This window comes from Xiphias gladius, unplaced genomic scaffold (assembly GCF_016859285.1).
Source record: "Xiphias gladius isolate SHS-SW01 ecotype Sanya breed wild unplaced genomic scaffold, ASM1685928v1 HiC_scaffold_1361, whole genome shotgun sequence".
NCBI classification, from domain to species: Eukaryota; Metazoa; Chordata; class Actinopteri; order Istiophoriformes; family Xiphiidae; genus Xiphias; species Xiphias gladius.
The window spans coordinates 1714-73346 of NW_024401680.1; the positions used below are offsets into that span (position 1 = coordinate 1714).

The 71633-nt window shown below is 40.1% G+C and overlaps 1 pseudogene and 15 gene segments (V, D, J or C); 4 read left to right on the plus strand and 12 right to left on the minus strand.

The window, feature by feature from the left end:
• Positions 1-852: 852 nt before the first annotated feature.
• LOC120787308 lies at positions 853-1343 on the minus strand. The segment is given in 2 exon segments: positions 853-1184; positions 1292-1343. Coding segments are annotated over 2 exon segments (384 nt in total).
• A 3586-nt stretch (positions 1344-4929) lies between these two features.
• On the minus strand, positions 4930-5420 carry LOC120787304. The segment is given in 2 exon segments: positions 4930-5261; positions 5369-5420. Coding segments are annotated over 2 exon segments (384 nt in total).
• Positions 5421-7763: 2343 nt separating this feature from the next.
• Positions 7764-8254, minus strand: LOC120787282. The segment is given in 2 exon segments: positions 7764-8095; positions 8203-8254. Coding segments are annotated over 2 exon segments (384 nt in total).
• Positions 8255-10344: 2090 nt separating this feature from the next.
• Positions 10345-10834, minus strand: LOC120787284. The segment is given in 2 exon segments: positions 10345-10676; positions 10783-10834. Coding segments are annotated over 2 exon segments (384 nt in total).
• Positions 10835-13401: 2567 nt separating this feature from the next.
• Positions 13402-13883, minus strand: LOC120787285. The segment is given in 2 exon segments: positions 13402-13724; positions 13832-13883. Coding segments are annotated over 2 exon segments (375 nt in total).
• Positions 13884-17466: 3583 nt separating this feature from the next.
• LOC120787286 lies at positions 17467-17948 on the minus strand. The segment is given in 2 exon segments: positions 17467-17789; positions 17897-17948. Coding segments are annotated over 2 exon segments (375 nt in total).
• A 2813-nt stretch (positions 17949-20761) lies between these two features.
• Positions 20762-21252, minus strand: LOC120787287. The segment is given in 2 exon segments: positions 20762-21093; positions 21201-21252. Coding segments are annotated over 2 exon segments (384 nt in total).
• A 7581-nt stretch (positions 21253-28833) lies between these two features.
• On the minus strand, positions 28834-29324 carry LOC120787288. The segment is given in 2 exon segments: positions 28834-29165; positions 29273-29324. Coding segments are annotated over 2 exon segments (384 nt in total).
• Positions 29325-32589: 3265 nt separating this feature from the next.
• LOC120787289 lies at positions 32590-33073 on the minus strand (annotated as a pseudogene).
• A 916-nt stretch (positions 33074-33989) lies between these two features.
• On the plus strand, positions 33990-35241 carry LOC120787306 (the record flags this gene model as incomplete). The annotated part of the segment is given in 2 exon segments: positions 33990-34020; positions 34854-35241. Coding segments are annotated over 2 exon segments (360 nt in total), but the record flags the coding sequence as incomplete, so codon positions are not given.
• Positions 35242-36929: 1688 nt separating this feature from the next.
• LOC120787290 lies at positions 36930-37420 on the minus strand. The segment is given in 2 exon segments: positions 36930-37261; positions 37369-37420. Coding segments are annotated over 2 exon segments (384 nt in total).
• Positions 37421-56421: 19001 nt separating this feature from the next.
• On the plus strand, positions 56422-56903 carry LOC120787291. The segment is given in 2 exon segments: positions 56422-56473; positions 56581-56903. Coding segments are annotated over 2 exon segments (375 nt in total).
• A 2767-nt stretch (positions 56904-59670) lies between these two features.
• Positions 59671-60161, plus strand: LOC120787292. The segment is given in 2 exon segments: positions 59671-59722; positions 59830-60161. Coding segments are annotated over 2 exon segments (384 nt in total).
• A 3328-nt stretch (positions 60162-63489) lies between these two features.
• On the minus strand, positions 63490-65496 carry LOC120787303. The segment is given in 2 exon segments: positions 63490-63943; positions 65463-65496. A coding segment is annotated over 1 exon segment (264 nt).
• Positions 65497-66022: 526 nt separating this feature from the next.
• Positions 66023-66512, plus strand: LOC120787293. The segment is given in 2 exon segments: positions 66023-66074; positions 66181-66512. Coding segments are annotated over 2 exon segments (384 nt in total).
• Positions 66513-69860: 3348 nt separating this feature from the next.
• LOC120787302 lies at positions 69861-71576 on the minus strand (the record flags this gene model as incomplete). The annotated part of the segment is given in 2 exon segments: positions 69861-70302; positions 71525-71576. Coding segments are annotated over 2 exon segments (384 nt in total), but the record flags the coding sequence as incomplete, so codon positions are not given.
• Between the last annotated feature and the right edge of the window lie 57 nt (positions 71577-71633).

The window sequence follows — 71633 nt, forward strand, 5'->3', positions numbered from 1 at the left end:
TGTGTTTTTATTTTTACTTCTGTGTTTGTTGGTGAATGGTTGAGGTATGAACTTTGCTTTTCTTTAAGTCACGTCATGTATTCAAAAATTTTCAAAGTGATTAATTGCAGCTTTCATTCTCTGATCAGAAAATGTTAAATTCAACCTGAGAAGAGTTTACAAGTTTGAGCAGTTTTTTCCTCAGTTGTTGTTTGTGGGGTTTTCTGTGTTGTTATGGTTGTTGTTGTTTATTTTGTTCTCTGTTTGTTTGTCATCATTAACCTGATGAAGACAGCAAGGTCTGACATAAAGATGTTCTTATGTTACCAGTGTTGCTGGAGCTGCGTCATCACACTTTTTCACTTCTCCATGCACCTTGGAAATAGGTGAAGTTGTAGCAGAAATCCCTACTTTGCTTCATATTCTCTTTTAACAGTGGAAAAACCTGTGATCCAGTATGAGGTCAAAGGTCATGAACAAGCCATTTATCTTTAACAGGTTGGCTCCTCATGATTAATTTGGAAAATCTGATAAGAACATGTGACTATAACTGAATGTGAATAGATGGAGAGAACATGTGATGAAGAAAGTTATTTGATTTCCACAAAAATGAATTTTTGTTGTTAAATTTGTTCTGATAAATGTTTGTTGGTCTTCAGAGAAACAATGGGGAAATGTTTAATCCACTTCATGTCACTGTATTTGTAGTGTGTGTGTGTGTGTGTGTGTGTGTGTGTGTGTGTGTGTGTGTGTGTGTGTGTGTGTGTGTGTGTCCTCAGTCAACTGTATCAGTCTCTGCAGTAGCTTCCAGCTGCAGCAGCCAGTTCAGTTTCTTGTCAGTCTGACTGAGGGAGGTTTTTGTACGACGCTTTTTCACTGTGTGAACAGATTCTTACTGTTGAGATAGTGAAAACTCTGACAATAGTAAACTGCTGCATCTTCAGCCTGGACTCCACTGATGGACAGAGTGAAGTCAGAGTTTGATCCACTGCCTGTAAAACGACCTGGAATCCCTGATGCTCGAGTGGCAGCAGCGTAAATAAGTAGTTTAGGAGTTTCTCCGTCTCTCTGTTGGTACCAGGCTAAATAGTGGTTGTTGTTATAGACATAAACATCCTGACTGGTCCTACATCTGATGGCGACGGAACCTCCCAGAGCAGAGCTCACTGCTCCAGGCTGAGTCACTGTGACCTGGCCTCTGGACTCTGAGGACACAGAGACAGAAACATGAAGCAGCGTCACGGTTTTGTCGGCTTGATTTCAGAGGGACGGACGTTGATAGAGGAGAGGAGTTGGATTCTCTGGACTTTACCTGTGAAGCAGCAGCAGAGGAGAGTCCAGATGAGGACGGAGGTCAGCGTCATCTTCTTGATGAGGAGGATTTCCGTGGCTTCTGTTGTCATGAAGGACAGCTGTCAGTCATCCAGTCTTCAACTCTCAGGACTATAAACTCTCCCAGAGCACTGGAGCATGGTGCTGCTGATGCAAAGTGGCTCTCTATGGAAATGCTCTGACTGACTCCAGCAGGGACTTTTTATTTGTTACTGGCACTGTATTGCTTGTTCATTGATTGATGTGAAGGGGAAAAAAGGGTTCAGATTTAAAATGCACTTTTCCTTTCTCATGAAAATGTAATCAGTAAATCGTGAGGAGAGTAGAACCGGTACTTGGCTGAGATTACAGGTGTGTGCAGTGCACTTTACATTCTGTGCATTTTAAAATTAAGTGGAGAAGCCAGAAACCCGCTCTAGTTCCTGATCAGATTATGGGCTAAAGAAGCCAAAATAATGGTATTTCTCTATTTCACTGATTCTTATTTACATATAAATACAGTTTATGGTGATGTGCAGAGGTGGGTGCTAACGACTTACACTTCCATGTACCTGCAGCTACAATGTGCAAGTTCTGTAAATCAAACCAGTGGTAGCATGAGACTCGAAAGCAAACCCCACTTCACCTCCCAACCGTCCCTCTCCCTGCTGTGTTACGCTCCGCTCAGCCCCTCACCTGCGTCCTCGTCATGTGTGCCGTCTCAGCTGATGCAGCCCTGACTTTGGCCTTCTCTGATTGGTTGGAAGGGCGAGGCTCGTTCAAAGACTTTAGAAGGGAAGGTGTCTGCTCTGCTGCCAGGCTGTTCAACGAGTCTGGGGCACAGGAGCCTTTGACAGCACCTCTCCACATTAAGATCTGTTTTGCAGCATATTTCAACCGAAAAATGTTGGGAAACGGTTTGAGACTGTAGCTTTAAATAAGTTTGTTTTAGATGTGCTTGTTTCGATCATTTCGTTATAAATAAATTACTTTGTCATTGAATATACCCATGTGTCTCCCGTTTTGGTTGCAGTCTTAGAGCCGGGCTGTAACAACACTAATAAATGTAATACTCTATTCAAACACTACCGTATATCAGGCTTCAAATCTACTAGTCTTCCTGCTTCCTGTTCTCGTGTCAATATTTGAGCTACAGTTTTGCATCTTTGCCACTGTATCAACCGTTTAACTGGTCTTGGTCATTGATGTATCCTGATGAAGAGAGACAGGAAAAAAAAGGAAGAAGACTTTTATTTTATGTGGACATGACATAACATTTCAACAACTGTCTCAAATGAGTCATCTGATCTTAGACATTTCCAGTGAGATTAGAGACGGATTTGGCCACATTTTATTGTCTTCAAGTGACTGGAGAGGACTGGATGTGGGGGGCTCACACCTGGTCTGGGGGGGGGGGGTCTGTGATGGAACCTGGAACCTGGGACATGTTTACTGGAATTAACAAAGTTTAAAGACACTGTAACATGTTGACACTCTTGGTCATGGTCCATGCATTTCTGACTTTCTGATTTATTTACCAAATCATAATATAATATAGAAGAAAACAAGCACAGACAGTGATTTAAAACATGTCTTTACTTATTGGTGTAAGTAGTAGAGTATAATATTAATGTAATATTCACATGTGATCACAGGTGAGAGATGCAGACTGGGAATATTGTCCTGGTGTATATGTCGCAGGGGATCTAGACAGGAGATGACGAGGTGACATTTCATCACAAGCCGAGCATACACACAGGTGTGTGTTCACTTCTTTACCTGAGGAAGACCATGTGTGGTTGAAATGATGTCAGTCATATCCACACCAAGTAAAAGACGAGGGAAAAGACAGTGGTGTGCTGGTATTTTTTCTCTTTTGTTTAATTAAATTACTCGATACTCAAGTCGTTTTTTTCAGTCCATACTGTCGTACTTTACCTCAAGAAGATACTTTGATGAATACTTTTACCTGAATGCTTGTTTTGACAAAGTGACAGGACTTGTACTTGAGCACAGCCTTTGAGTAACACTCGGTCCAACTCTGGGACAGAGTAGAGATGATGGAAGTCATCATCAGTCGCAGTTGGACAGATTTCTTTGTCTCAAGTCCGTGTAGTAACAGCTGTGAGCAGTAATGTGAGTTTCCTGAAGGTTTTCATGCTGAACTTCAAGAGCGTCTCGTCCATGTTGACTTAAAAGTTGAGACTGAAAGTTCAAGCTTGACCATCAAAACCATTTCAACACAAGCTCCACTTACTAGCAGTTCTGGAGCTTTGGACCAAATTACATGATCTTCCTCAGCAGATGGAGTTTGCCCTGTTGATTTTTTTAACTTCCAGGTCAACGTGGACAAGAAGTCCCAGAAACACTCGGAGGAATGGGAATTTGAACATGTGCATTTCACTGACAACCGGACAACTCCGTCTGCTGAGGAAGATCATGTGAAATGAACTGAAAGTTCCACAACGGATACTGAACGGAGAGAGACTGGAGAGATTTTGTCAACAGCTGTTTCCAAGGTCAAGACTTAACTTTCAGTCTAAATGTATTTGTTGAGTTTTTGAGTTGCATGTCAGGGGGAATGTGTTGCTGCATATGCTTTGGCCGTTTATACACTTATAGTTATATATACATGTAGACATAGTTATATCCAGTCAGTCGCTTATGTCTTTTGCGTTTTTCTGATTTCAGTTGATGCTGAGCTTTTCCTCAGATACTATTAGTTCACATATTTAAGACAAAGTTTTGTGAGATCTGACAGACGTTTGGGTTTTGTTTGTGTCGTCTTTGATCATGAAGGTTTCTGATGCTGATCTGTGTCGTCATATTTTCTTCTCACAGCCTATAGTTGAGATAGCTGTGATCCAGTGTGCAGCTGAGGTCAAAGGTCATCACAAGGCCTTTTGTCATTCACTGTCTCAGGTTGGCTCCTCTTGATTTATTTACAAGTCAGAGAAGAACATGTGACTATAACTGGATGTGAATGGATGGAGAGAAGCTGTGATGAAGAAAGTTATTTGATTTCCACCAAAATCAGTGTTTTGATATTAAACTTGTTTTGATACAGGTTGAAACCACTTCATGAAATTTTCTGTGTACGGTGTGTGTGTGTGTTTGTGTGTGATTGTGTGTGCGTATGGTGTGTGTATGTGTGTGTGTGTGTGATTGTGTGTAGTTGATATAAGTGTGATTCAGTGTGAGACCTAGGTCAAAGGTCATGAACAAGCCTCTTGTCATTAACTGTACCAAGTTGGCTCCTCTTGATTTATTTACTGACCCAAAGAAAATGTGATTATAACTGGATATGAATGGATGGTGAGAAGAGGTGATGGATAAAGTAATTTGATTTCAAACAAGATCATATTTTTTCTTTTAACTTGTTTTATACATTTTCATTGGACATAAAAGCAACAGTGGTGTTCAATCCACCTGATTAAACTCTCTGTGTGTGTGTGTGTGTGTGTGTGTGTGTGTGTGTGTGTGTGTGTGTGTGTGCGTATGGTGTGTGTGTATGTGTGTGTGTGTGTGTGTGTGTGTTTGTCCAGTGAACTGTATCAGTCTCTGCAGTAGCTTCCAGCTGCAGCAGCCAGTTCAGTTTCTCTTCAGTCTGACTGAGGGAGGTTTATGTACGACGCTTTTTCACTGTGTCAACAGATTCTTACTGTTGAGATAGTGAAAACTCTGACAGTAGTAAACTGCTGCATCTTCAGCCTGGACTCCACTGATGGTCAGAGTGAAGTCAGAGTTTGATCCACTGCCTGTAAAACGACCTGGAATCCCTGATGCTCGAGTGGCAGCATAGTAAATAAGTAGTTTAATAGTTTCTCCGTCTCTCTGTTGGTACCAGGCTAAAAAGTGTTTGTTGCTAGCCACATAAACATCCTGACTGGTCCTACATCTGATGGCGACGGAGCCTCCCAAAGCAGAGCTCACTGCTCCAGGCTGAGTCAGTGTGACCTGGCCTCTGGACTCTGAGGACACAGAGACAGAAACATGAAGCAGCGTCACGGTTTTGTCGGCTTGATTTCAGAGGGACGGACGTTGATAGAGGAGACGAGTTTGATTCTCTGGACTTTACCTGTGAAACAGCAGCAGAGGAGAGTCCAGATGAGGACGGAGGTCAGCGTCATCTTCTTGATGAGGAGGATTTCTGTGGCTTCTGTTGTCATGAAGGACAGCTGTCAGTCATCCAGTCTTCAACTCTCAGGACTATAAACTCTCCCAGAGCACTGGAGCATGGTGCTGCTGATGCAAAGTGGCTCTCTATGGAAATGCTCTGACTGACTCCAGCAGGGACTTGGATCACTCTGATCATGCTCTTTATCAATGGATCAGTCACAATTTCAGCACATTAATTAGAAATGTGTTAATGCTCACTTCTTTGTGAACTTGCTCAAATTAAAGTGGAGAAATGTTCTTTCAAAATGCCGTTTGTCACAAAACTCCCACTAACTTCACTATCAAATAAATCAATGTCCCCCTCAGACTGAAATTTCAACAAAGTCATTTGTCACTGAAGAAATCAATTTTATGTCTTTATTTTATTTTGACAGAAATTATTAATGCTGAGATATTTAAAAATTAAAAGTTAATACTTTTCTGTGTATTTATGAAGAATTCTGACAGTTTGATCTTTTACCTCACAAAGACGATAAATTTACATATTTTTTTTGGTGAATCTGTTTGTTTCAGAGCCAGAGAGCCGTGTCTCTCTACAGTGTGAGGTTTTTGTACGACGGTTCAATGAGTTTGTATCACTGTTTTGCAAGTTTGGTGGAGGAACCAGACTGGATGAAAACTTGAAAAGCGTCTTTTCAGGATGAGAAATGTAAAGCAGGATATCATCAGCATCAAGTGATATACGATGTCTTCCATCTGAGATCATTCTGCAGGTATATTCGATTTTCAGAAGATGGATTCAACAAAGATCTAAATGAAAGAGTTTATAATGTTTAAAATCAGTAAACACCATTTTATCAAATAAGTAATGTCCATGTAAATTATTAAATAGAATAACTCTTGTCATATGTTTTTCTCTGGAATGATGACAGGAGATCTACTTCAACTACAGAGACAGAGTCTGTCTCAGTGAGAGACACCAAGAATGTGGTCATTTTAGCTCATGACTTTATTAATTAATGATGGTAACAATGTGTAATCAGGGTCACATCTGAAAACTGTGTCAGTAAAGCTCAACAGTGCCTCTGTTTTCCTGTGGTATCCTAAACCAGGTGCTGGTCTCACACTGGTCTCACAGACTATGTGTACACTGTTATTGGTGTTTTCTCCTAACTGTCACTAACAGGCACATTTTAGATTAACTCCATCTAACAAATCCACAACTCTTGACGCTGAAAATTTTCTCTATACCAATATTGTCAGTGCTCTGTACAACAAAGTGACGGTGAAAGATTGTGAGCTGCTTTGGGTTTTTCTAAAGGATCGGGACACGTAGAGCAAACGCATTAACGTGTCAATCACCTGCTGTGCTGTGGAGACACCTTGAAACAGACGTGTAATTGGAGCTTTGAGGAATCTGATCAGTTTAGTGCATGACCTAAGAAATATTTCATACTACATTATATGAGAAATCTATTTTTATTTTTACCTCTGTGTTTGTGGGGGAATGGTTCAGGAATGAACTTTGCTTTTCTTTAAGTCAAGGCATGTATTCAAAAATTTTCAAAGTGATTATTTGCAGCTTTAATTCTCTGATCAGAAAATATTAAATTCAACCTGAGAAGAGTTTACAAGTTTGACCACAGTTTTTTCCTCAGTTGTTGTTTGTGGGGTTTTTTGTGTTGTTGTGTTTGTTGTTGTTTAGTTTGTTCTCTGTTTGTTCGTCATCATCAACCTGATGAAAACAGCAAGGTCTGACATAAAGATGTTCTTATGTTACCAGTGTTGCTGGAGCTGCCTCATCACACTTTTTCACTTTTCCATGCAGCTTGGAAGTAGGTGAAGTTGTAGCAGAAATCCCTACTTTGCTTCATATTCTCTTTTAACAGTGGAAAAACCTGTGATTCAGTATGAGGTCAAAGGTCATGAACAAGCCATTTATCTTTAACAGGTTGGCTCCTCATGATTAATTTGGAAATCTAATGAGAACATGTGATTATAACTGGATGTGATAAGATGGTGAGAACATGTGATGAAGAAAGTTATTTGATTTCCACAAAAATGAGTTTTTGTTGTTAAATTTGTTTTGATAAATGTTTGTTGATCTTCAAAGAAAAAAATGGAGAAATGTTTAATCCACTTCATGTCACTGATTTTATGTTGTGTGTGTGTGTGTGTGTGTGTGTGTGTGTGTGTGTGTGTGTGTGTGTGTGTGTGTGTGTGTGTGATTGTGTGTTTGTGTGTGTATATGTGTCCTCAGTCAACTGTATCAGTCTCTGCAGTAGCTTCCAGCTGCAGCAGCCAGTTCAGTTTCTCTTCAGTCTGACTGAGGGAGGTTTTTGTATGACACTTCTTCACTGTGTGAACAGATTCTTACTGTTGAGATAGTGATAACTCAGACAGTAGTAAACTGCTGCGTCTTCAGCCTGGACTCCACTGATGGTCAGAGTGAAGTCAGAGTTTGATCCACTGCCTGTAAAACGACCTGGAATCCCTGATGCTCGAGTGGTAGCAGCGTAAATAAGTAGTTTAATAGTTTCTCCATATCTCTGTTGGTACCAGGCTAAAAGGTGGTTGTTGCTATAGACATAAACATCCTGACTGGTTCTACATTTGATGGCGACGGAGCCTCCCAGAGCAGAGCTCACTGCTCCAGGCTGAGTCACTGTGACCTGGCCTCTGGACTCTGAGGACACAGAGACAGAAACATGAAGCAGCGTCACGGTTTTGTCGGCTTGATTTCAGAGGGACGGACGTTGATAGAGGAGAGGAGTTGGATTCTCTGGACTTTACCTGTGAAGCAGCAGCAGAGGAGAGTCCAGATGAGGACAGAGGTCAGCGTCATCTTCTTGATGAGGAGGATTTCCGTGGCTTCTGTTGTCATGAAGGACAGCTGTCAGTCATCCAGTCTTCAACTCTCAGGACTATAAACTCTCCCAGAGCACTGGAGCATGGTGCTGCTGATGCAAAGTGGCTCTCTATGGAAATGCTCTGACTGACTCCAGCAGGGACTTGGATCACTCTGATCATGCTGTTTATCAATGGATCAAAGAGTTGATCAGGACGTGTCAGTGTTTATTTTATGTAGTTTTTCTTTTACGTGTCTCAAAAACTTTCATTAAGAATTTGTTTTCACATATTTTGATGTGTTGTTAAAAAAAATGTCTTTAATCTTTAAAAATAATATTCGTGAAAATAAGATGAATTTCATAACTTTAGTAGTTAGTTATCAGTTTTGACTTGAGTTTGATTGAAAAGCTTTCTTGGAGGATACTTCTGTAAATTCCCACTAATTCACTAAGAGACATCATCATTATTATATGTGACATAATCTATAATAATAATAATAATTTGTCACAATCTGTCAACTAATTTTAAAAACTTAAACCAGTTATTACATAAACTGGGAAACTGAGAATGCGTTTGGTGAGGTAGTTTGTGTCAAAGTCAGAGAGGTGAGAGGTTTTTGTACGACGGACAGCCACTGATCAACACTGGCCTCTTGACGTCTGGGAGCAGAGAGGCAGGACACATATGCAAACACACAAAGTCAGTGAACTGTAGCTGTCCTCAACATATCATGAGGTGTTTCCCTCTCAGTACTGAGAAAGTTGACTGTTCAAATTATCGAAGATATAAAGGGGCATAAACGGTAAAAATTTAGAATAGAAAACTTCATTTGATTTCCACCAAACAGCTTCAAAGGCTGGTGTGAATTCTGTAATGGGAGAATTTCAACAATTTTCATTGTCTTACCAAGTCTAGGTTTATGTTTTTACAGACAGTACAGAATGTGCAGTGAGTAATGCAAAAGTCCCCAAATCCACGTGTAGAAAGAAATACAGATGTTCTCCCATTGACATATAATTTATACACTGTGAAATAGCTACTCTGATTATGAAATGACAGATGTAATAACAAATAACCAATTAATTCTGCTAAAGATAGAAAGAGCTTTGTTTATCAACTCAGACATCTGGAAAAATGATTCCAACTTTACAACTTGTCTTTCCTTTACTTTACAAAGGCGAAAATCTTGAGTTTCAACTATATTACCTGAGTATGGTAAAATGTGGATCCAAACAATGTAAAAGATTTGTTGCACATTTAAAATGGATGAGAGAAGCCAGCAAACCTACTTTAATGTTTGATCAGTTTAATAAGTGAAAGAAGGGAAGATGAGGGTTTTTGTGATGTACAATAGGAAGTCATCGGTATAGAGGCTGATTTGTTGAAGGTGTGAATGAAATTATCCCTGAGATGCAAACATGTCTAATGGACATTTGTAATTAAATTTAGATAAATGTATATTAACTTCTATAAAGTCACATACACTGACTGATCTATTTAAACTTTAACAAAAATCTTGGGTGTGTGTGTCCTCAGTGAACTGTATCAGTCTCTGCAGTAGCTTCTACCTACTTTGGGTTTTTCTACAGGATCGTGAAACGTAGAACTTGTAGAAGAAATCCCTACTTTGCTTCATATTCTCTTTTAACAGTGGAAAAACCTGTGATTCAGTATGAGGTCAAAGGTCATGAACAAGCCATTTATCTTTAACAGGTTGGCTCCTCTTGATTAATTTGGAAAATCTGATAAGAACATGTGATTATAACTGATGAAGAAAGTTATTTGATTTCCACAAAAATGAATTTTTGTTGTTAAATTTGTTCTGATAAATGTTTGTTGGTCTTCAAAGAAAAAATGGGGAAATGTTTAATCCACTTCATGTCACTGTATTTGTAGTGTGTGCGTGTGTGTGTGTGTGTGTGTGTGTGTGTGTGTGTGTGTGTGTGTGTGTGTGTGTGTGTCTGTGTGTGTGTCTGTTTGTGTGTCCTCAGTGAACTGTATCAGTCTCTGCAGTAGCTTCCAGCTGCAGCAGCCAGTTCAGTTTCTCTTCAGTCTGACTGAGGGAGGTTTTTGTACGACGCTTTTTCACTGTGTCAACACATATTGACTGTTGATAACGTGAAAACTCTGACAGTAGTAAACTGCTGCATCTTCAGCCTGGACTCCACTGATGGTCAGAGTGAAGTCAGACTTTGATCCACTTCCAGTAAAACGATCTGGAATCCCTGATGCTCGAGTGGTAGCATAGTAAATAAGTAGTTTAGGAGTTTCTCCATCTCTCTGTTGGTACCAGGCTAAATAGTGGTAGTTGCTATAGACATAAACATCCTGACTGGTCCTACATCTGATGGCGACGGAGCCTCCCAGAGCAGAGCTCACTGCTCCAGGCTGAGTCACTGTGACCTGGCCTCTGGACTCTGAGGACACAGAGACAGAAACATGAAGCAGCGTCACGGTTTTGTCGGCTTGATTTCAGAGGGACAGTGTTGATAGGGTAGAGGAGTTGGATTCTCTGGACTTTACCTGTGAAGCAGCAGCAGAGGAGAGTCCAGATGAGGACGGAGGTCAGAGTCATCTTCTTGATGAGGAGGATTTCTGTGGCTTCTGTTGTCATGAAGGACAGCTGTCAGTCATCCAGTCTTCAACTCTCAGGACTATAAACTCTCCCAGAGCACTGGAGCATGGTGCTGCTGATGCAAAGTGGCTCTCTATGGAAATGCTCTGACTGACTCCAGCAGGGACTTGGATCACTCTGATCATGCTGTTTATCAATGGATCAATCAGTTGATCAGGACGTGTCAGTGTTTATTTTATGTAGTTTTCCTTTTACGTGTCTCGAAAACTTTTTTTAAGAATTTGTTTTCACATATTTTGATGTTGTTAAAAAAAAAAGTCTTTAATCTTTAAAAATAATATTCCTGAAAATAAGATGAATTTCATAACTTTAGTAGTTAGTTATCAGTTTTGACTTGAGTTTGATTGAAAAGTTTTCTTGGAGGATACTTTTGTAAATTCCCACCAATTCACTAACAGACATCATCATTATTATATGGGAAATAATCTATAATAATAATACTAATTTGTCACAATCTGTCAACCAATTTTAAAAACGTAAACCAGTTATTACGTAAACTGGGAAACTGAGAATGCGTTTTTTTGAGGTAGTTTGTGTCAAAGTCAGAGAGGTGAGAGGTTTTTGTACGACGGACAGCCACTGATCAACACTGGCCTCTTGACGTCTGGGAGCAGAGAGGCAGGACACATATGCAAACACACAGAGTCAGTGAACTGTAGCTGTCTCAACATATCATGAGGTGTTTCCCTCTCAGTACTGAGAAAGTTGACTGTTCAAATTATCGAAGATATAAAGGGGCATAAACGGTAAAAATTTAGAATAGAAAACTTCATTTGATTTCCACCAAACAGCTTCAAAGGCTGGTGTGAATTCTGTAATGGGAGAATTTCAACAATTTTCATTGTCTTACCAAGTCTAGGTTTATGTTTTTACAGACAGTACAGAATGTGCAGTGAGTAATGCAAAAGTCCCCAAATCCACGTTTAGAAAGAAATACAGATGTTTTCCCATTAACATATAATTTATACACTGTGAAATAGCTACTCTGATTGTGAAATGAAAGATGTAATAACAAATAACAAATTCATTCTGCTAAAGATAGAAAGAGCTTTGTTTATCAACTCAGACATCTGGAAAAATGATTCCAACTTTACAACTTGTCTTTCCTTTCCTTTCCTTTACAAAGGCGAAAATCTTGAGTTTCAACTATATTACCTGAGTATGGTAAAATGTGGATCCAAACAATGTAAAAGATTTGTTGCACATTTAAAATGGATGGGAGAGGCCAGCAAACCTGCTTTAATGTCTGATCAGTTTAATAAGTGAAAGAAGGGAAGATGAGGGTTTTTGTGATGTACAATAGGAAGTCATCGGTATAGAGGCTGATTTGTTGAAGGTGTGAATGAAATTATCCCTGAGATGCAAACATGTCTAATGGACATTTGTAATTAAATTTAGATAAATGTATATTAACTTCTATAAAGTCAGATACACTGACTGATCTATGTAAACTTTAACAAAAATCTTGGGTGTGTGTGTCCTCAGTGAACTGTATCAGTCTCTGCAGCAGCTTCTACCTACTTTGGGTTTTTCTAAAGGATCGGGACACGTAGAGCAAACGCATTAACGTGTCAATCACCTGCTGTGCTGTGGAGACACCTTGAAACAGACGTGTAATTGGAGGTTTGAGGAATCTGATCAGTTTAGTGCATGACCTAAGAAATATTTCATACTACATTATATGAGAAATCTATTTTTATTTTTACCTCTGTGTTTGTGGGGGAATGGTTCAGGAATGAACTTTGCTTTTCTTTAAGTCACGTCATGTATTCAAAAATTTTCAAAGTGATTATTTGCAGCTTTCATTCTCTGATCAGGAAATATTAAATTCAACCTGAGAAGAGTTTACAAGTTTGAGCAGTTTTTTCCTCGGTTGTTGTTTGTGGGGTTTTTGGTGTTGTTGTGGTTGTTGTTGTTTAGTTTGTTCTCTGTTTGTTTGTCATCATCAACCTGATGAAGACAGCAAGGTCGGACATAAAGATATTCTTATGTTACCAAAGTTGTTGGAGCTGCCTCATCACACTTTTACACTTTTCCATGCACCTTGGAAGTAGGTGAAGTTGTAGCAGAAATCCCTACTTTGCTTCATATTCTCTTTTAACAGTGGAAAAACCTGTGATTCAGTATGAGGTCAAAGGTCATGAACAAGCCATTTATCTTTAACAGGTAAGCTCCTCATGATTAATTTGGAAAATCTGATAAGAACATGTGATTATAACTGATGAAGAAAGTTATTTGATTTCCACAAAAATGAGTTTTTGTTGTTAAATTTGTTTTGATAAATGTTTGTTGATCTTCAAAGAAAAAAATGGAGAAATGTTTAATCCACTTCATGTCACTGATTTTGTGTTGTGTGTGTGTGTGTGTGTGTGTGTGTGATTGTGTGTTTGTGTGTGTGTATATGTGTCCTCAGTCAACTGTATCAGTCTCTGCAGTAGCTTCCAGCTGCAGCAGCCAGTTCAGTTTCTCTTCAGTCTGACTGAGGGAGGTTTTTGTACGACACTTTTTCACTGTGTCAACAACCACAGACTGTTGAGATAGTGTTCACTCTGACAGTAGTAAACTACTGCATCTTCAGCCTGGACTCCACTGATGGTCAGAGTGAAGTCAGACTTTGATCCACTGCCTGTAAAACGATCTGGAATCCCTGATGCTCGAGTGGTAGCAGTGTAAATAAGTAGTTTAGGAGTTTCTCCGTCTCTCTGTTGGTACCAGGCTAAACGGTTAGAACTATAAACATCCTGACTGGTCCTACATTTGATGGCGACGGAGCCTCCCAGAGCAGAGCTCACTGCTCCAGGCTGAGTCACTGTGACCTGGCCTCTGGACTCTGAGGACACAGAGACAGAAACATGAAGCAGCGTCACGGTTTTGTCGGCTAGATTTCAGAGGGACGGACGTTGATAGAGGAGAGGAGTTGGATTCTCTGGACTTTACCTGTGAAGCAGCAGCAGAGGAGAGTCCAGATGAGGACGGAGGTCAGCGTCATCTTCTTGATGAGGAGGATTTCTGTGGCTTCTGTTGTCATGAAGGACAGCTGTCAGTCATCCAGTCTTCAACTCTCAGGACTATAAACTCTCCCAGAGCACTGGAGCATGGTGCTGCTGATGCAAAGTGGCTCTCTATGGAAATGCTCTGACTGACTCCAGCAGGGACTTTTTATTTGTTACTGGCACCGTATTGCTTGTTCATTGATTGATGTGAAGGGAAAAAGGGTTCAGATTTAAAATGCACTTTTCCTTTGTCATGAAAAAGTAATCAGTGAATCGTGACGAGAGTAGAACCGGTACTTGGCTGAGATTACAGGTGTGTGCAGTGCACTTTTACATTCTGTGCATTTTAAAATTAAGTGGGAGAAGCCAGAAAACCCGCTCTAGTTCCTGATCAGATTATGGGCTAAAGAAGCCAAAATAATGGTATTTCTCTATTTCACTGATTCTTATTTACATATAAATACAGTTTATGGTGATGTGCAGAGGTGGGTGCTAACGACTTTCACTTCCATGTACCTGCAGCTACAATGTGCAAGTTCTGTAAATCAAACCAGTGGTAGCATGAGACTCGAAAGCAAACCCCACTTCACCTCCCAACCCTCCCTCTCCCTGCTGTGTTACGCTCCGCTCAGCCCCTCACCTGCGTCCTCGTCATGTTTGCCGTCTCAGCTGATGCAGCCCTGACTTTGGCCTTCTCTGATTGGTTGGAAGGGCGAGGCTCGTTCAAAGACTTTAGAAGGGAAGGTCTCTGCTCTGCTGCCAGGCTGTTCAACGAGTCTGGGGCACAGGAGCCTTTGACAGCACCTCTCCACATTAAGATCTGTTTTGCAGCATATTTCAACCGAAAAATGTTGGGAAACGGTTTGAGACTGTAGCTTTAAATAAGTTTGTTTTAGTTGTGCTTGTTTCGATCAGTTCGTTATGAATAAATTACTTTGTCATTGAATATACCCATGTGTCTCCCGTTTTGGTTGCAGTCTTAGAGCCGGGCTGTAACAACACTAATAAATGTAATACTCTATTCAAACACTACCGTATATCAGGCTTCAAATCTACTAGTCTTCCTGCTTCCTGTTCTCGTGTCAATATTTGAGCTACAGTTTTGCATCTTTGCCACTGTATCAACCGTTTAACTGGTCTTGGTCATTGATGTATCCTGATGAAGAGAGACAGGAAAAAAAAGGAAGAAGACTTTTATTTTATGTGGACATGACATAACATTTCAACAACTGTCTCAAATGAGTCATCTGATCTTAGACATTTCCAGTGAGATTAGAGACGGATTTGGCCACATTTTATTGTCTTCAAGTGACTGGAGAGGACTGGATGTGGGGGGCTCACACCTGGTCTGGGGGGGGGGGGTCTGTGATGGAACCTGGAACCTGGGACATGTTTACTGGAATTAACAAAGTTTAAAGACACTGTAACATGTTGACACTCTTGGTCATGGTCCATGCATTTCTGATTTTCTGATTTATTTACCAAATCACAATATAATATAGAAGAAAACAAGCACAGACAGTGATTTAAAACATGTCTTTACTTATTGGTGTAAGTAGTAGAGTATAATATTAATGTAATATTCACATGTGATCACAGGTGAGAGATGCAGACTGGGAATATTGTCCTGGTGTATATGTCGCAGGGGATCTAGACAGGATATGATGCGGTGACATTTCATCACAAGCCCATCATACACACAGGTGTGTGTTCACTTCTTTACCTGAGGAAGACCATGTGTGGTTGAAATGATGTCAGTCATATCCACACCAAGTAAAAGACGAGGGAAAAGACAGTGGTGTGCTGGTATTTTTTCTCTTTTGTTTAATTAAATTACTCGATACTCAAGTCGTTTTTTTCAGTCCATACTGTCGTACTTTACCTCAAGTAGATACTTTGATGAATACTTTACCTGAATGCTTGTTTTGACAAAGTGACAGGACTTGTACTTGAGCACAGCCTTTGAGTAACACTCGGTCCAACTCTGGGACAGAGTAGAGATGATGGAGGTCATCATCAGTCGCAGTTGGACAGATTTCTTTGTCTCAAGTCCGTGTAGTAACAGCTGTGAGCAGTAATGTGAGTTTCCTGAAGGTTTTCATGCTGAACTTCAAGAGCGTCTCGTCCATGTTGACTTAAAAGTTGAGACTGAAAGTTCAAGCTTGACCATCAAAACCATTTCAACACAAGCTCCACTTACTAGCAGTTCTGGAGCTTTGGACCAAATTACATGATCTTCCTCAGCAGATGGAGTTTGCCCTGTTGATTTTTTTAACTTCCAGGTCAACGTGGACAAGAAGTCCCAGAAACACTCGGAGGAATGGGAATTTGAACATGTGCATTTCACTGACAACCGGACAACTCCATCTGCTGAGGAAGATCATGTGAAATGAACTGAAAGTTCCACAACGGATACTGAACGGAGAGAGACTGGAGAGATTTTGTCAACAGCTGTTTCCAAGGTCAAGACTTAACTTTCAGTCTAAATGTATTTGTTGGGTTTTTGAGTTGCATGTCAGGGGGAATGTGTTGCTGCATATGCTTTGGCAGTTTATACACTTGTAGTTATATATACATGTAGATACAGTTATATCCAGTCAGTCGCTTATGTCTTTTGCCTTTTTCTGATTTCAGTTGATGCTGAGCTTTTCCTCAGATACTATTAGTTCACATATTTAAGACAATTTTTTTGAGATCTGACAGACGTTTGGGTTTTGTTTGTGTCGTCTTTGATCATGAAGGTTTCTGATGCTGATCTGTGTCGTCATATTTTCTTCTCACAGCCTATAGTTGAGATAGCTGTGATCCAGTGTGCAGCTGAGGTCAAAGGTCATCACAAGGCCTTTTGTCATTCACTGTCTCAGGTTGGCTCCTCTTGATTTATTTACTAGTCAGATAAGAACATGTGACTATAACTGGATGTGAATGGATGGAGAGAAGCTGTGATGAAGAAAGTTATTTGATTTCCACTAGGATCAGTGTTTTGATATTAAACTTGTTTTGATACAGGTTGAAACCACTTCATGAAATTTTCTGTGTACGGTGTGTGTGTGTGTTTGTGTGTGATTGTGTGTGCGTATGGTGTGTGTGTGTGTGTGTGTGTGTGATTGTGTGTAGTTGATATAAGTGTGATTCAGTGTGAGACCTAGGTCAAAGGTCATGTACAAGCCTCTTGTCATTACCTGTACCAAGTTGGCTCCTCTTGATTTATTTACTGACCCAAGGAAAATGTGATTATAACTGGATATGAATGGATGGTGAGAAGAGGTGATGGATAAAGTAATTTGATTTCAAACAAGATCATATTTTTTCTTTTAACTTGTTTTATACATTTTCATTGGACATAAAAGCAACAGTGGTGTTCAATCCACCTGATTAAACTCTCTGTGTGTGTGTCTGTGTGTGTGTGTGTGTGTGTGTGTGTTTGTGTGTGTGTGTGCGTATGGTGTGTGTGTATGTGTGTGTGTGTGTGTGTGTTTGTCCAGTGAACTGTATCAGTCTCTGCAGTAGCTTCCAGCTGCAGCAGCCAGTTCAGTTTCTCTTCAGTCTGACTGAGGGAGGTTTTTGTACGACGCTTTTTCACTGTGTCAACACATACTGACTGTTGGGATCGTGTAAACTCTGACAGTAGTAAACTGCTGCATCTTCAGCCTGGACTCCACTGATGGTCAGAGTGAAGTCAGAGTTTGATCCACTGCCTGTAAAACGATCTGGAATCCCTGATGCTCGAGTGGTAGCAAGGTAAATAAGTAGTTTAATAGTTTCTCCATCTCTCTGTTGGTACCAGGCTAAACGGTTAGAACCATAAACATCCTGACTGGTCCTACATTTGATGGCGACGGAGCCTCCCAGAGCAGAGCTCACTGCTCCAGGCTGAGTCACTGTGACCTGGCCTCTGGACTCTGAGGACACAGAGACAGAAACATGAAGCAGCGTCACGGTTTTGTCGGCTTGATTTCAGAGGGACGGACGTTGATAGAGGAGAGGAGTTGGATTCTCTGGACTTTACCTGTGAAGCAGCAGCAGAGGAGAGTCCAGATGAGGACGGAGGTCAGCGTCATCTTCTTGATGAGGAGGATTTCTGTGGCTTCTGTTGTCATGAAGGACAGCTGTCAGTCATCCAGTCTTCAACTCTCAGGACTATAAACTCTCCCAGAGCACTGGAGCATGGTGCTGCTGATGCAAAGTGGCTCTCTATGGAAATGCTCTGACTGACTCCAGCAGGGACTTGGATCACTCGGATCATGCTGTTTATCAATGGATCAAAGAGTTGATCAGGACATGTCAGTGTTTATTTTATGTAGTTTTTCTTTTACGTGTCTCGAAAACTTTTTTTAAGAATTTGTTTTCACATATTTTGATGTGTTGTTAAAAAAAATGTCTTTAATCTTTAAAAATAATATTCGTGAAAATAAGATGAATTTCATAACTTTAGTAGTTAGTTATCAGTTTTGACTTGAGTTTGATTGAAAAGTTTTCTTGGAGGATATTTTTGTAAATTCCCATTAATTCACTAACAGACATCATCATTGTTATATGGGACATAATCTACAATAAATATGTGTCTGTGATCATCATTTACATTTTGTATGATTTATTGGTGTTTTTTTTCTTTAAAATATTTTATTTCAATTTCTTTGATTAAAATTAAAAAAAAAATTTTAAGTTGATGTTTAATATTTCAGAAAAAAACTTTATATAATTTGTCACAATCTGTCAAAAAAAATTTAAAAACTTAAACCAGTTATCACATAAACTGGGAAACTGAGAATGCGTTTGTTGAGATAGTTTGTGTCAAAGTCAGAGAGGTGAGAGGTTTTTGTACGACGGACAGCCACTGATCAACACTGGCCTCTTGACGTCTGGGAGCAGAGAGGCAGGACACATATGCAAACACACAGAGTCAGTGAACTGTAGCTGTCCTCAACATATCATGAGGTGTTTCCCCCTCAGTACTGAGAAAGTTGACTGTTCAAATTATCGAAGATATAAAGGGGCATAAACGTAAAAAATTTAGAATAGAAAACTTCATTTGATTTCCACCAAACAGCTTCAAAGGCTGGTGTGAATTCTGTAATGGGAGAATTTCAACAATTTTCATTGTCTTACCAAGTCTAGGTTTATGTTTTTACAGACAGTACAGAATGTGCAGTGAGTAATGCAAAAGTCCCCAAATCCACGTTTAGAAAGAAGTACAGATGTTCTCCCATTAACATATAATTTATACACTGTGAAATAGCTACTCTGATTGTGAAATGACAGATGAAATAACAAATAACAAATTCATTCTGCTAAAGATAGAAAGAGCTTTGTTTATCAACTCAGACATCTGGAAAAATGATTCCAACTTTACAACTTGTCTTTCCTTTCCTTTACAAAGGCGAAAATCTTGAGTTTCAACTATATTACCTGAGTATGGTAAAATGTGGATCCAAACAATGTAAAAGATTTGTTGCACATTTAAAATGGGTGGGAGAGACAGCAAAGCTGCTTTAATCTCTGATCAGTTTAATAAGTGAAAGAAGGGAAGATGAGGGTTTTTGTGATGTACAATAGGAAGTCATCCGTGTAGAGGCTAATTTGTTGAAGGTGTGAATGAAATTATCCCTGAGATGCAAACATGTCTAATGGACATTTGTAATTACATTTAGATAAATGTATATTAACTTCTATAGACTCAGATACACTGACTGATATATGTAAACTTTAACTAAAATCTTAGGTGTGTGTGTCCTCAGTGAACTGTATCAGTCTCTGCAGCAGCTTCTACCTACTTTGGGTTTTTCTAAAGGATCGGGACACGTAGAGCAAACGCATTAACGTGTCAATCGCCTGCTGTGCTGTGGAGACACCTTGAAACAGAAGTGTAATTGGAGCTTTGAGGAATCTGATCAGATTAGTAGATGACATAAGAAATATTTCATACTACATTATAGGAGAAATGTGTTTTTATTTTTACCTCTATGTTTGTGGGTGAATGGTTGAGGTATGAACTTTGCTTTTCTTTAAGTCACGTTATGTATTCAAAAATTTTCAAAGTGATTATTTGCAGCTTTAATTCTCTGATCAGAAAATATTAAATTCAACCTGAGAAGAGTTTACAAGTTTGAGCACAGTTTTTTCCTCAGTTGTTGTTTGTGGGGTTTTCTGTGTTGTTATGGTTGTTGTTGTTTATTTTGTTCTCTGTTTGTTTGTCATCATCAACCTGATGAAGACAGCAAGGTCTGACATAAAGATTTTCTTATGTTACCAGTGTTGCTGGAGCTGCCTCATCACACTTTTTCACTTCTCCATGCACCTTGGAAGTAGGTGAAGTTGTAGCAGAAATCCCTACTTTGCTTCATATTCTCTTTTAACAGTGGAAAAACCTGTGTTCCAGTATGAGGTCAAAGGTCATGAACAAGCCATTTATCTTTAACAGGTTGGCTCCTCATGATTAATTTGGAAGTCTAATAAGAACATGTGATTATAACTGGATGTGATAAGATGGTGAGAACATGTGATGAAGAAAGTTATTTGATTTCCACAATAATGAATTTTTGTTGTTAAATTTGTTCTGATAAATGTTTGTTGGTCTTCAAAGAAAAAAATGGGGAAATGTTTAATCCACTTCATGTCACTGTATTTGGATGGTGTGTGTGTGTGTGTGTGTGTTTGTGTGTGTGTGTCTGTATGTGAGTGTGTGTGTGTGTGTGTGTGTGTGTGTGTGTGTGTGTGTGTGTGTGTGTGTGTGTGTGTGTGTGTGTGTGTGTGTGTGTGTTTGTGTGTATGTGTCCTCAGTGAACTGTATCAGTCTCTGCAGTAGCTTCCAGCTGCAGCAGCCAGTTCAGTTTCTCTTCAGTCTGACTGAGGGAGGTTTTTGTACGACGCTTTTTCACTGTGTCAACAGATTCTTACTGTTGAGATAGTGATAACTCTGACAGTAGTAAACTGCTGCATCTTCAGCCTGGACTCCACTGATGGTCAGAGTGAAGTCAGAGTTTGATCCACTGCCTGTAAAACGACCTGGAATCCCTGATGCTCGAGTGGTAGCATAGTAAATAAGTAGTTTAGGAGTTTCTCCGTCTCTCTGTTGGTACCAGGCTAAAATGTGGTAGTTGCCAGCCACATAAACATCCTGACTGGTCCTACATTTGATGGCGACGGAGCCTCCCAGAGCAGAGCTCACTGCTCCAGGCTGAGTCACTGTGACCTGGCCTCTGGACTCTGAGGACACAGAGACAGAAACATGAAGCAGCGTCACGGTTTTGTCGGCTTGATTTCAGAGGGACGGACGTTGATAGAGTAGAGGAGTTTGATTCTCTGGACTTTACCTGTGAAGCAGCAGCAGAGGAGAGTCCAGATGAGGAAGGAGGTCAGCGTCATCTTCTCGATGAGGAGGATTTCTGTGGCTTCTGTTGTCATGAAGGACAGCTGTCAGTCATCCAGTCTTCAACTCTCAGGACTATAAACTCTCCCAGAGCACTGGAGCATGGTGCTGCTGATGCAAAGTGGCTCTCTATGGAAATGCTCTGACTGACTCCAGCAGGGACTTTTTATTTGTTACTGGCACCGTATTGCTTGTTCATTGATTGATGTGAAGGGGAAAAAAGGGTTCAGATTTAAAATGCACTTTTCCTTTGTCATGAAAAAGTAATCAGTGAATCGTGACGAGAGTAGAACCGGTACTTGGCTGAGATTACAGGTGTGTGCAGTGCACTTTTACATTCTGTGCATTTTAAAATTAAGTGGGAGAAGCCAGAAAACCCGCTCTAGTTCCTGATCAGATTATGGGCTAAAGAAGCCAAAATAATGGTATTTCTCTATTTCACTGATTCTTATTTACATATAAATACAGTTTATGGTGATGTGCAGAGGTGGGTGCTAACGACTTACACTTCCATGTACCTGCAGCTACAATGTGCAAGTTCTGTAAATCAAACCAGTGGTAGCATGAGACTCGAAAGCAAACCCCACTTCACCTCCCAACCGTCCCTCTCCCTGCTGTGTTACGCTCCGCTCAGCCCCTCACCTGCGTCCTCGTCATGTGTGCCGTCTCAGCTGATGCAGCCCTGACTTTGGCCTTCTCTGATTGGTTGGAAGGGCGAGGCTCGTTCAAAGACTTTAGAAGGGAAGGTCTCTGCTCTGCTGCCAGGCTGTTCAACGAGTCTGGGGCACAGGAGCCTTTGACAGCACCTCTCCACATTAAGATCTGTTTTGCAGCATATTTCAACCGAAAAATGTTGGGAAACGGTTTGAGACTGTAGCTTTAAATAAGTTTGTTTTAATTGTGCTTGTTTCGATCATTTCGTTATGAATAAATTACTTTGTCATTGAATATACCCATGTGTCTCCCGTTTTGGTTGCAGTCTTAGAGCCGGGCTGTAACAACACTAATAAATGTAATACTCTATTCAAACACTACCGTATATCAGGCTTCAAATCTACTAGTCTTCCTGCTTCCTGTTCTCGTGTCAATATTTGAGCTACAGTTTTGCATCTTTGCCACTGTATCAACCGTTTAACTGGTCTTGGTCATTGATGTATCCTGATGAACAGAGACAGGAAAAAAAAGGAAGAAGACTTTTATTTTATGTGGACATGACATAACATTTCAAAAACTGTCTCAAATGAGTCATCTGATTTTAGACATTTCCAGTGAGATTAGAGACGGATTTGGCCACATTTTATTGTCTTCAAGTGACTGGCGAGGACTGGATGTGGGGGGCTCACACCTGGTCTGGGGGGGGGGGGTCTGTGATGGAACCTGGAACCTTGGACATGTTCACTGGAATTAACAAAGTTTAAAGACACTGTTACATGTTGACACTCTTGGTCATGGTCCATGCATTTCTGATTTTCTGATTTATTTACCAAATCATAATATAATATAGAAGAAAACAAGCACAGACAGTGATTTAAAACATGTCTTTACTTATTGGTGTAAGTAGTAGAGTATAATATTAATGTAATATTCACATGTGATCACAGGTGAGAGATGCAGACTGGGAATATTGTCCTGGTGTATATGTCGCAGAGGATCTAGACAGGAGATGACGAGGTGACATTTCATCACAAGCCGATCATACACACAGGTGTGTGTTCACTTCTTTACCTGAGGAAGACCATGTGTGGTTGAAATGATGTCAGTCATATCCACACCAAGTAAAAGACGAGGGAAAAGACAGTGGTGTGCTGGTATTTTTTCTCTTTTGTTTAATTAAATTACTCGATACTCAAGTCGTTTTTTTCAGTCCATACTGTCGTACTTTACCTCAAGTAGATACTTTGATGAATACTTTTACCTGAATGCTTGTTTTGACAAAGTGACAGGACTTGTACTTGAGCACAGCCTTTGAGTAACACTCGGTCCAACTCTGGGACAAAGTAGAGCTGATGGAAATCATCATCAGTCGCAGTTGGACAGATTTCTTTGTCTCAAGTCCGTGTAGTAACAGCTGTGAGCAGTAATGTGAGTTTCCTGAAGGTTTTCATGCTGAACTTTGAGAGCGTCTCGTCCATGTTGACTTAAAAGTTGAGACTGAAAGTTCAAGCTTGACCATCAAAACCGTTTCAACACAAGCTCCACTTACTAGCAGTTCTGGAGCTTTGGACCAAATTACATGATCTTCCTCAGCAGATGGAGTTTGCCCTGTTGATTTTTTGAACTTCCAGGTCAACGTGGACAAGAAGTCCCAGAAACACTCGGAGGAATGGGAATTTGAACATGTGCATTTCACTGACAACCGGACAACTCCATCTGCTGAGGAAGATCATGTGAAATGAACTGAAAGTTCCACAACGGATACTGAACGGAGAGAGACTGGAGAGATTTTGTCAACAGCTGTTTCCAAGGTCAAGACTTAACTTTCAGTCTAAATTTATTTGTTGGGTTTTTGAGTTGCATGTCAGAGAGAATGTGTTGCTGCATATGCTTTGGCCGTTTATACACTTGTAGTTATATATACATGTAGATACAGTTTATCCAGTCAGTCGCTTATGTCTTTTGCCTTTTTCTGATTTCAGTTGATGCTGAGCTTTTCCTCAGATACTATTAGTTCACATATTTAAGACAAAGTTTTGTGAGATCTGACAGACGTTTGGGTTTTGTTTGTGTCGTCTTTGATCATGAAGGTTTCTGATGCTGATCTGTGTCGTCATATTTTCTTCTCACAGCCTATAGTTGAGATAGCTGTGATCCAGTGTGCAGCTGAGGTCAAAGGTCATCACAAGGCCTTTTTTCATTGATTTTCTCAGGTTGGCTCCTCTTGATTTATTTACAAGTCAGATAAGAACATGTGACTAAAACTGGATGTGAATGGAGAGAAGCTGTGATGAAGAAAGTTATTTGATTTCCACCAAGATCAGTGTTTTGATATTCAACTTGTTTTGATACATGTTGAAACCACTTCATGAAATTTTCTGTGTACGGTGCGTGTTCGTGTGTGTGTGTGTGTGTGTGTGTGTGTGTGTGTGTGTGTGTGTGTGTGTGTGTATGCTGTGTGTGTGTGTGTGTGTGTGTGTGTGTGTGTCCTCAGTGAACTGTATCAGTCTCTGCAGTAGCTTCCAGCTGCAGCAGCCAGTTCAGTTTCTCTTCAGTCTGACTGAGGGAGGTTTTTGTACGACGCTTTTTCACTGTGTCAACAGATTCTTACTGTTGATAGTGATAACTCTGACAGTAGTAAACTGCTGCATCTTCAGCCTGGACTCCACTGATGGTCAGAGTGAAGTCAGAGTTTGATCCACTGCCTGTAAAACGACCTGGAATCCCTGATGCTCGAGTGGTAGCAGCGTAAATAAGTAGTTTAATAGTTTCTCCATCTCTCTGTTGGTACCAGGCTAAATAGTGGTAGTTGCTATAGACATAAACATCCTGACTGGTTCTACATTTGATGGCGACGGAGCCTCCCAGAGCAGAGCTCACTGCTCCAGGCTGAGTCACTGTGACCTGGCCTCTGGACTCTGAGGACACAGAGACAGAAACATGAAGCAGCGTCACGGTTTTGTCGGCTTGATTTCAGAGGGACGGACGTTGATAGAGGAGAGGAGTTGGATTCTCTGGACTTTACCTGTGAAGCAGCAGCAGAGGAGAGTCCAGATGAGGACGGAGGTCAGCGTCATCTTCTTGATGAGGAGGATTTCTGTGGCTTCTGTTGTCATGAAGGACAGCTGTCAGTCATCCAGTCTTCAACTCTCAGGACTATAAACTCTCCCAGAGCACTGGAGCATGGTGCTGCTGATGCAAAGTGGCTCTCTATGGAAATGCTCTGACTGACTCCAGCAGGGACTTGGATCACTCTGATCATGCTGTTTATCAATGGATCAATCAGTAAATCGGGGAATTGATCAAGATGTGGTAATACTTGTTTTCATGAAGTTTGGTTTTATTTTTTTTTATTTTTCATAATGTCTTTTCTGACATTTAATTGTTTTGCTACAAAAGCTTTATCTTTCTTTCAAAATAACATACGTACGAAAAAATGACATTTTTTAAAATTGTGTTACTGTGTTATTGTTGGGTTTAAAACCATTTGACAAAGTTTTAAAAAATGACTCAGTTTGGAGAGTTTGTTTGTTTCAGAGCCAGAGAGCCGTGTCTCTCTACAGTGAGAGGTTTTTGTACGACGGCTCAATGAGTTTGTATCACTGTGGTACACGTTTGGTGGAGGAACCAGACTGGATGTTGGAAGTAAGTCAAATGTTTAACAACTGCTTTATTTCAGGAACTATTTTTATATTTATTTCGTTCATATTCAACATGCCAGGAAAAATAGTCTCCTTTCAGTGTTAATGTGTAATTTTTGAAGAATTATTTTGCATGAAGATAAAGATCTTTGCTTTAGCAACAAGGATTTGAAAACTAACTGTAATGAATATAAAGGATTGATTCAGAGGAGAAATCGTTATTTCCACATTTAAATGTGAAGTTGAATATTGAGGGTTGGTAGGTTTAGTTCAGTCTGACAGAGCCAGAGAGCCGTGTCTCTCTACAGTGAGAGGTTTTTGTACGACGGCTCAATGAGTTTGTATCACTGTGGTGGACTTTTGGTGGAGGAACCAGACTGGATGTTGGAAGTAAGTTTCTGCACAAACACTAAATACAATAATGTAAGGTAACGTTGTAAATCCATTGTTTAAATGTTTGCAGCAGATAAAATGTTCTTGTAAGGTTTTAGTGTTTATGTTGGGATTTCTCCTCCGTCATCATGGAGGTGAACTCAGAGCAGCTTTACTCAACTTTTCTTTACACATTCCTGTCATGCTGAAGTTTAAGTTGAGCTGTAGAGAAGATACAACTTCAGTTCTCTTTTTAAATATATTTTCTAAGAATCATTTTTGTTTTTTAAATCTCATCGATGACTAATATTAAGTTGAATTAAGATTCACTTCATTCAGATGAAATAGAACAGAATGAGGACAAAGATTGGGATTTGAAAAGGTTAGAAAATCTGTAATCCCTTTATTGTGTTATACATTGTTTCCAGTGCAGTTTGAAATCCGTTTCGTTTGCTAAACGATGATTGAATTCCACATGAAGCGCATTTGACGGTTGTCGGATTATTTTATGTATTTTTTAATGTTTCCCCTGAAAACTAAAGTAATGCAAACTAAAGATTGGTCCTAATTTTTGATAAAATATTTGAAATGTTTCCTTTGTTTTGTTTCCAGTGCAGTTTGATGTATTTCAGGTCAAACTGTACGATGGTTCTCTCTGTGCTGATATGCATGAGAGGCTTCTTCAAGGGAAGTGAAACAATGTGTGAGTGAGTGACTGGTGGAGCAGAAAAAACATCTGGCAGAAACTCCTTAAAGGAGAAAATCAACTCTCACAAAGAAAAGGTGTCCCAGTGTCTGGTGTTTCATTGACAGCTGTGTGGCCCCTGTCTAATAAGCTGATTGGCGCCTCCTAGGTGATGCCCGTCCCCACCCTGACTGCGTGCTGCCCCTCCAGCGTGGAGCTGAAGCAGGGGAAGGCCACGCCATGTGCCTGGCCAACAAGGGCTTCCCTCAGACTGGAGTCTGGCCTGGAAGGTGGACGGCAGCAGCAGCAGCAGCAGCAGCAGCTGGGAGGAGAGCAGCAGCCCGGGTGCTGGAGAAGGACGGCCGCTACAGCTGGAGCAGCACCCTGAGGCTCCCTGCAGACCAGTGGAAGAAGGTGGGCTCTGTGACCTGTGAGGCCACCCAGGGCTCCCAGACTCTGGTCTCAGAGACACTGACGAGACCAGTGTTCCCTGTTCTGACCTGACTCACTTGGACCCTGCTACTGGTTTTACTCTGCAACTGCTCTCTCTGAAACACTCTCCCTCTCTCTCTCTCCTCTCTCTCTCTCTCTCTCATTATACATCTCTACATTAATGTGCTCTTGCTTGTTGTATTGATGATGGTTTTAATAGTTCTAGACAATAAATATTTCTTCAAATACTGGTTTCCGTGTGGTTTCCATTCTTATGACTGACACGTGTTACGCCCTCTTTCTTTGCCATGTATTCCATAGCAGGAACACTGGTTAGAACAACACATGAAGCCACAATATGAAGAAATGAACCTTTTAATGCACTTCTTCACACTTTAATGACTGGGAAAATCTTAGATATTGGATTAGAAATGAAAAGCAGGACATCGTCAGCATCAAGTGATAAACCGTGACTGTGAGTGAGATTCTAACACCAGGAACATTTAAATGACAGAGTGTTTATTTGCCAAGAGGCTCAGTGAAAGAAATGACAACACAGTCTGTGTATGTAGAAAAAAAGAAAGACGTGTTCATCCAATGACTGGTTTCCATACATGTGATCACAATAATAACTGCTGTCGTAGGTTGCCATGTTAACTGTTTCTTCATTGACCTATTAAATCCCCAGAGACCGGGTTTATCTCACCGTCCAGTCACTAGTGTTCTCTAGCATTAGGTGATGTTGTTTTTTAGGGATCATGTTGACATCACATCTGATAGCTGTGTCAGTGCAGACTCACAGTGTCCTGTTTAGCTGGGGTATCCTAAAGCAGGTAGGAGGTGGTGTGAAAGGACGTCTGTCCTTTCTGTCCTGCTCCGCTACGATCACAGCTTTTTGGTTTCGCATCACATCAAGCTTCAAAGGTAAAGGTCACTTTGCCTTTGAGTTTGTACCTTTAAAACGTTGGAACTCTTTGACAAAAGATCTGAGGAAACTGTGGTAAAAGGCAGCTGAAGACCAACATCTTTAGAGGGACTTTTATCCAGTTCATAAATTCTTCCACTGCGTCTGAATTTAATGTGCACTGCTTTTATTCTATTAAAAACCAAAGGTGTAGTCTGACCTGAAAGAACGCTACACGTGAAGCGTTGCTTGATCACTTACTGCCAAGAATGAAGAACAAGGGTTCATTGAAAAATGCTCATGCGGATAAAGAACATTTCTTTTCTAAAGAGTCTGATGATAAGTTCATTTGTTGTCTACAGATAGAGAAGAACGAAAGTTATCTAACCAATCAAGTGTGTGTGTGTGTGTGTGTGTGTGATTGTGTGTAGTTTTGACAAGTAAGACTGAGGTCAAAGGTCATGAACAAGCCTCTTGTCATTAACTGTACCAAGTTGGCTCGTCTTGATTTATTTGCTGACCCAATGACAACGTGATTATAACTGGATATGAATGGATGGTGAGAAAATGTGATGGATAAAGTAATTTGATTTCAATCAAGAGCATATTTTTTCTTTTAACTTGATTTTATACATTTTCATTGGACATAAAAGCAACAGTGGTGTTCAATCCACTTGATTAAACTGTGTGTGTGTGTGTGTGTATGTGTGTGTGTGTGTGTGTGTGTGTGTGTGATGCTGTGTGTGTGTGTGTGTGTGTGTGTGTGTGTGTGTGTGTGTGTGTGTGTGACCTCAGTGAACTGTATCAGTCTCTGCAGTAGCTTCCAGCTGCAGCAGCCAGTTCAGTTTCTCTTCAGTCTGACTGAGGGAGGTTTTTGTACGACGCTTTTTCACTGTGTCAACACATACTGACTGTTTAGCCAGTGATAACTCTGACAGTAGTAAACTGCTGCATCTTCAGCCTGGACTCCACTGATGGTCAGAGTGAAGTCAGAGTTTGATCCACTGCCTGTAAAACGACCTGGAATCCCTGATGCTCGAGTGGTAGCAGCGTAAATAAGTAGTTTAATAGTTTCTCCGTCTCTCTGTTGGTACCAGGCTAAACGGGGGTTGTTGTTATAGACATAAACATCCTGACTGGTCCTACATTTGATGGCGACGGAGCCTCCCACAGCAGAGCTCACTGCTCCAGGCTGAGTCACTGTGACCTGGCCTCTGGACTCTGAGGACACAGAGACAGAAACATGAAGCAGCGTCACGGTTTTGTCGGCTTGATTTCAGAGGGACGGACGTTGATAGAGGAGAGGAGTTGGATTCTCTGGACTTTACCTGTGAAGCAGCAGCAGAGGAGAGTCCAGATGAGCAGGGAGGTCAAAGTCATCTTCTTGATGAGGAGGATTTCCGTGGCTTCTGTTGTCATGAAGGACAGCTGTCAGTCATCGGGTCTTCAACTCTCAGGACTATAAACTCTCCCAGAGCACTGGAGCATGGTGCTGCTGATGCAAAGTGGCTCTCTATGGAAATGCTCTACTTAAGATTCGTTTAAGTTTAAAGGACTTTTATTTTAATTTCAGTTGTAATATTCTGGCTGAAGAGCTGCCTGTATCTTTTGGGTCAGTGTTCATGTGTTTCTTGATCTCTCTCCCAGAATAAAGTTTATTAAACCAGTCCACATTCTTATCATGAGAATTTCAAACAGTAGTTCAAAGGTTGACAATATTCATTTGAATGTTTCCATAATGAAATCCAGCTGGTCAGTGATGACTCCCACTCAGACAGAGAGAACAAACACAAACCATCACTTATGAGGTTTTGGTTTGAAACACAAATATTTAGTATACCTCAAACAGTAAAAGCCTCAAAATCCGCATCTTATGTTTAATATTTTGTGAACCCAGAACATTTTGCTTGCAAATATTAAAACGCACGGATCAGCCACGAGGTCAAAACCAGTTACCGGTTTTAACCTTGTGGCTGATCAGTGTATACGCTGGAATAACAGAGTGCTAGTTTTAACTTTCTACCTTCAGTACTGAAACCTGTCTGTTGTCACGGTTCGGCAGTGATGCCTGCCTGTTGCCATGGATACTGAGCTCAGAAGTGAAAAACTGAAGACCAGTTTCATACAGTCTGAGGAAGACCAACAGAAGCAGTAGCTTCCTCTGCTGCAATCCACAGGAGGGAGTTTAGTTTACCTGATATAAACTTTCTCTCTTTCCATTATCAGACCCATTCAACCCTGTTCAACTCCAAGTTGTGATCTTTTCATTATTGTAACAACGCTGCTGTTAAAGCTTGAAGACAATAAAAAATATCTTCTTCAAGTTCATTTTGTACCAACAACAGATGTTTTATTCCATATTTCTGCATTTCCAGGATTATGACTCATGTTAGAGTCCGATTCTGTCATTACTGCTGATAGTTTTCTTAATGAACTATGGGATTACATCATGTACTTCCACTTATCCACTAACTGTTGGAGTCTAATCTGACAGTGTCTGTGTTGAGCAGCGGTTTCCTGAAACAGGTGGAAGTGAGGTGTGAATGGAAGGATGAAGAGGGCCATTTTTATGAACTCATTTCAAAATATTGTTTACATTAAATACTGAACAGAGTTTTGTGGATTAGCATAACATGATATCACATGGTTCCTATCTCACATGTATACATCTCAGTCTCATTGTCAGTTTTTCCTATTTGTTTAAAACCACCAAAAGAAAACCACTAATGAGTCATTGTTTAAGAATAAAAAACGTTCTGATATGTTGTTATATCTTAAAGGCTCCTATCTGCAGAGAAGAGACGTCATTATCTGTTACCTCCGTTTTTAACAGATGTACGGTTTTCTTTGCTTATATTTTGGGTGTTCTAACACGTGATGGGACCATTTCGTGGAAAATCATCGAGACATTCCTCGACCCTGAGGTAAATAAGTAATCCTATTTCGTAAGGCTTTTATTTGCACCAACCCAATATGAATAATCCTGTCAATCAAACTACAGAAGTGTGATTTGTTCTGTTTTTTGTTTTATTAAAAAGGGGTTTAGTGTAGAGAGTGTCATTGAAATATGACTTTAAAACTTGTAACTTGATGGTTTTACGATTTAATTATTATTGCTGTGGTTTGATTTGGAATTTGTTCATTTGATGAAACACCCAGTATGATGGTTGAATTGCTTTTAAAGAATTTTTCAAGACCCTGAGAAATATTCTGTGTTTCCCCGTCTTCTTTTTTGGAAAATTGATCTCAATACAAAAGACAGTCATTTGACTTTAAATGCAAAGTTTCAAAACTTGTCTAAAGAAAACTATCAACTAATGTACTTACGTTATGAAATGTATTATTTCTATGACTGTATCATACTTTTGTTGTACTTTTGTTTCTTATACAGTGTATTATTGTTCAAATGTCTGTGGGTTTTAGTTTTTGTGCAGCTGTTGAGTCAGATCACTTCCTGTCCAGCTGAGGGAGGTTTTTGTACGACGCTGTACCAGTATGTGGACGGGAGGCTAGAATCATGCTGACAGTGATAAACTCCTGATGTGATGATACTGAACGGAGAGAGGCTGGAGAGATTTTGTCAACAGCTGTTTCCAAGGTCAAGACTTAACTTTCAGTCTAAATGTATTTGTTGGGTTTTTGAGTTGCATGTCAGAGAGAATGTGTTGCTGCATATGCTTTGGCAGTTTATACACTTATAGTTATATATACATGTAGACATAGTTATATCCAGTCAGTCGCTTATGTCTTTTGCCTTTTTCTGATTTCAGTTGATGCTGAGCTTTTCCTCAGATACTATTAGTTCACATATTTAAGACAATGTTTTGTGAGATCTGACAGACGTTTGGGTTTTGTTTGTGTCGTCTTTGATCATGAAGGTTTCTGATGCTGATCTGTGTCGTCATATTTTCTTCTCACAGCCTATAGTTGAGATAGCTGTGATCCAGTGTGCAGCTGAGGTCAAAGGTCATCACAAGGCCTTTTGTCATTCACTGTCTCAGGTTGGCTCCTCTTGATTTATTTACAAGTCAGATAAGAACATGTGACTATAACTGGATGTGAATGGATGGAGAGAAGCTGTGATGAAGAAAGTTATTTGATTTCCACCAAGATCAGTGTTTTGATATTCAACTTGTTTTAAACCACTTCATGAAATTTTCTGTGTGTGTGTGTGTGTGTGTGTGTGTGTGTGTGGTGTGTGTGTGTGTGTGTGTGTGTGTGTAGTTAATATAAGTGTGATTCAGTGTGAGACTGAGGTCACAGGTCATGTACAAGCCTCTTGTCATTAACTGTACCAAGTTGGCTCCTCTTGATTTATTTACTGACCCAAAGAAAATGTGATTGTAACTGGATATGAATGGATGGTGAGAAAATGTGATGGATAAAGTAATTTGATTTCAAACAAGATCATATTTTTTCTTTTAACTTGTTTTATACATTTTCATTGGACATAAAAGTAACAGTGGTGTTCAATCCACTTGATTAAACTCTGTGTGTGTGTGTGTGTGTGTGTGTGTGTGTGTGTGTGTGTGTGTGTGTGTGTGTCCTCAGTCAACTGTATCAGTCTCTGCAGTAGCTTCCAGCTGCAGCAGCCAGTTCAGTTTCTCTTCAGTCTGACTGAGGGAGGTTTTTGTACGACACTTTTTCACTGTGTCAACACAGCTTTGCTGTTGGGATAGTGAAAACTCTGACAGTAGTAAACTGCTGCATCTTCAGCCTGGACTCCACTGATGGTCAGAGTGAAGTCAGAGTTTGATCCACTGCCTGTAAAACGACCTGGAATCCCTGATGCTCGAGTGGTAGCAGCGTAAATAAGTAGTTTAGAGTTTCTCCGTCTCTCTGTTGGTACCAGGCTAAATAGTTGCTAGCCACATAAACATCCTGACTGGTCCTACATTTGATGGCGACGGAGCCTCCCAGAGCAGACCTCACTGCTCCAGGCTGAGTCACTGTGACCTGGCCTCTGGACTCTGAGGACACAGAGACAGAAACATGAAGCAGCGTCACGGTTTTGTCGGCTTGATTTCAGAGGGACGGACGTTGATAGAGGAGAGGAGTTTGATTCTCGGGACTTTACCTGTGAAGCAGCAGCAGAGGAGAGTCCAGATGAGGACGGAGGTCAGCGTCATCTTCTTGATGAGGAGGATTTCTGTGGCTTCTGTTGTCATGAAGGACAGCTGTCAGTCATCCAGTCTTCAACTCTCAGGACTATAAACTCTCCCAGAGCACTGGAGCATGGTGCTGCTGATGCAAAGTGGCTCTCTATGGAAATGCTCTGACTGACTCCAGCAGGGACTTGGATCACTCTGATCATGCTGTTTATCAATGGATCAATCAGTTGATCGGGGTATTGATCAAGATGGGGTAATACTTGTTCTCATGAAGTTTGGTTTTATTTTTTTTGATTTTTCATAATGTCTTTTCTGACATTTAATTGTTTAACTACAAAAGCTTTATCTTTCTTTAAAAATAACATAATGATGAAAAATGACATTTTATAAAAATTGTGTTACTGTGTTATTGTTTAAAACCATTTGAAAAAGTTTTAAAAACAGACTCAGTTTGGAGAGTTTGTTTGTTTCAGAGCCAGAGAGCCGTGTCTCTCTACAGTGAGAGGTTTTTGTACGACGGCTCAATGAGTTTGTATCACTGTGGTACACGTTTGGTGGAGGAACCAGACTGGATGTTGGAAGTAAGTCAAATGTTTAACAACTGCTTTATTTCAGGAACTATTTCTATATTTATTTCGTTCATATTTAACATGCCAGGAAAAATAGTCTCCTTTCAGTGTTAATGTGTAATTTTTGAAGAAGTATTTTGCATGAAGATAAAGATCTTTGCTTTAGCAACAAGGATTTGAAAACTAACTGTAATGAATATAAAGGATTGATTCAGAGGAGAAATCGTTATTTCCACATATATATGTGAAGTTGAATATTGAGGGTTGGTAGGTTTAGTTCAGTCTGACAGAGCCAGAGAGCCGTGTCTCTACAGTGAGAGGTTTCTGTACGACGGCTCAATGAGTTTGTATCACTGTGGTGGACTTTTGGTGGAGGAACCAGACTGGATGTTGGAAGTAAGTTTCTGCACAAACACTAAATACAATAATGTAAGGTAACGTTGTAAATCCATTGTTTAAATGTTTGCAGCAGATAAAATGTTCTTGTAAGGTTTTAGTGTTTATGTTGGGATTTCTCCTCCGTCATCATGGAGGTGAACTCAAAGCAGCTTTACTCAACTTTTCTTTACACATTCCTGTCATGCTGAAGTTTAAGCTGAGCTGTAGAGAAGATACAACTTCAGTTCTCTTTTAAATATATTTTCTAAGAATCATTTTTGTTTTTCAAACCTCATCGATGACTAATTTTAAGTTGAATTAAGATTCACTTCATTCAGATGAAATAGAAGAGAATGAGGACGAAGATGGGGATTTGAAAAGGTTAGAAAATCTGTAATCCCTTTATTGTGTTATACATTGTTTCCAGTGCAGTTTGAAATCCGTTTCTCGTTTGCTAAACGATGATTGAATTCCACATGAAGCGCATTTGACGGTTGTCGGATTATTTTATGTATTTTTAAATGTTTCCCCTGAAAACTAAAGTAATGCAAACTAAAGATTGGTCCTAATGTTTGATAAAATATTTTAAATGTTTCCTTTTGTTTCCAGTGCAGTTTGATGTATTTCAGGTCAAACTGTACGATGGTTCTCTCTGTGCTGATATGCATGAGAGGCTTCTTCAAGGAAAGTGAAACAATGTGTGAGTGAGTGACTGGTGGAGCAGAAAAACATCTGGCAGAAACTCCTTAAAGGAGAAAAATCAACTCTCACAAAGAAAAGGTGTCCCAGTGTCTGGTGTTTGATTGACAGCTGTGTGGCCCCTGTCTAATAAGCTGATTGGCGCCTCCTAGGTGATGCCCGTCCCACCCTGACTGCTGCCCCCTCCAGCGTGGAGCTGAAGCAGGGGAAGGCCACGCTCATGTGCCTGGCCAACAAGGGCTTCCCCTCAGACTGGAGTCTGGCCTGGAAGGTGGACGGCAGCAGCAGCAGCAGCAGCAGCTGGGAGGAGAGCAGCAGCCCCGGGGTGCTGGAGAAGGACGGCCGCTACAGCTGGAGCAGCACCCTGAGGCTCCCTGCAGACCAGTGGAAGAAGGTGGGCTCTGTGACCTGTGAGGCCACCCAGGGCTCCCAGACTCTGGTCTCAGAGACACTGACGAGAGACCAGTGTTCCCTGTTCTGACCTGACTCACTTGGACCCTGCTACTGGTTTTACTCTGCAACTGCTCTCTCTCTGAAACACTCTCGCCCTCTCTCTCTCCCTCTCCTCTCCCTCTCTCTCTCTCATTATACATCTCTACATTAATGTGCTCTTGCTTGTTGTATTGATGATGGTTTTAATAGTTCTAGACAATAAATATTTCTTCAAATACTGGTTTCCGTGTGGTTTCCATTCTTATGACTGACACGTGTTACGCCCTCTTTCTTTTGCCATGTATTTCATAGCAGGAACATTGGTTAGAACAACACATGAAGCCACAATATGAAGAAATGAACCTTTTTAATGCACTTCTTCACACTTTAACGACTGGGAAAATCTTAGATATTGATTAGAAATGAAAAGCGGACATCGTCAGCATCAAGTGATAAACCGTGACTGTGAGTGAGATTTAACACCAGGAACATTTAAATGACAGAGTGTTTATTTGCCAAGAGGCTCAGTGAAAGAAATGACAACACAGTCTGTGTATGTAGAAAAAGAAAGACGTGTTCATCAAATGACTGGTTTCCATACATGTGATCACAAGAATAACTGCTGTCGTAGGTTGCCATGTTAACGGTTTCTTCATTGACCTATTAAATCCCCAGGGACCGGGTTTATCTCACCGTCCAGTCACTAGTGTTCTCTAGCATTAGGTGATGTTGTTTTTTAGGGATCATGTTGACATCATATCTGATAGCTGTGTCAGTGCAGCCTCACAGTGTCCTGTTTAGCTGGGGTATCCTAAAGCAGGTAGGAGGTGGTGTGAAAGGACGTCTGTCCTTTCTGTCCTGCTCCGCTACGATCACAGCTTTTTGGTTTCGCATCACATCAGGCTTCAAAGGTAAAGGTCACTTTGCCTTTGAGTTTGTACCTTTAAAACGTTGGAACTCTTTGGACAAAAGATCTGAGGAAACTGTGGTAAAAAGCAGCTGAAGACCAACATCTTTAGAGGGACTTTTATTCAGTTTGTAAATTCTTCTACTGCGTCTGAATTTAATGTGCACTGCTATTATTCTATTAAAAACCAAAGGTGTAGTCTGACCTGAAAGAACGCTACACGTGAAGCGTTGCTTGATCACTTACTGCCAAGAATGAAGAACAAGGGTTCATTGAAAAATGCTAATGGAGATAAAGAACATTTCTTTTCTAAAGAATCTGATGATAAGTTCATTTGTTGTCTACAGATAGAGAAGAACGAAAGTTATCTAACCAATCAATTGTGTGTGTGTGTGATTGTGTGTGTGTGTGTGTGTGTGTTTGTGTGTGGAGTTGAGATAAGTAAGACTGAGGTCAAAGGTCATGAACAAGCCTCTTGTCATTAACTGTACCAAGTTGGCTCCTCTTGATTTATTTACTGACCCAATGACAACGTGATTATAACTGGATATGAAATGTGATGGATAAAGTAATTTGATTTCAAACAAGATCATATTTTTTCTTTTAACTTGTTTTATACGTTTTCATTGGACATAAAAGCAACAGTGGTGTTCAATCCACTTGATTAACCTCTGTGTGTGTGTGTGTGTGTGTGTGTGTGTGTGTGTGTGTGTGTGTGTGTGTGTGTGTGTGTGTGTGTGTGTGTGTGTGTGTGTGTGTGTGTGTGTGTGTGTGTGTGTGTGTGTGTGTCCTCAGTCAACTGTATCAGTCTCTGCAGTAGCTTCCAGCTGCAGCATCCAGTTCAGTTTCTCTTCAGTCTGACTGAGGGAGGTTTATGTACGACGCTTTTTCACTGTGTCAACACATCTTTGCTGTTTAGCCAGTGATAACTCTGACAGTAGTAAACTGCTGCATCTTCAGCCTGGACTCCACTGATGGTCAGAGTGAAGTCAGACTTTGATCCACTGCCTGTAAAACGACCTGGAATCCCTGATGCTCGAGTGGTAGCAAAGTAAATAAGTAGTTTAATAGTTTCTCCATCTCTCTGTTGGTACCAGGCTAAACGTTGGTAGTTGCTAGCGACATAAACATCCTGACTGGTCCTACATTTGATGGCGACGGAGCCTCCCAGAGCAGAGCTCACTGCTCCAGGCTGAGTCACTGTGACCTGGCCTCTGGACTCTGAGGACACAGAGACAGAAACATGAAGCAGCGTCACGGTTTTGTCGGCTTGATTTCAGAGGGACGGACGTTGATAGAGGAGACGAGTTTGATTCTCTGGACCTTACCTGTGAAACAGCAGCAGAGGAGAGTCCAGATGAGGACGGAGGTCAGCGTCATCTTCTTGATGAGGAGGATTTCCGTGGCTTCTGTTGTCATGAAGGACAGCTGTCAGTCATCCAGTCTTCAACTCTCAGGACTATAAACTCTCCCAGAGCACTGGAGCATGGTGCTGCTGATGCAAAGTGGCTCTCTATGGAAATGCTCTGACTGACTCCAGCAGGGACTTGGATCACTCTGATCATGCTGTTTATCAATGGATCAAAAGAGTTGGATCAGGACGTGTCAGTGTTTATTTTATGTAGTTTTTCTTTTACGTGGTCTCTTCAAAAAACTTTCATTAAGCAATTTGTTTTCACATATATTTTGAAGTGCTGTTAAAAAAATGTCTTTAATCTTTTAAAAAATAATATTCGTGAGAATAAGATGAATTCTCATAACTTTAGTAGTTAGTTATCAGTTTTGACTTGAGTTTGATTGAAAAGCTTTCTTGGAGGATACTTTTTGTAAATTCCCCACTAATTCACTAAGAGACATCATCATTATTATATGTGATATGATCTATAATAATAATAATAATTTGTCACTAATCTGTCAACTAATTTTAAACTTAAACCAGTTATTACATAAACTCGGGAAACTGAGAATGCGTTTTTTGAGGTAGTTTGTGTCAAAAGTCAGAGAGGTGAGAGGTTTTGTACGACGGACAGCCACTGATCAACACTGGCCTTCTTGACGCCTGGGTTCAGAGAGGCAGGACACATATGCAAACACACAGAGTCATCAGGTGCGTGAACTGTGAAGCTGTCTCAACATATCGTGAGGTGTTTCCCTCAGTACTGAGAAAGTTGGCTATTCAAATTATCGAAGATATAAAAGGGCATTAAAGGTAAAAATTTAGAATAGAAAACTTCATTTGATTTCCACCAAACAGCTTCAAAGGCTGGTGTGAATTTGTAATGGGAGAATTTCAACAATTTTCATTGTCTTACCAAGTCTAGGCTTATTTTTACAGACAGTACAGAATGCAGGTGAGTAATGCAAAAGTCCCCAAATCCACGTTTAGAAAGAAGTACAGATGTTCTCCCATTAACGTATAATTTATACATCAGAAATAGCTACTCTGATTGTGAAATGACAGATATAATAACAAATAACAAATTAATTCTGCTAAAGATAGAAAGAGCTTTGTTTATCAACTCAGACATCTGGAAAAATGATTCCAACTTTACAACTTGTCTTTCCTTTCTTTATGGATCAGTCACAATTTCAGCACATTAATTAGAAATGTGTTAATGCTCACTTTTGTGAACTTGCTCAAATTAAAGTGGAGAAATGTTCTTCAAAATGCCGTTTGTCACAAAAACTCCCAATAATTTCACTATCAAATAAATCAATGTCCCCTCAGACTGAAATTTCAACAAAGTCATTTGTCACTGAAGAAATCAATTTTATGTCTTTATTTTTATTTTGACAGAAAATGATTAATGCTGAGATATTTAAAATTAAAAGTTAATACTTTTGTGTGTATTTATGAAGAAATTCTGACAGTCTGATCTTTTACCTCACAAATATGATAAATTTACATATTTTTGGGGTGAATTTGTATGTTTCAGAGCCAGAGAACCGTGTCTCTACAATGAGAGGTTTTGTAAGACGGCTGAATGAGCTTGTATCACTGTGGTGGACTTTTGTTGGAGGAACCAGACTGATGAAAACTTGAAAAGGGCTCCCCAGGATGAGAAATGTAAAGCAGGATATCATCAGCATCAAGTGATATACGATGTCTTCCATCTGGAGATTATTCTGCAGGTATATTCGATTCAAGACGGATTCAACAAAGAACTTAATGAAAGAGTTTATAAGGTTCAAAATCAAAACACCATTTTATCAAATAAGTAATGTCCATGTAAATTGGTTAAATAGAATAACTGTTGTCATATGTTTTTCTGGAATGATGACAGGAGATCTATTTAATTTACAAAGACAGAGTCTGTCTCAGTGAGAGACACCAAGAATGTGGTCACATTAGCTCATGACTTTATTAATTAATGATGATAACAATGTTTAATTCGGGTCACGCCTGAAAACTGTGTCAGTAAAGCTCAACAGTGCCTCTGTTTTCCTGTGGTATCCTAAACCAGGTGCTGGTCTCACACTGCTCTCACAAGCAGAGACTATATGCGATCAAGGTCATGAACAAGCCATTTATCTTTAACAGGTTGGCCTCTTGATTAATTAGGAAAATCTGATAAGAACATGTGATTATAACTGGATGTGAATAGACGGTGAGAACATGTGACATCTTTGATGTCTGGGACCAGAGAGGCAGGACACATATGAACACACAGAGTCAGTGAACTGTAGCTGTCCTCAACATATCATGAGATCTCCACCTGATGTCAGGATGGTGTTGACCCCAGCACAGATCGCTAACGATTTATGCTCCAACAAACCAAATTATTTTCAACATCTATCCAAGGTGGATTTTTATTTGACATTCCATGTCAGTGTTCTAATGAACAGTGACTGACCTGACATGGGAGAAAATACCCCAACCTCCAAATTGGTCTTGAGTTTTTTTCTAAACTAGATTTTGAGGTAGTTTCATGAAAACTTGAAAAGGGTCTTTTCAGGATGAGAAATGTAAAGCAGTGATATCATCAGCATCAAGTGATATACGATGTCTTCCATCTGAGATTATTCTGCAGGTATATTCGATTCGAAGACGGATTCAACAAAGAACTTAATGAAAGAGTTTATAAGGTTCAAAATCAGTAAACACCATTTTATCAAATAAGTAATGTCCATGTAAATTATTAAATAGAATAACTGTTGTCATATGTTTTTCTCTGGAATGATGACAGGGAGATCTATTTAATTTACAAAGACAGAGTCTGTCTCAGTGAGAGACACCAAGAATGTGGTCACATTAGCTCATGACTTTATTAATTAATGATGATAACAATGTTTAATTCGGTCACGCCTGAAAAACTGTGTCAGTAAAGCTCAACAGTGCCTCTGTTTTCCTGTGGTATCCTAAACCAGGTGCTGGTCTGTTACACTGCTCTCACAGACTATATGCGTATCAAGGTCATGAACAAGCCATTTATCTTTTTAACAGGTTGGCTCCTCTTCTGATTAATTAGGAAAAATCTGATAAGAACATGTGATTATAACTTCGGATGTAGAATAGACGGTGAGAACATGTGACATCTTGATGTCTGGGGGACCAGAGAGGCAGGACACATATGCTAACACACAGAGTCAGTGAACTGTAGCTGTCCTCAACATATCATGAGAGATCTCCACCTTATTGATGTCAGGATGGTATGTTGACCCCAGCACAGATCGCTTTTAACGGGATTTATGCTCCAACAAACCAAATTATTTTCAACATCTATCCAAGGTGGATTTTATTTGACATTCCATGTCAGTGTTCTAATGAACAGTGACTGACCTGACATGGGAGAAATACCCCCAACCTCCAAATTGGTCTTGAGTTTTTTTCAAACTAGATTTTGAGGTAGTTTCATGTTTTGGCAATTTTCTGATGAATTCAACATTACATGTCAACAGAGGCAGCTATCATGAACATGCCTTCAGTGGTTATTTTCCATATTAATAACTGTCTTCTACAGCTTAGTCTTCAGGATCGCAGCACTACTCTCAAAAGTTTGCAGTGCTTGAAGAAACAAAATCTTAAAACCCTTGACAAGAAATCAGTACATTTTCATCATGGTCAAACACTGAAGAATTATAGATTGCTGGGTTGGGGAACTTGATCAAATATGTAGTGGTGTCTGTCTTATGTACAAGATTACACGCTGTTTGGCTTTCTCCTCTGCTCAGACGGTCCTCAACATAAGAACAACTATATATCAGTTTATAGTTTTTAAAAGCTGTAGCAAGAGTGGACTGTATTATCTCAGTGAGAAATAAAACCTTTCGGTCAGTCTGAAGTCTCTGTTACAGCTGAACAAGAGTTTCAATCTGTCACAGTAAATATAAGAGCACTGGACTCATAGTATTTATCTGGAGCTCATTTTAACAAATCGCTAATTAGCGTGTCTCTGTCAGCACTGGAAAATCTATTGCTTCTTGCTGTCCTCCGTCTGTCCTGGTTGCGCGCATACTCTCGCCTTGATATCTGCTGTTACCGATCGCTGTCTTACTACAAGTTCGTCTGTCCTCATGTACCTGCATAGAGGGTCTTTATTGTGCAGAGAGATTTATCTATCTTTATGTGCTTTTTATGGTCGTGCTTCTGCTGCAGCAGTATGTGTGTATTTGTGTATATTTATATCGATCAATGTTGTTCCTTTATTTAAGTAAATATTTCTGTCAACATTAATATTCCCCATTTCATAGCTTTGCATGTCCTTTATTATAGAGCCTCTATGCTCCAATGCTAATTGATTAATTTACTTCAAAATTTACTGTACTTTTGGTATAGGTTACTAAAGTATAGGTTTTTTCACATACACAATTTCTGTGTGTGTGTGTGTGTGTGTATGTGTGTGTGTGTCCTCAGTGAACTGTATCAGTTCTCTGCAGTAGCTTCCCAGCTGTGGCAGCAAGTTCAGTTTCTCTTCAGTCTGACTGAGGAGAGGTTTTGTACAACGCTTTTTTCACTGTGTCAACAATACATATTGACTGTTGATAACGTGGAAAACTCTGACAGTAGTAAACTGCTGCATCTTCAGCCTGACTCCACTGATGGTCAGAGGAAGTCAGACTCTTGATCCACTGCTCGGAAAACGATCTGGAATCCCTTGATGCTCGAGTGGTAGCAGTCCCAGAAACAATCGGAGGAATGGGAACATTGCATTTCACTGACAACCGACAACTCCTGGCTTCTGCTGAGGAAGATCATGTGAAATGAACTGAAAGTTCCACAATGGATACCAGAACGGAGAGAGACTGGAGAGATTTTGTCAACAGCTGTTTCAAGGTCAAGACTTAACTTTTCAGTCTAAATGTATTTGTTGGGTTTTGAGTTGTATGTCAGGGGAATGTGTTGCTGCATATGCTTTGGCAGTTATTACACTTATAGTTATTTATACATGTAGACATAGTTATATCCAGTCAGTCGCTTATGTCTTTTTATGCTTTTCTGATTTCTCAGTTGATGCTGAGCTTTTTCCTCAGCTACTATTAGTTCACATATTTAAGACAATGTTTTGTGAGATCTGACAGACGCTTGGTTTTGTTTGTGTCGCTTTTTGATCATGAAGGTTTCTTGATGCTGATCTGTGTCGTCATATTGTCTTCTCTCTCACAGCCTATAGTTGAGATAGCTGTGATCCAGTGTGCAGCTGAGGTCAAAGGTCATCATCCAAGGCCTTTTGTCATTCACTGTCTCAGGTTGGCTCCTCTTGATTTATTTACTATTTCAGTCAGATAAGAACATGTGACTAAAACTGGATGTGAATGGATGGAGAGAAGCTGTGATGAAGAAAATTATTTGATTCTCCACCAAGATCAGTGTTTTGATATTCAACTTGTTTTGATACAGGTTTAAACCACTTCATGAAATTTTCTGTGTACGTGTGTGTGTGTGTGTGTTGTGTGATTGTGTGTATGGTGTGTGTGTGTGTGTGTGTTTGATTGTGTGTAGTTGATATAAGTGTGATTCAGTGTGAGACTGAGGTCAAAGGTCATGTACAAGCCTCTTGTCATTAATCGTACCAAGTTGGCCCTCTTGATTTATTTACTGACCCAAAGAAAATGTGATTATAACTGGATATGAATGGATGGTGAGAAGAGGTGATGGATAAAGTAATTTGATTTCAAACAAGATCATATTTTTTTCTTTTTAACTTGTTTTATACATTTTCATTGGACATAAAAGCTTACACAGTGGTGTTCAATCCACCTGATTAAACTGTTCCTGTGTGTGTGTGTGTGTCTGTGTGTGTGTGTGTGTGTGTGTGTGTGTGTGTGTGTGTGTGCAAAGTGCTGCATGGTGTGTGTGTGTATGTGTGTGTGTGTGTGTGTGTGTGTGTGTCCTCAGTGAACTGTGGTATCAGTCTCTCTGTAGAAGCTTCCAGCTGCAGCAGCCAGTTCAGTTTTCTTCAGTCTGACTGAGGGAGGTTTTGTACGATGCTTTTTCACTGTGTGAACACAGCTTTGACTGTTGGGATAGTGGAAAACCTGACAGTAGTAAACTGCTGCAGACCTTTCAGCCTGGACTCCACTGATGGTCAGAGGAAGTCAGAGTTTGATCCACTGCCTGTAAAACGATCTGGAATCCCTGATGCTCGAGTGGTAGCAGCCGTAAATAAGTAGTTTAGGAGTTTTCTCCATCTCTGTTGGTACCAGGCTAAATAGTGTTTGTTGCTAGCCACATAAAACATCCTGACTGGTCCTAGTACATTTGATGGCGACGGAGCCTCCCAGAGCAGAGCTCACTGCCCAGGCTGAGTCACTGTGACCTGGCCTCTGGACTCCTGAGGACACAGAGACAGAAACATGAAGCAAAGGCCACGGTTTTGTCGGCTTGATTTCAGAGGGACTTGACGCTGATAGAGGAGAGGAGTTGACTTCCTCTGGACTTCATTTCCAGAAGCAGCAGCAGAGGAGAGTCCAAGGATGAGGACGGAGGTCAGCGCTTCATCTTCTTTGATGAGGAGGATTTCTGTGGCTTCTGTTGTCAAGTGAAGGACAGCTGTCAGTCATCGGGTCTTCAACTCTCAGGACTATAAACTCTCCCAGAGCACTGGAGCATGGTGCTGCTGATGCAAAGTGGTTTCTATGGAAATGCTCTGACTGACTCCAGCAGGGACTTGATCACTCTTGATCATGCTGTTTATCAATGGATCAATCAGTTGATCGGGGTATTGGATCAGATGTGGTAATACTTGTTTTCATGAAGTTTGGTTTTTATTTTTTTGATTTTTTCCAAATGTCTTTCTGACATTTAATTAGTTTTACTACAAAAAGCTTTTATCTTTCTTTAAAAATAACATAATGTATGAAAAAAATGACATTTATAAAAATTGTGTTACTGTGTTTTTCTTAAAAACCATTTGAAAAAGTTTTTAAAAACAGACTCAGTTTGGAGAGCTTGTTTGTTTCAGAGCCAGAGAGCCGTGTCTCTCTCACAGTGAGAGGTTTTTGCACGACGACGGCTCAATGAGTTTGTATCACTGTGGTACACGCTTTTGGTGGAGGAACCAGACTGATGTTGAAGTAAGTCAAATGTTTAACAACTGCTTTTATTTCAGTGAACTATTTTTATATTTATTTCATTCATATTCAACATGCCAGGAAAATAGTCTCCTTTTCAGTGTTAATGTGTAATTTTTGAAGAAGTATTTTGCATGAAGATAAAGATCTTTGCTTTAGCAACAAGGATTTGAAACTAAAAAATAACTGTAAATGAATAGTAAAGGATCTCATTCAGAGGAGAAATCATTATTTGCAAATTTATATGTGAAGTTGAATATTGAGGGTTGGTAGGTTTAGTTCAGTCTGATAGGAGCCAGGAGAGCCGTGTCTCTCTACAGTGAGAGGTTTCTGCAATGACGGCTCAATGAGTTTGTATCACTGTGGTGGACTTTTGGGTGAGGAACCAGACTGGATGTTGAAGTAAGTTTCTGCACAAACACTAAATACAATAATGTAAGGTAACGTTGTAAATCCATTGTTTAAATGTTTGCAGCAGATAAAATGTTCTTTGTAAGGTTTTAGTGTTTATGTTGGGATTTCTCCTCCTCATCATGGAGATGAACTCAGAGCAGCTTTTACTCAACTTTTTTCTTACACATTCCTGTCATGCTGAAGTTTAAGCTGAGCTGTAGAGAAGATACAACTTCAGTTCTCTTTTTAAATATATTTTCTAAGAATCATTTTGTTTTTAAATCTCATCGATGACTAATATTAAGTTGAATTAAGATTCACTTCATTCAGATGAAATAGAACTCTAATGAGGACTTAAGATGGGGATTTGAAAAGGTTAGAAAATCTGTAATCCCTTTATTGTGTTATTATACATTGTTTCAGTGCAGTTTGAATCTGCTTCTTCGCTTGCTAAACGATGATTGAATTCCACATGAAGCGCATTTGACGTGTTGTCGGATTATTTTATGTATTTTTAAATGTTTCTGAAAACTAAAGTAATGCAAACTAAAAGATTTGTGATAATTGTTTGGATAAAATGATTTAAATGTTTCCTTTTGTTTTCTTTCCAGTGCAGTTTGATGTATTTCAGTTCAAACTGTACAATGGTTCTCTCTTAGCTGATATGCATGAGAGACTTCTTCAAGGGAAGTGAAACAATGTGTGAGTGAGTGACTGGTGGAGCAGAAAAAACATCTGGCAGAAACTCCCAAAGGCAGAAAAATCAACTCTCACAAAGAAAAGGTGTCCCAGTGTCTGGTGTTTGATTGACAGCTGTGTGTGGCCCCTGTCTAATAAGCTGATTGGCTGCCTCCTAGGTGATGCCTGCTGGCCCACCCTGGACTGCAAGGCTGCCCTCCTCCAGCGTGGGAGCTGAAACCAGGGAAGGCCACGCTCATGCCTGGTCACCAAGGGCTTCCCCTCAGACTGAGTCTGGCCTGAAGGTGGACGATTTGCAGCAGCAGCAGCAGCAGCAGCAGCTGGGAGGGGAGAGCAGCAGCCCCGGGGTGCTGGAGAAGGATCTGACCGGTGCCACAGCTGGAGCAGCACCCTGAGGCTCCCCTTGCAGCACCTGAAAAGTGGAAGAAGTTGTGGGCTCTGTGACCTGTGAGGCCACCCAGGGGCTCCCCAGACTCTGGTCTCAGAGACACTTGATCGATGAGGAGACCAGTGTTCCCTGTTCTGACCTGGACTCACTTCTGGGACCCTCTGCTACTGGTTTTACTTCTGCAACTGCTCTCTTTCTCTGGAAACACTCTCTCTCTCTCCTCTCCTCTCTCTCTCTCTCTTTTCTCTCATTATACATCTTTACTGATTAATGTGCTCTTTGCTTGTTGTGTATTGATGATGGTTTTTAATAGTTCTAGACAATAAATATTTTTTCAAATACTGGTTTCCTCGTAGGTTTCCATTCTTATGACTGACACGTGTTTACGCCCCTTTTTGCCATGTATTTCCATAGCAGAACATTGGTTAGAACAACACATGAAGCTGGCACAATATGAAGAAATGAACCTTTTTTAATGCACTTCTTCATCTTCTTAACGATCTGGGGAAAAATCTTTAGATATTGATCACACCAGGAACAAACTTTGCCTGACCCCACTGCACTGCCAAGATCACATCACAATGCAAATCACTGACCTGAACTCTGGCTCATGTCCATGCATGCCTTGACAAAGCAACAGGACTCTTGCATTTCAGCCAGTCCGTGGTCAGGCTGTGCACGTGGCTCCTGAAGGCCTCACGCACTCGGCCCCGCCCATGTTGATTCTCAACTGCTCCTGGATCTGTCAGTCAGCTATGTCTTGGCGCTTTCTGATTTCAGCTCAGATACCATTAGTCTCACATATTTGCTAAGTTCTTGCAGACCTGAGATCGCCTGGGTTTTGTGCCGCCTCATGCTTGATCTGTGTCGCCATTTCATAGCTGGATTCTCAGGCTGGCCTTTTATCAGTCAACTGACAGAATGTAGCCTGAAACTGCACGGCGCTGCGTGTGTGTGTGTGTAACTGCACGCTCCCAGCTGCAGCCAGTCTCAGTCTGAGTTTGCACGACGCCACTGTGTCAACAGATTCTACTGCCGAGACAGTGAAACTGACAGGCACTGCTGCACTTTCAGCCTGATTCTCCACTGATGGTCAGAGCCTGATCCACTGAACTCCTGATGCTCGAGTGGCAGGCTCCTGAGAAACATGAAGCAGCTCTTGTCGGGCTTGAGGATTCTTGATCAGCCTGATTCTGGGACTCTTTACCTGTTCAACTCTCAAACTTCCTCCCATGGTGTTGCTGATGCAAGTGGCTCTATGAAATGCTCTGATTGACTTCCAGCAGGATTCTGATCATGCCATTTTTTATGTTCCCATTAACTTTCATTTTAGAATTCTGTTTTCACATACATTTGAAGTGCTGTTGTAAATGTCTTAATCTTGTAATAATATTCAGGAAAATAAGATGAATTCCCAACTTAGTAGTTAGTTTGGATTCTTGATTGAAAGTTTTCTTGACATATTACATAAACTGAAACCAGAATGCTTGTCAGTGAACTCATATTTATGAGGGTAGTTTCCTCTCAGTACTGAGAAAGTTGATCACAAATTATCGATAGTAAGCATAAACGGTAAAAATGAATAGGTACTTTCATTTGGATTTCCCACCAAACAGCTTCAAAGGTTGGTGTACTCCTGTAATGGGAGAATTTCAACAATTTCACAGTCCATTGAAGTCTAGGCTTGGCGTTTCTTACAGACAGTACAGAATGTGCAGTGAGTAATGCAAAAAGTCCCCAAAATCCACGCAGTAGAAAGAATAGATAAATTTCTCCCATTGACAGTTGGCTTCTGATTACACAGATGGGTCAAATAACTACTAATTCTGCTTTGTTTATCATCTCAGACATTCAGCGATTCCAACTTTGCTAACTGTTCTTTCCTTTACTTTACAAAGGCTAAAATCTTGAGTTTTCAACTATATTATTTGAGTATGGTAAAATGTGGATCCAAATAATGCAAAGATTGTTGCATTACTAAATGGATGAGAGAAGTTAAAGCAACCTTAATGCCTTGATCAGTTTTAATAAGGAAATTTTGTGATGTTGAACATCTATTTAACAAATTTTGTTTCAGCCATCCACAAGGCAGGTGTCCAGTTCACTGATCCACTCAGTCCTTCCCATCCCATCAAACGAGGAACCAGACTGTCCTCTCACGATCCTGCCATCTTCAACCGCTCCAGTCACACACTTCACTGGGTCCCAGGCTGAGCCCTGACTTTTCAAAACTTTGTTAAAATGTCAATCTCATCCTGACACTGAACAGAAACCTTCTTGATGTCAAACCCAGTCTGAGTTTTGTGATATCACAGAGGTTGATTTGGTCCTGCACTGAGGTTTTTGAGCAGTTTTTCCTCGCCAGCTGGGTTTTGTTGTTGTTGTTGTTGTTTGTTCTTCCTTTCAACCTGCAGTTTCAGTTCAACAATCATACCTGAAACTGCAGCCTGACTCCACTGATGGTCAGATCCACCGTCCTGTCAATCCTGACCTGTTCACGATTGATCAAACCTCACCTTCCCAACGTCCTCATGCCTCGATGCAGCCCTGACTTCTTTTTTTTTTTTTTTTTTTTTTTTTTTTTTTTGTTTAATTGAAAGACTTTTATTTTGCGTCATGTCCATAAAATAAAAAGTCTTCTTCCTTTTTTTTCCTGTCTCTGTTCATCAGATACATCAATGACCAAGACCAGTTAAACGGTTGATACAGTGGCAAAGATGCAAAACTGTAGCTCAAATATTGACACGAGAACAGGAAGCAGGAAGACTAGTAGATTTGAAGCCTGATATAATGGGTAGTGTTTGAATAGAGTATTAAGATGAGTTAGTTGTTAAGTCTGCTCTAAGACTGCAAACTAAACGGAGACATGGGTATATTCCACGACAGCACTTATTCATAACGTAACTGATCGAAATGCTAATAACTAAAACAAACTTATTTAAAAGTTGCTGTTCAAACCGCTGTTGAAATATGCTGCAAAACAGATCTTAATGTGGAGGTGCTGTCATGTCTCTGTGCCCCCAGACCAAGAACAGCCTGGCAGCAGAGGCAGAGACCTTCCCTTTCTAAAGTCTTTGAATCCAGCCTCGCCTTCCAATCAGAGAAGGCCAGTCAGGCTGCATCAGCTGAGACGTACACATGACGAGGACGCAGGTGAGGGGCTGAGCGGAGCGTAACACAGCAGGGAGAGGGACGGTTGGGAGGTGAAGTGGCTTGCTGAAGTTCATGCTACCAATTGGTTTGATTTTACAGAACTGCACATTGTAGCTGCAGGCACATGTAGTGTAAGTCGCTAGCACCTACTTGCACATCACCATAAACTGTATTTATATGTAAATAAGAATCAGTGAAATAGAGGAATACCATTATTTTGGCTTTAGCCCACATCTGGATCAGGAACTAGAGCTGGTTTCAAGCCCCACTTAATTTTAAATGCACAGAATGTAAAAGTGCACCGCACACTACCTGTAATCTTCAGCCAAGCAATCGTCTCCTACTTCGTCATTTATTCACCGATTACTTTTTCATGACAGTAAGATTTTAATTGAAACCTCTTCACATCAATCAATGAAATCAAGTAATAAGGTGCCAGTAACAATAAAGTCCTGCTGGAGTCAGTCAGAGCATTTCCATAGAGAGCCACTTTTGCATCAGCAGCACCATGCTCCAAAGTGCTCTGGGAGCGATAGTCCCGAGAGTTGAAGACTGGATGACTGACAGCGTCCTTCATGACAACAGAAGCCACGGAAATCCTCCCCATCAAGAAGATGACGCTGACCTCCGCCCTCATCTGGATTCCTCTGCTGCTGTCACAGGTAAAGTCCAGAGAATCCAACCTCTACTCTATCAACGTCCGCCCCTCTGAAATCAAGTCGACAAACCGCGGACGCTGTTTCATGTTTTCTGTCTCTTGTGTCCTCAGTATCCAGAGGCCAGGTCACAGTGATTGTGCCTGGAGCAGTGAGTTTCTGTTTCTGGGAGGTTCGCCATCAAATGTGACCAGTCAGGATGTTTATAGTGTTCTAACCGCTAGCTTCTGGAAAATAACAGAGAGAGATTTTGAGAAACTCTAACCATTTTATTTACTTTTGCTACCACTCGAGCATCAGGGATTCCAGATCGTTTTTACAGGGCAGTGGATCAAAGTGCCTGACTTCACTCTTGGGACCCCATCAGTGAGTCCAGGGCTGAAGGATGCAGTAGTTTACTACTGTCAGAGTGAACACTATCTCAACAGTCTGTAGGTTGTTGACACAGTGAAAAAAGTGTCGCAGATAAAAACCTCCTCAGTCAGACTGAAGAGAAAACTGAATCATGGTTGCTGCAGCTGGAAGCTACTGCAGAGACTGATACAAATTGACTGAGGACACATATACACACACACAAACACACACAATCACACACACACACACACACACACACACAACAAAAAATCAGTGACATGAAGTGGATTAAACATTTCTCCATTTTTTTTCTTTGAAGATCAACAAACATTTATCAAAACAAATTTAACAACAAAAACTCATTTTTGTGGAAATCAAATAACTTTCTTCACCACATGTTCTCACCCATCTTATCACATCAGTTATAATCACATGTTCTTACTCAGATTTTCCAAATTAATCATGAGGAGCTTACCTGTTAAAGATAAATGGCTTGTTCATGACCTTTTGACCTCATACTTGAATCACAGGTTTTTCCACTGTTAAAAGAGAATATGAAGCAAACCTAGATTTCTGCTAACTTCACCTACTTCCAAGGTGCATGGGAAAAGTGTAAAAGTGTGATGAGGCAGCTCCAACAACTTTGGTAAACATAAGAATAGGCTTTATGTCAGACCTTGCTGTCTTCATCAGGTTGATGATGACAAACAAACAGAGAACAAAACTAAACAACAACAACCACAACAACAATTCAAAACCCCCACAAACAACAACTGAGGAAAAAACTGCTCAAATCTTGTAAACTCTTTTCTCAGGTTGAATTTAATATTTCCTGATCAGAGAATGAAAGCTGCAATAATCACTTTTGAAAAATTTTTGAATACATGCCTTGGATTCTAAAGAAAAGCAAAGTTCATTCCTGAACCATTCACCACAAACCACAGAGGTAAAAAATAAAAATAGATTTCTCATATAATGTAGTATGAAATATTTTCTAGGTCATGCATCACTAAACTCGATCAGATTCCTCAAACCTCCACTACATTACACTTCTGTTTGGCTTAAGGTGTCTCCACAGCACAGCAGGTGATTGACACGTTAATGCTGCTTGCTCTTATGTGTGTCCCGATCCTTAGAAAAACCCAAAGTAGGTAGAAGTTACTGCAGAGACTGATACAGGCTCACTGAGGACACACACACCCAAGATTTTTGTTAAAGTTTACATAGATCAGTCAGTGTATCTGACTTTATAGAAGCTAATATACATTTATCTAAATTTAATTACAAATGTCCATTAGACATGTTTGGCATCTCAGGGATAATTTCATTCACACCTTCAAATAAATCAGCCTCTATACCGATAGGACTTCCTATTGTACATCACAAAAACCCTCATCTTCCCTTTCTTCTTTCTGCACTTATTAAACTGATCAGACATAAGCAGGTTTTGCTGGCCTCTCCCATCCATTTTAAAAAGTGCAACAAATCTTTTACATTGTTTGGATCCATTTTACCATACTCAGGTAATATAGTTGAAACTCAAGATTTTCGCTTTTGTAAAGGAAAGGAAAGGGAAAGACAAGTTGTAAAGTTGGAATCATTTTTCCAGATGTCTGAGTTGATAAACAAAGCTCTTTCTTATCTTTAAGCAGAATGAATTTGTTATTTTGTTATTACATCTTTTCATTTCCCCACAATCAGAGTAGCTATTTCACAGTGTATAAATTATATGTTACCGGTGCCGGGGGAACATCTGTATTTCTTTTCTAAACGTGGATTTGGGGACTTTGCATTACTCACTGCACATTCTGTACTGTCTGTAAAAACATAAACCTAGACTTGGTAAGACAATGAAAATTGTTGAAATTTCTCCCATTACAGAATTCACACCAGCCTTTGAAGCTGCTTTGGTGGAAATCAAATGAAGTTTATATTCTAAATTTTTACCGCTTATGCCCCTTTATATCTTCTCGCTGATAATTTGAACAGTCAACTTTCTCAGCAATTGAGGGGGAAAGTTCAATCTCATGATATGTTGAGGACAGCTACAGTTCACTGACTCTGTGTGTTTGCATATGCCCTGCCTCTGCTCCTGAGACGCCAAGAGGCCAGTGTTGATCAGTGGCTGTCCGTCGTACAAAACCTCTCTCACCTCTCTGACTTTGACACAAAACTACCTCAAAAAAAACGTGGATTCTCAGTTTCCCAGTTTATGTGATAATCCGGTTTAAGTTTTAAAATTGGTTGACAGATTTGTATAAATTATTTAAAGTTTTTTTGTTAAATATCTGCAACATCAACTTACAAAATTTATTTTTCTTTTTAATCACAGAAATTGAAATAAAAATTTTAAAGAAAAACCACCAATAAATCATAAATAAATGATGATCACAGACAATATATTTATTGTAGATTATGTCCTATATAACAATGATGATGTCTGTTAGTAAATTAATGGGAATTTACAAAATATCATCCAAGAAAATCCTTTTCAATCAAAACTCATGTCAAAAACTGATAACTAACTACTAAAGTTATGAAATTCATCTATTTTCATAATATTATTTTCTAGAAAGATTAAAGACATTTTTTTAACAACACATCAAAAATATGTGAAAACAAATTCTAAAAAAGTTTTTGAGTATTACGTGAAAAAGAAAACTACATAAAATAAACACTGACATGTCCTGATCAACTCTTTTTTGATCCATTGATAAACAGCATGCGATCAGAGTGATCCAAGTCCCTGCTGGAGTCAAAGGTCAGGCGGCATTTCCATAGGAGAGCCACTCTTGCATCAGCAGCACCATGCTCCGAAGTGCTCTGGGGAGGTTTTATAGTCCTGAGAGTTGAAGACTGATGACTGACAGCTGTCCTTCATGACAACAGAAGCCACAGAAATCCTCCTCATCAAGAAGATAGACGCTGACCTTCTGGTCCTCATCTGGACTCTCTCTCTCTGCTGCTGCTTCACAGTGTAAAGTCCAGAGAATCCAACTCCTCTCCTTCTATCAACGTCCGTCCCTCTGAAATCAAGGTTTTGACTGAAAACCGTGATCGCCAGTTTCATAAGCTTTCTGAGTTCTCTGTGTCCTCAGAGTCCAGAGGCCAGGTCACAGTGACTCAGCCTGAGAGCAGTGAGGGTCTTGCTCTGGGAGGTCTGTCAGCTACATCAAAATGTAGGACCAGTCAGCTTGAGATGTTTATGTGGGCGCGGCAACAACCCCTGCTTTAGCCTGGTACTAACAGAGAGAGACGGAGAACTCCTAAACTACTTTATTTACCTTGCTACCACTCGAAAGCATCAGGGATTCCAGGTCGTTTTACAGGCAGTGGATCAAAGTCTGACTTCACTCTGACCATCAGTGGAGTCCAGGCTGAAGATGCAGCAGTTGGTACTACTGTCAGAGTTTTTCAACACTATATAAACAGCTGGTGGTTGTTGACACAGTATGAAAAAGCCGTCACAGACAAAAAACCTCCCTCAGTGCAGGACTGAAGAGAAACTGAACTGGCTGCTGCAGCTGGAAGCTACTGCAAGAGACTGATACAGTTCACTTTGAGGATACAAAACAGACACACACACACATTGTCACACACTGAAATTGTGTAAGAAAAACCTATACTTTTAGTAACCTATGCACCAAAAGTACAGTAAATTTTGAAGTAACTAATCAATTAACGTGGAGCATAGAGGCTCATAATAAAGGACATGCAAAGTTAGAATAGGGGAATATTAATGTTGAGTAGAAATATTTTCACTAAATAAGACAACATTGATCGATACATAAATATATACAAATACATTACATGCAAAGCAGAAGACGCACTATAAAAAGCACATAAAGATAGATAAATCACATAATAAAAGACCCTCATGCAGGTATTCTGAGGACAGACAGGCAGTAGTAAGACAGCGATCGGAAAATAGTGAGATATCAAGGCAAGTACGCAACCAGATGACGGAGGACAGCAAGGAGCAATAGTTTAGTGCTGACAGAGATACCGCTTAATTAACGATTTTTTAAAATGAGCTCCAGATAAATACTATGGAGTCCAGTGCCTTTTATATTTATCAGACAGATTGAAACTCTTGTTCAGCTGTAAAACAGAGACTGCAGACTGACCGAAAGGCTTTTATTTCACTGAGATAATAATACAGTCCACTCTTTGCTAGAGCTTTTAAAAAACTAAAACTGATATATAGTTGTTCTTATGTTGAGGACCATCTGAGCAGAGGAGAGAGCCAAACGAACGCAATCTTGTACATAAAGACAGACACTCTACATATTTGATCAAGTTCCCAACCCAGCAATCTACAATTCTTCGTAGTGTTTGACCACATGATGAAAAATGTACTTGATTTCTTGTCAAGGGTTTCTAAGATTTTGTTTCTTCAAGCACTGCAAACTTTTGAGGAGTAGTGCTGCGATCCTGAGACTAAGCTGCTGTAGAACAGTTATTAATATGGAAAAAATAACCACTGAAGGCATGTTCATGATAGCTGTAGTTTCTGTTGACATGTAATGTTGAATTCATACAGTGAAAAAATTGCCAAAATTGATGAAACTACCTCAAAATCTAGTTTGAAAAAACTCAAGACCAATTTGGAGGTTGGGGTATTTCTCCCATGTCAGGTCAGTCACTGTTCATTAGGACACTGACATGGAATGTCAAATAAAATAATAACCTTGGATAGATGTTGGAAAATAATTTGGCTTTGTTGGAGCATAACACGTTAAGCGATCTGTGCTGGGGTCGGACACCATCCTGGACATCAAGGTGGAGATGATGAAGGTCAAATCTTTTTCACCCCTGCATAACTTTCAGGATCATTTAAATAGTGGACTCTCTCAGCACTGATAAAACACCTCATGATATGTTGAGGACAGCTACAGGTTCACTGACCTGTGTGTTCAAAAGTGATATGTGTCCTGCCTCTCTGGTCCCAGACATCAAGATGTCACATGTTCTCACCATCTATTCACATCCAGTTATAATTCTACATGTTCTTATCAGGATTTTCCTAATTAATCAAGAGGTTTTCAACCTGTTAAAAGGATAAATGGGCTTGTTCATGACCTTTGATCGTGATATAGTCTGTGAGACCAGTGTGAGACCAGCACCTGGTTTAGGATACCACAGGAAAACAGAGGCACTGTTGAGCTTTACTGACACAGTTTTCAGATGTGACCCTGATTACAAATTGTTACCATCATTAATTAATAAAGTCATGAGCTAAAATGACCACATTCTTGGTGTCTCTCACTGAGACAGACTCTGTCTCTGTAGTTGAAGTAGATCTCCTGTCATCATTCCAGAGAAAAACATATGACAAGAGTTATTCTATTTAATAATTTACATGGACATTACTTATTTGATAAAATGGTGTTTACTGATTTTAAACATTATAAACTCTTTCATTTAGATCTTTGTTGAATCCATCTTCTGAAAATCGAATATACCTGCAGAATGATCTCAGATAGAAGACATCGTATATCACTTGATGCTGATGATATCCTGCTTTACATTTCTCATCCTGAAAAGACGCTTTTCAAGTTTTCATCCAGTCTGGTTCCTCCACCAAACTTGCAAAACAGTGATACAAACTCATTGAACCGTCGTACAAAAACCTCACACTGTAGAGAGACACGGCTCTCTGGCTCTGAAACAAACAGATTCACCAAAAAAAATATGTAAATTTATCGTCTTTGTGAGGTAAAAGATCAAACTGTCAGAATTCTTCATAAATACACAGAAAAGTATTAACTTTTAATTTTTAAATATCTCAGCATTAATAATTTCTGTCAAAATAAAATAAAGACATAAAATTGATTTCTTCAGTGACAAATGACTTTGTTGAAATTTCAGTCTGAGGGGGACATTGATTTATTTGATAGTGAAATTAGTGGGAGTTTTGTGACAAACGGCATTTTGAAAGAACATTTCTCCACTTTAATTTGAGCAAGTTCACAAAGAAGTGAGCATTAACACATTTCTAATTAATGTGCTGAAATTGTGACTGATCCATTGATAAACAGCATGATCAGAGTGATCCAAGTCCCTGCTGGAGTCAGTCAGAGCATTTCCATAGAGAGCCACTTTGCATCAGCAGCACCATGCTCCAGTGCTCTGGGAGAGTTTATAGTCCTGAGAGTTGAAGACTGGATGACTGACAGCTGTCCTTCATGACAACAGAAGCCACAGAAATCCTCCTCATCAAGAAGATGACGCTGACCTCCGTCCTCATCTGGACTCTCCTCTGCTGCTGTTTCACAGGTAAAGTCCAGAGAATCAAACTCGTCTCCTCTATCAACGTCCGTCCCTCTGAAATCAAGCCGACAAAACCGTGACGCTGCTTCATGTTTCTGTCTCTGTGTCCTCAGAGTCCAGAGGCCAGGTCACACTGACTCAGCCTGGAGCAGTGAGCTCTGCTTTGGGAGGCTCCGTCGCCATCAGATGTAGGACCAGTCAGGATGTTTATGGTTCTAACCGTTTAGCCTGGTACCAACAGAGATATGGAGAAACTCCTAAACTACTTATTTACTTTGCTACCACTCGAGCATCAGGCATTCCAGGTCGTTTTACAGGCAGTGGATCAAAGTCTGACTTCACTCTGACCATCAGTGGAGTCCAGGCTGAAGATGCAGCAGTTTACTACTGTCAGAGTTTTCACGTTATCAACAGTCAATATGTGTTGACACAGTGAAAAAGCGTCGTACAAAAACCTCCCTCAGTCAGACTGAAGAGAAACTGAACTGGCTGCTGCAGCTGGAAGCTACTGCAGAGACTGATACAGTTCACTGAGGACACATACAAACAAACACACACACACACACACACACACACACACACACACACACACACACACACACACACACACACACACACACACACACACCATCCAAATACAGTGACATGAAGTGGATTAAACATTTCCCCATTTTTTCTTTGAAGACCAAGAAAAACATTTATCAGAACAAATTTAACAACAAAAATTCATTATTGTGGAAATCAAATAACTTTCTTCATCACATGTTCTCACCATCTTATCACATCCAGTTATAATCACATGTTCTCATTAGATTTCCAAATTAATCATGAGGAGCCAACCTGTTAAAGATAAATGGCTTGTTCATGACCTTTGACCTCATAGTGGATCACAGGTTTTTCCACTGTTAAAAGAGAATATGAAGCAAAGTAGGGATTTCTGCTACAACTTCACCTACTTCCAAGGTGCATGGAAAAGTGTAAAAGTGTGATGAGGCAGCTCCAGCAACACTGGTAACATAAGAATATCTTTATGTCAGACCTTGCTGTCTTCATCAGGTTGATGATGACAAACAAACAGAGAACAAACTAAACAACAACAACCATAACAACACAAAAAACCCCACAAACAACAACTGAGGAAAAAACTGTGCTCAAACTTGTAAACTCTTCTCAGGTTGAATTTAACATTTTCTGATCAGAGAATGAAAGCCGCAAATAATCACTTTGAAAATTTTTGAATACATAACGTGACTTAAAGAAAAGCAAAGTTCATTCCTGAACCATTCCCCCACAAACACAGAGGTAAAAATAAAAACACATTTCTCCTATAATGTAGTATGAAATATTTTTTAGGTCATGGACTAATCTGATCAGATTCCTCAAACCTCCAATTACACTTCTGTTTCAAGGTGTCTCCACAGCACAGCAGGCGATTGACACGTTAATGCGTTTGCTCTACGTGTCCCGATCCTGTAGAAAAACCCAAAGTAGCTAGAAGCTGCTGCAGAGACTGATACAGTTCACTGAGGACACACACACCCAAGATTTTTGTTAAAGTTTACATAGATCAGTCAGTGTATCTGACTTTACAGAAGTTAATATACATTTATCTAAATTTAATTACAAATGTCCATTAGACATGTTTGCATCTCAGGGATAATTTCATTCACACCTTCAACAAATCAGCCTCTATACCGATGACTTCCTATTGTACATCACAAAAACCCTCATCTTTCCTTCTTTCACTTATTAAACTGATCAGACATTAAAGCAGGTTTGCTGGCTTCTCCCATCCATTTTAAATGTGCAACAAATCTTTTACATTGTTTGGATCCACATTTTACCATGCTCAGGTAATATAGTTGAAACTCAAGATTTTCGCCTTTGTAAAGGAAAGGAAAGACAAGTTGTAAAGTTGGAATCATTTTTCCAGATGTCTGAGTTGATAAACAAAGCTCTTTCTATCTTTGGCAGAATGAATTTGTTATTTGTTATTATATCTGTCATTTCACAATCAGAGTAGCTATTTCACAGTGTATAAATTATATGTCAATGGGAGAACATCTGTATTTCTTTCTAAACGTGGATTTGGGGACTTTTGCATTACTCACTGCACATTCTGTACTGTCTGTAAAAACATAAACCTAGACTTGGTAAGACAATGAAAATTGTTGAAATTCTCCCATTACAGAATTCACACCAGCCTTTGAAGCTGTTTGGTGGAAATCAAATGAAGTTTTCTATTCTAAATTTTTACCATTCATGCCCCTTTATATCTTCGATAATTTGAACAGTCAACTTTCTCAGTACTGAGGGGGAAACACCTCATGATATGTTGAGGACAGCTACAGTTCACTGACTCTGTGTGTTTGCATATGTGTCCTGCCTCTCTGCTCCCAGACGTCAAGAGGCCAGTGTTGATCAGTGGCTGTCCGTCGTACAAAAACCTCTCACCTCTCTGACTTTGACAAAAACTACCTCAAAAAAACGCATTCTCAGTTTCCCAGTTTATGTAATAACTGGTTTAAGTTTTTAAATTTTTTTTGACAGATTGTGACAAATTATATAAAGTTTTTTTCTGAAATATTAAACATCAACTTACAAAATTTATTTTTATTTTAATCAAAGAAATTGAAATAAAATATTTTAAAGAAAAAAAAACCCAATAAATCATGCAAAATGTAAATAATGATCACAGACACATATTTATTTTAGATTATGTCCCATATAACAATGATGATGTCTGTTAGTGAATTAATGGGAATTTACAAAAATATCCTCCAAGAAAACTTTTCAATCAAAATTCAAGTCAAAACTGATAACTAACTACTAAAGTTATGAAATTCATCTTATTTTCATGAATATTATTTTTAAAGATTAAAGACATTTTTTTTAACAACACATCAAAATATGTGAAAACAAATTCTTAATGAAAGTTTTTGAGACACGTAAAAGAAAAACTACATAAAATAAACACTGACACGTCCTGATCAACTCTTTGATCCATTGATAAACAGCATGATCAGAGTGATCCAAGTCCCTGCTGGAGTCAGTCAGAGCATTTCCATAGAGAGCCACTTTGCATCAGCAGCACCATGCTCCAGTGCTCTGGGAGAGTTTATAGTCCTGAGAGTTGAAGACTGGATGACTGACAGCTGTCCTTCATGACAACAGAAGCCACAGAAATCCTCCTCATCAAGAAGATGACGCTGACCTCCGTCCTCATCTGGACTCTCCTCTGCTGCTGCTTCACAGGTAAAGTCCAGAGAATCCAACTCCTCTCCTCTATCAACGTCCGTCCCTCTGAAATCAAGCCGACAAAACCGTGACGCTGCTTCATGTTTCTGTCTCTGTGTCCTCAGAGTCCAGAGGCCAGGTCACAGTGACTCAGCCTGGAGCAGTGAGCTCTGCTCTGGGAGGCTCCGTCGCCATCAAATGTAGGACCAGTCAGGATGTTTATGTCTATAACAACTACCACCGTTTAGCCTGGTACCAACAGAGAGACGGAGAAACTCCTAAACTACTTATTTACTATGCTACCACTCGAGCATCAGGGATTCCAGGTCGTTTTACAGGCAGTGGATCAAACTCTGACTTCACTCTGACCATCAGTGGAGTCCAGGCTGAAGATGCAGCAGTTTACTACTGTCAGAGTTTTCACTATCCCAACAGCAAAGCTGTGTTGACACAGTAAAAAAGAGTCGTACAAAAACCTCCCTCAGTCAGACTGAAGAGAAACTGAACTGGCTGCTGCAGCTGGAAGCTACTGCAGAGACTGATACAGTTCACTGAGGACACACACACACACACACACACACACACACACAGAGTTTAATCAAGTGGATTGAACACTACTGTTGCTTTTATGTCCAATGAAAATGTATAAAACAAGTTAAAAGAAAAAATATGATCTTGTTTGAAATCAAATTACTTTATCCATCACCTCTTCTCACCATCCATTCATATCCAGTTACAATCACATTTTCTTTGGGTCAGTAAATAAATCAAGAGGAGCCAACCTGAGACAGTGAATGACAAAAGGCCTTGTGATGACCTTTGACCTCAGCTGCACACTGGATCACAGCTATCTCAACTATAGGCTGTGAGAAGAAAATATGACGACACAGATCAGCATCAGAAACCTTCATGATCAAAGACGACACAAACAAAACCCAAACGTCTGTCAGATCTCACAAAACTTTGTCTTAAATATGTGAACTAATAGTATCTGAGGAAAAGCTCAGCATCAACTGAAATCAGAAAAAGGCAAAAGACATAAGCGACTGACTGGATATAACTATATCTACATGTATATATAACTATAAGTGTATAAACTGCCAAAGCATATGCAGCAACACATTCCCCCTGATATGCAACTCAAAAACCCAACAAATACATTTAGACTGAAAGTTAAGTCTTGACCTTGGAAACAGCTGTTGACAAAATCTCTCCAGTCTCTCTCCGTTCAGTATCCGTTGTGGAACTTTCAGTTCATTTCACATGATCTTCCTCAGCAGACGGAGTTGTCCGGTTGTCAGTGAAATGCACATGTTCAAATTCCCATTCCTCCGAGTGTTTCTGGGACTTCTTGTCCACGTTGACCTGGAAGTTAAAAAAATCAACAGGGCAAACTCCATCTGCTGAGGAAGATCATGTAATTTGGTCCAAAGCTCCAGAACTGCTAGTAAGTGGAGCTTGTGTTGAAATGGTTTTGATGGTCAAGCTTGAACTTTCAGTCTCAACTTTTAAGTCAACATGGACGAGACGCTCTTGAAGTTCAGCATGAAAACCTTCAGGAAACTCACATTACTGCTCACAGCTGTTACTACACGGACTTGAGACAAAGAAATCTGTCCAACTGCGACTGATGATGACCTCCATCATCTCTCTACTCTGTCCCAGAGTTGGACCGAGTGTTACTCAAAGGCTGTGCTCAAGTACAAGTCCTGTCACTTTGTCAAAACAAGCATTCAGGTAAAAGTATTCATCAAAGTATCTACTTGAGGTAAAGTACGACAGTATGGACTGAAAAAAACGACTTGAGTATCGAGTAATTTAATTAAACAAAAGAGAAAAAATACCAGCACACCACTGTCTTTTCCCTCGTCTTTTACTTGGTGTGGATATGACTGACATCATTTCAACCACACATGGTCTTCCTCAGGTAAAGAAGTGAACACACACCTGTGTGTATGATCGGCTTGTGATGAAATGTCACCTCGTCATCTCCTGTCTAGATCCTCTGCGACATATACACCAGGACAATATTCCCAGTCTGCATCTCTCACCTGTGATCACATGTGAATATTACATTAATATTATACTCTACTACTTACACCAATAAGTAAAGACATGTTTTAAATCACTGTCTGTGCTTGTTTTCTTCTATATTATATTATGATTTGGTAAATAAATCAGAAAATCAGAAATGCATGGACCATGACCAAGAGTGTCAACATGTTACAGTGTCTTTAAACTTTGTTAATTCCAGTAAACATGTCCCAGGTTCCAGGTCCCATCACAAAATGCAAATGTCCACTGCACACACCTGTAATCTCAACCAAGTATCGGCTCTACTCTCTTCACGATTTACTGATTACATTTTCATGAGAAAGGAAAAGTGCATTTGAATTCAGAACCTTTTTTTTCCCCTTCACATCAATCAATGAACAAGCAATATGGTGCCAGTAACAAATAAAAAGTCCCTCATATCCAGTTATAATCACGTTGTCTTTGGGTCAGTAAATAAATCAAGAGGAGCCAACTTGGTACAGTTAATGACAAGAGGCTTGTTCATGACCTTTGACCTCAGTTTTACTTATCTCAACTACACACAATCCCACACACACACACACACACACTCACAATTGATTGGTTAGATAACTTTCGTTCTTCTCTATCTGTAGACAACAAATGAACTTATCGTCAGATTCTTTAGAAAAGAAATGTTCTTTATCTCCATGAGCATTTTTCAATGAACCCTTGTTCTTCATTCTTGGCAGTAAGTGAGCAAGCAACGCTTCACGTGTAGCGTTCTTTCAGGTCAGACTACACCTTTGGTTTTTAATAGAATAAAAGCATTGCACATTAAATTCAGACGCAGTAGAAGAATTTACAAACTGAATAAAAGTCCCTCTAAAGATGTTGGTCTTCAGCTGCTTTTTACCACAGTTTCCTCAGATCTTTTGTCCAAAGAGTTCCAACGTTTTAAAGGTACAAACTCAAAGGCAAAGTGACCTTTACCTTTGAAGCCTGATGTGATGCGAAACCAAAAAGCTGTGATCGTAGCGGAGCAGGACAGAAAGGACAGACGTCCTTTCACACCAGCTCCTACCTGCTTTAGGATACCCCAGCTAAACAGGACACTGTGAGGCTGCACTGACACAGCTATCAGATGTGATGTCAACATGATCCCTAAAAAACAACATCACCTAATGCTAGAGAACACTAGTGACTGGACTGTGAGATAAACCTGGTCTCTGGGGATTTAATAGGTCAATGAAGAAACAGTTAACATGGCAACCTACGACAGCAGTTATTCTTGTGATCACATGTATGGAAACCCGTCATTTGATGAACACGTCTTTCTTTTTTTCTACATACACAGACTGTGTTGTCATTTCTTTCACTGAGCCTCTTGGCAAATAAACACTCTGTCATTTAAATGTTCCTGGTGTTGGAATCTCACTCACAGTCACGGTTTATCACTTGATGCTGACGATGTCCCGCTTTTCATTTCTAATCCAATATCTAAGATTTTCCCAGTCGTTAAAGTGTGAAGAAGTGCATTAAAAAAAGGTTCATTTCTTCATATTGTGGCTTCATGTGTTGTTCTAACCAGTGTTCCTGCTATGAAATACATGGCAAAGAAAAGAGGACGTAACACGTGTCAGTCATAAGAATGGAAACCACACGGAAACCAGTATTTGAAGAAATATTTATTGTCTAGAACTATTAAAACCATCATCAATACAACAAGCAAGAGCACATTAATGTAGAGATGTATAATGAGAGAAAGAGAGAGAGAGATAGGGAGAGGGAGAGAGAGAGGAAGAGGGAGAGAGAGAGGGAGAGGGAGAGAGTGTTTCAGAGAGAGAGCAGTTGCAGAGTAAAACCAGTAGCAGGGTCCAAGTGAGTCAGGTCAGAACAGGGAACACTGGTCTCTCGTCAGTGTCTCTGAGACCAGAGTCTGGGAGCCCTGGGTGGCCTCACAGGTCACAGAGCCCACCTTCTTCCACTGGTCTGCAGGGAGCCTCAGGGTGCTGCTCCAGCTGTAGCGGCCGTCCTTCTCCAGCACCCCGGGGCTGCTGCTCTCCTCCCAGCTGCTGCTGCTGCTGCTGCTGCTGCCGTCCACCTTCCAGGCCAGACTCCAGTCTGAGGGGAAGCCCTTGTTGGCCAGGCACATGAGCGTGGCCTTCCCCTGCTTCAGCTCCACGCTGGAGGGGGGCAGCACGGTCAGGGTGGGACGGGCATCACCTAGGAGACGCCAATCAGCTTATTAGACAGGGGCCACACAGCTGTCAATCAAACACCAGACACTGGGACACCTTTTCTTTGTGAGAGTTGATTTTCTCCTTTAAGGAGTTTCTGCCAGATGTTTTTTCTGCTCCACCAGTCACTCACTCACACATTGTTTCACTTCCCTTGAAGAAGCCTCTCATGCATATCAGCACAGAGAGAACCATCGTACAGTTTGACCTGAAATACATCAAACTGCACTGGAAACAAAACAGGGAAACATTTAAAATATTTTATCAAACATTAGGACCAATCTTTAGTTTGCATTACTTTAGTTTTCAGGGGAAACATTTAAAAATACATAAAATAATCCGACAACCGTCAAATGCTTCATGTGGAATTCAATCATCGTTTAGCAAACGAGAAACGGATTTCAAACTGCACTGGAAACAATGTATAACACAATAAAGGGATTACAGATTTTCTAACCTTTTCAAATCCCCATCTTTGTCCTCATTCTCTTCTATTTCATCTGAATGAAGTGAATCTTAATTCAACTTAATATTAGTCATCGATGAGGTTTGAAAAACAAAAATGAATCTTAGAACATATATTTAAAAGAGAACTGAAGTTGTATCTTCTCTACAGCTCAGCTTAAACTTCAGCATGACAGGAATGTGTAAAGAAAAGTTGAGTAAAGCTGCTCTGAGTTCACCTCCATGATGACGGAGGAGAAATCCCAACATAAACACTAAAACCTTACAAGAACATTTTATCTGCTGCAAACATTTAAACAATGGATTTACAACGTTACCTTACATTATTGTATTTAGTGTTTGTGCAGAAACTTACTTCCAACATCCAGTCTGGTTCCTCCACCAAAAGTCCACCACAGTGATACAAACTCATTGAGCCGTCGTACAAAAACCTCTCACTGTAGAGAGACACGGCTCTCTGGCTCTGTCAGACTGAACTAAACCTACCAACCCTCAATATTCAACTTCACATTTAAATGTGGAAATAACGATTTCTCCTCTGAATGAATCCTTTATATTCATTACAGTTAGTTTTCAAATCCTTGTTGCTAAAGCAAAGATCTTTATCTTCATGCAAAATAATTCTTCAAAAATTACACATTAACACTGAAAGGAGACTATTTTTCCTGGCATGTTAAATATGAACGAAATAAATATAGAAATAGTTCCTGAAATAAAGCAGTTGTTAAACATTTGACTTACTTCCAACATCCAGTCTGGTTCTCCACCAAAAGTCCACCACAGTGATACAAACTCATTGAGTGTACAAAAAAACCTCACTGTAGAGAGACACGGCTCTCTGGCTCTGTCTTTATATTCATTACAGTTAGTTTTCAAATCCTTGTTGCTAAAGCAAAGATCTTTATCTTCATGCAAAATACTTCTTCAAAAATTACACATTAGCACTGAAAGGAGACTATTTTTCCTGGCATGTTGAATATGAATGAAATAAATATAAAAATAGTTCCTGAAATAAAGCAGTTGTTAAACATTTGACTTACTTCCAACATCCAGTCTGGTTCCTCCACCAAAAGTCCACAGTGATACAAACTCATTGAGCCGTCGTACAAAAACCTCTCACTGTAGAGAGACACGGCTCTCTGGCTCTGAAACAAACAAGCTCTCCAAACTGAGTCTGTTTTTAAAACTTTTTCAAATGGTTTTAAACAAAAACACAGTAACACAATTTTATAAAATGTCATTTTTTCATACGTATGTTATTTTTAAAGAAAGATAAAGCTTTTGTAGTAAAACAATTAAATGTCAGAAAAGACATTATGAAAAATCAAAAAAAATAAAACCAAACTTCATGAAAACAAGTATTAACACATCCTGATCAATACCCCGATCAACTGATTGATCCATTGATAAACAGCATGATCAGAGTGATCCAAGTCCCTGCTGGAGTCAGTCAGAGCATTTCCATAGAGAGCCACTTTGCATCAGCAGCACCATGCTCCAGTGCTCTGGGAGAGTTTATAGTCCTGAGAGTTGAAGACTGGATGACTGACAGCTGTCTTTCATGACAACAGAAGCCACAGAAATCCTCCACATCAAGAAGATGACTCTGACCTCCGTCCTCATCTGGACTCTCCTCTGCTGCTGCTTCACAGGTAAAGTCCAGAGAATCCAACTCCTCTCCTCTATCAACGTCCGTCCCTCTGAAATCAAGCCGACAAACTGTGACGCTGCTTCATGTTTCTGTCTCTGTGTCCTCAGAGTCCAGAGGCCAGGTCACAGTGACTCAGCCTGGAGCAGTGAGCTCTGCTCTGGGAGGCTCCGTCGCCATCAAATGTAGGACCAGTCAGGATGTTTATGTGGCTAGCAACAAACACTTTTTAGCCTGGTACCAACAGAGAGACGGAGAAACTCCTAAACTACTTATTTACCGTGCTACCACTCGAGCATCAGGGATTCCAGGTCGTTTTACAGGCAGTGGATCAAACTCTGACTTCACTCTGACCATCAGTGGAGTCCAGGCTGAAGATGCAGCAGTTTACTACTGTCAGAGTTTTCACGCTATCAACAGTAAAGCTGTGTTGACACAGTGAAAAAGAGTCGTACAAAAACCTCCCTCAGTCAGACTGAAGAGAAACTGAACTGGCTGCTGCAGCTGGAAGCTACTGCAGAGACTGATACAGTTCACTGAGGACACACAAACAGACACACACACACACACACACACACACACACACACACACACACACACACACACACACACACACACACACACACACACACATACAGACACACACACACAAACACACACACACCGTACACAGAAAATTTCATGAAGTGGTTTCAACATGTATCAAAACAAGTTGAATATCAAAACACTGATCTTGGTGGAAATCAAATAATTTTCTTCATCACAGCTTCTCTCCATCCATTCACATCCAGTTTTAGTCACATGTTCTTATCTGACTAGTAAATAAATCAAGAGGAGCCAACCTGAGACAGTGAATGACAAAAGGCCTTGTGATGACCTTTGACCTCAGCTGCACACTGGATCACAGCTATCTCAACTATAGGCTGTGAGAAGAAAATATGACGACACAGATCAGCATCAGAAACCTTCATGATCAAAGACGACACAAACAAAACCCAAACGTCTGTCAGATCTCACAAAACTTTGTCTTAAATATGTGAACTAATAGTATCTGAGGAAAAGCTCAGCATCAACTGAAATCAGAAAAACGCAAAAGACATAAGTGACTGACTGGATATAACTATATCTACATGTATATATAACTACAAGTATATAAACTGCCAAAGCATATGCAGCAACACATTCCCCCTGACATGCAACTCAAAAACCCAACAATTACATTTAGACTGAAAGTTAAGTCTTGACCTTGGAAACAGCTGTTGACAAAATCTCTCCAGTTCTCTCTCCGTTCAGTATCCGTTGTGGAACTTTCAGTTCATTTCACATGATCTTCCTCAGCAGACGGAGTTGTCCGGTTGTCAGTGAAATGCACATGTTCAAATTCCCATTTGTCCACGTTGACCTGGAAGTTAAAAAAATCAACAGGGCAAACTCCATCTGCTGAGGAAGATCATGTAATTTGGTCCAAAGCTCCAGAACTGCTAGTAAGTGGAGCTTGTGTTGAAATGGTTTTGATGGTCAAGCTTGAACTTTCAGTCTCAACTTTTAAGTCAACATGGACGAGACGCTCTTGAAGTTCAGCATGAAAACCTTCAGGAAACTCACATTACTGCTCACAGCTGTTACTACACGGACTTGATACAGAGAAATCTGTCCAACTGCGACTGATGATGACCTCCATCATCTCTACTCTGTCCCAGAGTTGGACCGAGTGTTACTCAAAGGCTGTGCTCAAGTACAAGTCCTGTTACTTTGTCAAAACAAGCATTCAGGTAAAAGTATTCATCAAAGTATCTACTTGAGGTAAAGTACGACAGTATGGACTGAAAAAAACGACTTGAGTATCGAGTAATTTAATTAAACAAAAGAGAAAAAATACCAGCACACCACTGTCTTTTCCCTCGTCTTTTACTTGCTGTGGATATGACTGACATCATTTCAACCACACATGGTCTTCCTCAGGTAAAGAAGTGAACACACACCTGTGTGTATGATCGGCTTGTGATGAAATGTCACCTCATCATCTCCTGTCTAGATCCTCTGCGACATATACACCAGGACAATATTCCCAGTCTGCATCTCTCACCTGTGATCACATGTGAATGTTACATTAATATTATACTCTACTACTTACACCAATAAGTAAAGACATGTTTTAAATCACTTTCTGTGCTTGTTTTCTTCTATATTATATTATGATTTGGTAAATAAATCAGAAAATCAGAAATGCATGGACCATGACCAAGAGTGTCAACATGTTACAGTGTCTTTAAACTTTGTTAATTCCAGTATAAATGTCCCAGGTTCCAGGTCCCATCACAAAATGCAAATGTCCACTGCACACACCTGTAATCTCAGCCAAGTATCGTATCTACTCTCGTCACGATTTACTGATTACATTTTCATGAGAAAGGAAAAATGCATTTTGAATCTGAACCCTTTTTTTTCCCCTTCACATCAATCAATGAACAAGCAATAAGGTGCCAGTAACAAATAAAAAGTCCCTCATATCCTGTTATAATCACGTTGTCATTGGGTCAGTAAATAAATCAAGAGAAGCCAACTTGGTACAGTTAATGACAAGAGGCTTGTTCATGACCTTTGACCTCAGTCTTACTTATCTCAACTACACACAATCACACACACACACACAATTGATTGGTTAGATAACTTTCGTTCTTCTCTATCTGTAGACAACAAATGAACTTATCGTCAGATTCTTTAGAAAAGAAATGTTCTTTATCTCCATTAGCATTTTTCAATGAACCCTTGTTCTTCATTCTTGGCAGTAAGTGATCAAGCAACGCTTCATGTGTAGCGTTCTTTCAGGTCAGACTACACCTTTGGTTTTTAATAGAATAAAGGCAGTGCACATTAAATGCAGACGCAGTGGGAGAATTTACAAACTGAATAAAAGTCCCTCTAAAGATGTTGGTCTTCAGCTGCTTTTTACCACAGTTTCCTCAGATCTTTTGTCCAAAGAGTTCCAACGTTTTAAAGGTACAAACTCAAAGGCAAAGTGACCTTTACCTTTGAAGCCTGATGTGATGCGAAACCAAAAAGCTGTGATCGTAGCGGAGCAGGACAGAAAGGACAGACGTCCTTTCACACCAGCTCCTACCTGCTTTAGGATACCCCAGCTAAACAGGACACTGTGAGGCTGCACTGACACAGCTATCAGATGTGATGTCAACATGATCCCTTAAAAACAACATCACCTAATGCTAGAGAACACTAGTGACTGGACGGTGAGATAAACCCGGTCTCTGGGGATTTAATAGGTCAATGAAGAAACAGTTAACATGGCAACCTACGACAGCAGTTATTCTTGTGATCACATGTATGGAAACCAGTCATTTGATGAACACGTCTTTCTTTTTTTCTACATACACAGACTGTGTTGTCATTTCTTTCACTGAGCCTCTTGGCAAATAAACACTCTGTCATTTAAATGTTCCTGGTGTTAGAATCTCACTCACAGTCACGGTTTATCACTTGATGCTGACGATGTCCCGCTTTTCATTTCTAATCCAATACCTAAGATTTTCCCAGTCGTTAAAGTGTGAAGAAGTGCATTAAAAAAAGGTTCATTTCTTCATATTGTGGCTTCATGTGTTGTTCTAACCAGTGTTCCTGCTATAAAATACATGGCAAAGAAAAGAGGACGTAACACGTGTCAGTCATAAGAATGGAAACCACACGGAAACCAGTATTTGAAGAAATATTTATTGTCTAGAACTATTAAAACCATCATCAATACAACAAGCAAGAGCACATTAATGTAGAGATGTATAATGAGAGAAAGAGAGAGAGAGGGAGAGGGAGAGAGAGAGGGAGAGAGTGTTTCAGAGAGAGAGCAGTTGCAGAGTAAAACCAGTAGCAGGGTCCAAGTGAGTCAGGTCAGAACAGGGAACACTGGTCTCTCGTCAGTGTCTCTGAGACCAGAGTCTGGGAGCCCTGGGTGGCCTCACAGGTCACAGAGCCCACCTTCTTCCACTGGTCTGCAGGGAGCCTCAGGGTGCTGCTCCAGCTGTAGCGGCCCTTCTCCAGCACCCCGGGGCTGCTGCTCTCCTCCCAGCTGCTGCTGCTGCTGCTGCTGCTGCCGTCCACCTTCCAGGCCAGACTCCAGTCTGAGGGGAAGCCCTTGTTGGCCAGGCACATGAGCGTGGCCTTCCCCTGCTTCAGCTCCACGCTGGAGGGGGGCAGCACGGTCAGGGTGGGACGGGCATCACCTAGGAGACGCCAATCAGCTTATTAGACAGGGGCCACACAGCTGTCAATCAAACACCAGACACTGGGACACCTTTTCTTTGTGAGAGTTGATTTTCTCCTTTAAGGAGTTTCTGCCAGATGTTTTTTCTGCTCCACCAGTCACTCACTCACACATTGTTTCACTTCCCTTGAAGAAGCCTCTCATGCATATCAGCACAGAGAGAACCATCGTACAGTTTGACCTGAAATACATCAAACTGCACTGGAAAGAAAACAAGGAAACATTTCAAATATTTTATCAAAAATTAGGACCAATCTTTAGTTTGCATTACTTTAGTTTTCAGGGGAAACATTTAAAAATACATAAAATAATCCGACAACCGTCAAATGCGCTTCATGTGGAATTCAATCATCGTTTAGCAAACGAGAAACGGATTTCAAACTGCACTGGAAACAATGTATAACACAATAAAGGGATTACAGATTTTCTAACCTTTTCAAATCCCCATCTTTGTCCTCATTCTGTTCTATTTCATCTGAATGAAGTGAATCTTAATTCCACTTAATATTAGTCATCGATGAGGTTTGAAAAACAAAAATGAATCTTAGAACATATATTTAAAAGAGAACTGAAGTTGTATCTTCTCTACAGCTCAACTTAAACTTCAGCATGACAGGAATGTGTAAAGAAAAGTTGAATAAAGCTGCTCTGAGTTCACCTCCATGATGACGGAGGAGAAATCCCAACATAAACACTAAAACCTTACAAGAACATTTTATCTGCTGCAAACATTTAAACAATGGATTTACAACGTTACCTTACATTATTGTATTTAGTGTTTGTGCAGAAACTTACTTCCAACATCCAGTCTGGTTCCTCCACCAAAAGTCCACCACAGTGATACAAACTCATTGAGCCGTCGTACAAAAACCTCTCACTGTAGAGAGACACGGCTCTCTGGCTCTGTCAGACTGAACTAAACCTACCAACCCTCAATATTCAACTTCACATTTAAATGTGGAAATAACGATTTCTCCTCTGAATCAATCCTTTATATTCATTACAGTTAGTTTTCGAATTCTTGTTGCTAAAGCAAAGATCTTTATCTTCATGCAAAATAATTCTTCAAAAATTACACATTAACACTGAAAGGAGACTATTTTTCCTGGCATGTTAAATATGAACGAAATAAATATAGAAATAGTTCCTGAAATAAAGCAGTTGTTAAACATTTGACTTACTTCCAACATCCAGTCTGGTTCCTCCACCAAACGTGTACCACAGTGATACAAACTCATTGAGCCGTCGTACAAAAACCTCTCACTGTAGAGAGACACGGCTCTCTGGCTC